Source organism: Gigantopelta aegis, chromosome 8, assembly GCF_016097555.1.
Source record: "Gigantopelta aegis isolate Gae_Host chromosome 8, Gae_host_genome, whole genome shotgun sequence".
Lineage (NCBI taxonomy): Eukaryota > Metazoa > Mollusca > Gastropoda > Neomphalida > Peltospiridae > Gigantopelta > Gigantopelta aegis.
In genome coordinates, this window is record NC_054706.1 from 29,723,272 (window position 1) to 29,795,360 (window position 72,089).

Genomic DNA, 72,089 nt, shown 5'->3' on the forward strand with positions numbered 1-72,089 from the left:
ATAAAAAAAAAAAAGGCATATTAACTTATTTTTAAGGTGGAAAATACATGTGACCTCACAATAGGACATGAAATTAAGAAGTGTGCAACTCCCAAATAGTGGGTGTGGTTATTATCATTACAGAACCAAAAACAAAACCCCAACAAATCGATCTCATAGCATATCCAGTTAGATAGCTGAATACAGGGTCGGTCTTCATACTTTAATTTTATGGATACTTAGCTTCAAACTTTTATTTTATGCACCATTAATTCACTATATTCTGTTCATAACAAATATTCAAAATAAAATTGCACACATAATAATTATGCAAATACAAATAAATTAAAACATTATTTCTCTTGGCTTTATCAAGGTATATCAAAGAACGTGGCATGTCTGTCCTGTCTGTGGGAAAGTGCATATAAAAGATTCCTTGCTGCCAATAGGCAAAAAATGTAGCTTGTTTCCTCTGAAGACTTATGTGTCAGAATTGCCAAATGCTTGCTGCCGATTAATTAATCATTATGTTTTAGTGATGCTGTGAAACAAAACAAAGTTTTACTTTAGTTGAAGAGGTCCGTTATTAACAAAACAAAGTTTTACTTTAGCTGAAGAGGTCCGTTGTTAACAAAACAAAGTTTTACTTTAGCTGAAGAGGTCCGTTATTAACAAAACAAAGTTTTACTTTAGCTGAAGAGGTCCGTTATTAACAAAACAAAGTTTTACTTTAGCTGAAGAGGTCCGTTATTAACAAAACAAAGTTTTACTTTAGCTGAAGAGGTCCTTTATTAACAAAACTAAGGCCATTTTCGCCTGTAACACATTTTATAAAAACATTTTGAATAAAATGACCTGAATAAAACATATTTATGCTGTAAAATTAAATTCTGTAGATTATAAGAGGCAAACTAGTATCAGAACACTGATGGCATTTGAATGCTCAGGGCTAAAATTGATTTACTGTTTGCATAAAATTCTGCTAAAAATTACATTCAGTACTTAAAGTGTTACCCTAGATAGTAGGCAGTGTAAAATACTTTTTTGGCTGTCTTGGAAACGGGGCGACTGTTACGTGGGGTTTCACTTTATCCATTCATTGTTATTTGGTTCCAACTGCTAATTCTAAACACACAGTACAGGTCACAGATATTGTATTCTTACTGTCACACAGTGACCATGAGTCTTACTGTGACACCGAATGTACAACATGAAACAATGTATGATGCTGTAAATGTAATATGCAAATGACGTGTCAGCTGTTTGTGTACATTTCACCAGTTTTTGACACTGACATTTCAGGTAGTTAATAATGATATTCCTCAGAGCCTCTCTTCACTGCATTGCAACAGGTTTCTTCCCTCCATGGCACTCTTCAATACCCAGATGCAGTCATGAATATTCAACAGATCGTCATCACTGCATACCTGCAGGTTTCTTCCCTCTATGGAACTTCCAATAATCAGGTGTAATTATGAATATTCAGCAGATGATTGTCTTCACTGCATACCTGCAGGTTTCTTCCCTCCATGGAACTCTTCAATACACAGGTGACAGCTCCAGTTCCCTAAAATACGAATAATTGAAAACATGGAATAAGACATCCCAAAAAAATAAATGTATCTGGTTAAATAAAATGATCTAGCTCTAGGGGGTGAGGGGTGGGGCATGCCCCCCGAACCTGAACCCCCCTAGCAACTCTGGCCCTTTGGGCCGTCGATTACGCACCCCCCCGATATAAATTTCTGCGTACGGGCCTGATTAACTAATCTAAAATATCATTACAATTTGAAAAACCTACGAAAATAATACTTGCCGATTTAAATATGAACTTTATTTTATGAATTTATAAAACATTTAAGTGAATATATGTGAGTAAAAATTATAAACTTGTACCCATTCAACGTGTTTTTTGTCAAAAAGTCAGTAAGTTAAACATACACGAAAACAACGAGCAAATAAAACAACTGGTCTGGCAATTTTCAAAGCCCTGCAGTGTTTTAACAAAACAAAACAAAAACCTCATTAAATTACACTGCACTTAAAAAAGACTTGCTTCAATTTTCTATTTGAGCAAAACCAAAGTGTTTCTGATCACCCTGGTTTTGGTTGTAGCTCGAAATTAATTTTATGTGAAACAGATAATGTACTCATCTCAAAAACCAGGGGCAGTGACTTCGTTTTAAGTTAATGCAATTTTACCGTTAGCTTAAACTTGTACACTATACACTGTCAAAAATGGGTAAATTACCCTGAAAGTCAAACTTGATTAATAACAGTACAGGATAAAGTTATACACAAATTTTAAGCTTAATATCTCAAGGTATTGTGAAAAAAACATCTGGAAAACAAATTTTTGAATCTAAGTTCAAGGGCCATAACTCTTGTTCAAAATGGGTAAACCTTGATCTGTAACAAACTATGATAAAGCTATATAAAAAAGGTCAGCTCAATATCTGAAGGCATTCTGAAAAACCCCATCTGGAAAACTATATGTGGGACAGATGGATGAACAGACAAACAGAAGGATGGAGATGAAGCTTATAGTTAGTTCCCTCTGGATGGACCGGTAGGGGACTAGTAAGATGACAAAAATACTTACCTTCGGGTGCCTCCTGAAGTTGAGGAGTCAGACAGTACATGTGGTAACCTCGGTCGCAGTCATCGCAGAACAACAACTGATCCTAAAAAATAAACAAAAACAGACATAAGAAACCAGGCATTTTTGTGTGGAATTTAACCAACATTTTAAATTCCTCAACTATTTCTAAAAATATTTACCAGCATCTCTCTGACTGCAATACTAATTTACTTTTTATTCCTAAGATGTATCTCTCAAAACCATTCCCTACACCTAGTAGGAATTTCAGGGAATTGGAATATATTTATAGAAATCCTATTTATGGCATGGTTTTAAAACTTGACAATTCTTCTGACCTCTATTAAATGAAGGAAATGAGTTTATTTAACAACGTACTCAACACATTTGATTAACGGTTATATGTATCTCTACAAAAGGCAGAAATATGCTTCGATTTGAAAAATTATTATTTCAATTTATCAACCAAAAATATATGTTGTGCCTTAAAAAAAAGGGATCACTAAAGATGCTGGGTTTTTTAATTTCTGTAAAAGAAAATATAATATAAAAAACTTGCATCATTTTCTGAGGTCCCACAAAGTCCACAAGACTTGCACTCTATGCACTGCCATGGATACTTCTTGACAGACACGATCATGTTCTGTGTGAACTGGAGACATGTCGGATGCCCTGAAAATAAAACAAATGGGTCGAATTTACAAAGCCTGTTAAATGTCTTACATCTGTGTAATTACAGACATTTACAGAGGACAATATATAGACAAAACTACATATATGTGGTTTTCTGATTTATATTTTCCACTAGTGCATTTCCAGCAGGAAACCTCGATGCTGCAGGCAGAGGGGTTTCTGCCAGGAAATACACTCGTGGAATACAGAAATCAGAAAACCACATATATGTAGTTTTTTATTTATTACATACCCCCCAATTGGTATTTTGTTTCCAAATAATAGTTAAAAAAATTGTAACACTGCTAGCTAATGATGGATATTTCTCAATTTACACAACTAGGTCAGCTGTGTTACTACGCGGACCCATGAACCACCAATTATTACACATAGGAATATAGTTCTATTTAAATAATAAACAGAAATAAGAAAGAATGAGTGAAAAGTTACCTATAATTTTAATGATATTGTTTGAAATGCCTTTTAAAGACAATGTAATAGCTAAAATTCACGAACAATGTAATATTTAATTTGCTCGTAATATGTCACAAAACCTTCAGTGCGCCAGTTTTATCAACGAAGAAAAATGTCAAGAACTGTTCACTCAATATCTGTCATCATCGGTGTATTTTCTTTTATTGATGTTCATGGAATTACTCGTTGCTGCAGCCAGTGCACCACAACTGGTATATCAAAGACTGTGGTGTGTACTACCCTGTCTGTGGGATGGTGCATATAAAAGATCCCTTGCTGCTAATCGAAAAGAGTAGCCCATGAAGTGGCGACAGAAGGTTTCCTCTCTCAATATCTGTGTGGTCCTTAACCATATGTCTGACAACATATAACTGTAAATAAAATGTGGTGAGTGCACCATTAAATAAAACATTTCTTTTACTTGTTGCTGAAAAGTTGAAGTTTATATTAAATGTGCCTCCATAAATCATCGCTCCACTGAATAATCTGGTTATCAGTTCATCCAAGTTTTCTACATGAGGAGACAGTGCATGCGACGTCATTGTTGCTAAAGTCGACAACAATCACTTTTCGCACCCTTTTTTTTGGCTTCGTACACAATAAATATAGCATATCTTACCGTAATTTCACTAGAAATCCATATTTCATAAAAAGTTGAATTTTTTAATCACAAGATTTTGTTCAAACACATTCAGATGCATTAGTAATGTTAAAGAAAAGAAAAAATTCAATAGCAATTTTGCATTGGAATTTTTCCAATATCCTTAAAAAGAAAACGTCATGTACCCAGTTTATGGTTATTGTTATTCAATATATTCAATTCTTTATTCCGTTTTTAGGCCACAGCCCATTTACAGACAACAAAAGGTGACATTTAATAAAGCAAACTAAATATTATTTAACTGCAATTAGTTTGTACATAGATTTTAGGAAGAATAACAATATTTGTATTTTCTAACAATTATTTTTGGTTCAGGTCTACAAATTAACTTATATCCCACTATTATAGTTTTGATTCATATAATTTATTCTCATATTTATTATTTTCCTTTATTACCATACCCCACCCTCACCCCACACTCTTTATCAACATGTAGTCAGCTTATGATTGTTGAACAACTGGACCTTTGTGCAGGTGACATTATTCCAAAGTACCACTATATGAACATCATAGTTATAATCTTCTATGCATTTACATTCCACACCAGATCTGTAACTTACACCACTTCTTTCCTTTCTTAACTGTAATGCTTTAGCTAAATAAATACACTGGTGACACCTAAGTCTGCACACCTAAGCATTTGTGTTGTATTTTAAAGTTAAAATCTTTCTTTAAAAATATTTGTTTCACCTCCACAGTACAATGGAACAATAAACGTGATACAACTAAAGTTATTTCAATTTTAATGTTTTTTAACAAACAACCACTTCTGTCGCTAATGTTTACATAAAACAGCAACAAACAATGGATCCGACTTTTATAAGTTCTAAATAACAAACACTTCCTGTTATAGTCTGTTTCAGAAACATTTAGATTGTGCAAATGAGATAAATGTAAATGGTGTTCCATGCTCCTTAGTTTGGACAACACAAAATGACAATATAAAAAAAAGCCAATGTAAAAATATTTGATCATTAGTTACAAAAATTGTTTGTTATTAACTGTGTAAATGAGCACAAATAGTGTTCGTTAGGCATATAGGACAATCAATGATAATTTTGAAACAGCCTATAACTAAAATAGGCCATGCTGTAAGTGCAATCTTCAAAGTCTGTGTACAGCCATTTTGCATTGTGTCAATCAGAGGGAAATTCAAAGTATGCTTGGATATTTACGTCAACAGATAAAATAAGACATTTATGGATTTATAATTTACAATAAGGTATGTATTGAAGCTTCTATGTAAATTTATGTAAGTTGATATGCAAAATTGATCATTACAACATTGACAGACACGTGTTGACAGGTGATAGAAAAACATGTTGATCGAGGCTGGTAAAAGTATACTTTTAGTGCATTAATTCAGACTTTTTTTTCAATAAAAGTGTTATTGACCAGTTTTATACATATATTCACAATCAAGATGTGTTGTTTTAACAACAGTTTTGTGAATTATATTAATGTTGTTTGATTGTTTACAAACATACCCCGACACCTGTTTCAAGACGTAATGTAACGTCATTAATGTTCGCAGACTTTTGTGCCACGCAGACTAAGGTGACATGAGTGTACCTCAATATTTTAGTGTATTTTCATTTCTTGTAGACACCAATTCATTAAAAGTATACAAAGATCTATTTGTCAAAAACTTTCTAGGTATATACATTTCTCTTATAGTTTCATATAGTAGATAATTTATAATAAAATGGAATTTGTTTTCTACTTCTCTTTTATTACATAATTTACAAATCCTATCCCTTTTATTTAAACCCATATTTCTACATTCGTCCACCGCTAGACCCACTCCTCCCATTCTAATCAGTGCTATATCCTTTTTACAGATGTCAGTCATTGTTAGGAGATGCAAAGTGTCGTCATTGGAATACTGATGTCATTTAAATTCAAAATTAGCTATATTATTACAATGCTTCGCCACGTTAAAATAAAAACTAGTCTACTAAACGTGACCCCTGTCAAATTCCTATAACAAGTAGACAACGCTGTTTACAGGTCGGTACTTTTTTAGTTTCCATAATTCTGGACAAAATATTAATTTTAAGTTTTAAAAGATGAAAGAAATAAAAAGTATGTTTTGTCAAATATATCATATCACAAAATTACCATTGGATGTTTTATTTATTGTGTATGGAGCCAAAACAAGGGTCCAAAAAGTGACTGTCGTCGACCTTAATCGGGGATTAAAAGCTTGTTGGTGAGTAGTGTTCCCGTCTCTAGTTCTGGTATCATGCTCATTAAACTGTAAATATTCATCCCTGTTTTTGTCTGTTTTCAGTTCAAATGTTCCACAAAAGAGCATTTTAAACATGCATAACAGTTAACTGCTTTACTAGGTAATTCAGACCAAGCACCAACTTTGTATATATATAGCTACGGGCATTCCCGGTAACCATTTGCTATAAATAGTAGCACTGAATACGGCATAGTTCCGGCAGTCCAGTTGAATATGGAAAAGTGTATTTAATTTTTGTATTCAAGACTGTATTTATATAGTAAGATTTAATGGGTATGTAATAATTCAAAATCTTAGATAACCAGAAGTCGGTTCACGTGAGTTTTACTTAGCTAACCGATGAGTTAGGCCTACCTAATTGTAAAACACGTAACTATGGTTTCATGCTACATTAGCGGTTCAAATGTATTAAAAAAATAAACTGATTTTCAATTTGACTTCTGATAGGGTATTTTTAATTTTAGAAATTAATTGTTAATTGCATAACCGAAATGTGAAATATTATGCCCTGCATTTACAATGGATAAACACATGCCTTTGAAAAAAACAGGCTCTGTAAATTCGCCTTAGAATTTTTAGGGAAATGCTTTAAAAGCTTTTAAGCCAAAACAAAAATCTGTAATAAAGTCAACTGAAACTAAAATATAGCCATATAAATACTAAGATGAAGAAGGAAAAAAATTGTCTTCGCCATGAGCAAACATAACGTGAGGTGAAGATTACTCACCCGAAATGATGTGAAGTTTTAAATAAAATTCCTTAAATTTTTTGTTGCAAAAGTGATCAATTTGTTATTCTCCTAAAACATTTGAGATGAGTGTGGAGGAGAGCAAGAGAGATTGCTTGCCTTTCCTGGCAAAGACCGAAAATATGTCTTGCAGTCATAAAAAGTTGTCAGTTTAGATCATGAACTGACTTTTCAGTTTGGTGCCTGAACTATTTTGAAATTTTGTGTTCCGGACAACATGCAACAAAAAGCCATAAGATTTATAAAATGTCTGGGGTTGGAGGGCATGTTCCTCTTCAATTGTTTTTAACTGCAGATGTTCTTAGCTGTAGTCTGGATTATTTTTAATAAACTTTCCTATTATTTCAGATGATTTGTATAAATATCTGGCAAACTATTTTTTTTTCACTGTTCATAGGAAGGAAGGAAATGTTTTATTTAACGACGCACTCAACACATTATATTTACGGTTATATGGCGTCAGACATATGGTTAACGACCACACAGATATTGAGAGGGGAAACCTGCTGTCGCCACTACATGGGCTACTCTTTCCGATTAGCAGCAAGGGATCTTTTATATGCACCATCCCACAGACAGGATAGTACATACCACGGCCTTTGTTACACCGGTTGTGGAGCACTGGCCGGAATGAGAAATAGCCCAAAAGGTCCACCGATGGGGATCGATCTTAGCCCGACCACGCATCAAGCGAACGCTTTACCACTGGGCTACGTCCTGCTCGTTCACTGTTTATAGAATCTGCACTGCCTGCATGTACAGTGAGTGGACAGTGAGTTATGTTGTCGGCAGTATTCTGAAGGTTAAATAAGCAGGCACAAATCGCTGGCTTCCACCTAGTAATGACATTCCTGCTCATTTATTGTTCTGATGAAAGTTAGAGTTAAAGTTTATTGCGTTTAACGACACCACTACAGCACATTGATTTATTAATCATCGGCTATTGAAAACCAAATATTTTGTAATTTTTGACATATAATCTTAGAGAGGAAAGCTTCTACATTTTCCCATTATTAGCATAGGATCTTTTAAATGCATCATCCCACAGACAAGACAGCATGTACCACTGCCTTTGATATATCAGTGGTGGTGTGGTGCACTGGCTGGACTGACAAATAGTCCAATGGGTCCACCGACGGGGATTGATTCTAGACAGACACCGCAACAGGCGAGTGCTTTACCACTGAGCCATGTCCTGCCCTCTCTTTGTGATGATTTGTGCACCGTACCTGATCGCCCGCAGTCACTACAGGACACGAGTTCCTCGGGCTGCTGCGTTTTCTTGTTGTCCGTGGCATCGCCCAAACAGAAGTCACAGTAATTATTCAATTCGGGCTTTCCTTCGGTACTCTTCCCTGCTAGAAAACAAAACCTGGTACATTAGCAACATACTGTAATGTTGACCGGAACTCAAATTCACACTAGACAGCAACACACGCACATACACACACACACAGCATGGATTAAAACCACTTGTACACAACACACTTACTACTCACCTGCAATGAGGAGGATCATAATCCGAGAGATAGTTTAGTAGAGAGGAAGTAACAGTAACACACAGCTGTATCCACTTAAATACATATCGGATTAAATGAATTATTCTTAATTGCATATTATGAAGTGACTGCCACTTAATTGCATATAATGAAATGCATTTTCAAGCAAATGCTTATCAGTTAAGTCAGTGGTTTGAAAAAAAATTTCTTCTTCAATTTAATTTTATAGAAGGCAAATCAATAACAAAAAAAAAATATTAATAACAATGACAATTTTTTTTTTTTTAATATGGAAAATTAGTGCTGTTAAGACTTCAAAAGTTACTGTTACTTTAGTAGAACACAGTTAACATTGCTATCAAAATATAACACGAAACACATCTTCATACAACACTACACAAAATGGTGTCTTGGCTCCAAAAAAAAAAAAAAAAAAAAAAAATTCAAGAAAAGGAAAAAGGAAACAAATACAGAGAATAAATAGTAATTGAAACACACCACACACAGAATTCAAACAACTACTGAGAACAGTTAATTAAAAAAAGTATCAATTCTGAAATCCAATGGCAATATTTAGTGACTCACTTTTTTGTTACAGCAAAATAATTGATTAATACCAGGTTATTCCTAACTCTATAAAAAAATTAAAAACACGATTACTAAGAGGGAAATCAATCAATAATTTTTATCTTCTGATCATCTACACACAGATATTTATGAATCCTTCAGATTTGTGGTTTTATTTTTCATATTAGTCCAAAGTGAGGTACTAGGTTTTGCCATCTGATGGCAGAATTTCTGGGTTTATACAGGTTCCTAGTATATATATATATATATATATATATATATATATATATGTATTTACATTAAAAAAGAATTCTGTTTATGGCTATAATGTTAATTCTGGAAATAGTAGAATAAAATGGTAAATGGCTTTTAAAATGTAGTGCAAATTTGTAACTAGATATTTTAAATCTTAATTAAATATTAGATTTATAAAAAAAAAGAGGTCAAGATAAAAAAAGAAGTTGATATAAGAATTTTCATCTGCTAGATGTATTTTGTTAACCTGTATAAACCCCGAAAGAATGAAATCCAACATACATAGTAAGCATCCAAGTTTAAATTCAAGGATCAGAATTCAAGAGGCGCTGAATATGTCCCTTACCACAAAATGTATTTAACAGACTGGTCTTGTTAATATATATTGATATTTTTATAAATTTCAGTTTTTAATTCAAAGAAAGTTATCCATAAATTAGTTATATACTTTGTACTATTCAGACACAGCCAACTGGATTTAAAACAAGTTTAGTTGTAAACTTTAACCACGAAATTTGTAAATTACATTTGACCTCTGCAATGTTAAAAAAAAAAAACCCCAAAAAACAAATTAAACTAGTACAATCAAATATAAACAATGATCTTGATACTCGGCATCTGTAATATATTTTATAGCATTATGAAACTCTCTTCTGCACTACCTTATATATTCCAGCATTCTAGCAGATTATTTAAAAATATTTTAACCAGAAAAAAGAAAGAAAAAAACCCCTAAAACAAAATGTCAGTATTTTAAAAAGTAAAAAAACCCCAAGCATTACAGCTGAAACTATAATAACTATTCATATTTAAGAATTGACCACAATTATCTTTTGGTTCATGCAAGTATGAACCAAAAAAGAGCAATGAGCATGAACAAAAAATTTATTGCTGTCAAATCTTATAATTAAATTGATATGCATAATTTAACAATACATGACTGAATTTGTTTTGTTTAGCTTTAAATGAGTCTGTAGTATTGTTTGTGTAAACTTCACTGATACTCATGTCGCGTAAGAATGCGAACAATCATTCACTATTATTTGAATCAGATGATTTCCAAATGATGCCATTTTACCTCGTCTTTTCTGTGTGCATTTTTATGACTCGTTTAGTTATGTTGGAAAGAATTGTCCAATTTGTGTTTACTTCATATTTCATGAATGTGAATGATGGGAATGTGTCAAACATTTACACTGTCGTGGGAACCATTTAAAGTTAGTTAAAAGTTTGTTTTGTTTAATGACAGATAATTCATTTATTAATTAAAAAAATTTTTTTGCGTCTATACACTTTATGGCAATCTGATTGGTCCAGAAGTGCATACTTTTTTTTGTTCATATCTCGATGAACTGAAAAAATTTAAGCCTACTACCCCCCCCCCCCCACACCTCGCACTACTTTTGTGCAACAAGCCGGATTATTCAGGCAACCATATTTAGATATTTTGAAGAAAACATACGTGAAAACTATAAAAGCAATTAAAAAAAATTATACGATAAATTAATGGAAAATGCTATAGCAGAGTAGACATGTAGATCTATACGCATTGATTTAAAACAAAACAAAAAACCCTTTGCTAATCATAAAATGAGACTCCGTCGGTGGCCAAAGAAATCACGTAGGAAACTTATCACCTGTAACTTACTTGTAAGCGATGTTCTACAGATGTTGGCGAACATTAAACGGTTCCACTGACAGCATAAATGTTAGACACGTTTCCTTCATTCACTTTCATAAACTATAAACTAAACACGAATAGGACAATTTCTTCCAATTTAACTAAATGATTCATAAAAATGCACAGCAGCTAGAGGAAATGGTGTCGCTTATCAAAATGATGTCATTTACCAAATGACGTCATTTACAAAACATCACCTGATTCAAATAATAGTGAATGAATGTTTGCATTCTTACGCGACATAAGTATCAATGAAGTTTACACAAACAATACTACAGGCATATTTAAAGCTAAACAAAATAAATTCAGTTATGTAGTGTTAAAGTATGCATATAAATTTAATTATAAGACTTGACCGCAATTATTTTTTGGTACATGTAAGTATGAACCGAAAAAACAATGTGCACACTTTTGTATGACCCGCTACGTGGGATCATACAGTGTGCACATTGTTTTTTCGGTTCATACTTGCATGAACCAAAAAATAATTGCGGTCAATTCTTAAATCGATGGCTAATGGAAGTGAAACATTTGGTCATTTCAATGTATAATCTTAGAGAAAACCTGCTACATCTGTCCATTGGCAGCAAAAGGTTCTTTTACATGCACTATCACAGACAGGATAGCACATGCCACAGCCTTTGATATACCAGTCGTAGAATGAGAAATAGCTCAATGGGCCAACCGACGGAGGTCGATCATAGATATGCTGTGCATCAGGTGAGTGCTTTACCACTGGGTACGTTCCGCCCCTTGGGTCTAGCGAGACAAGAGAAACCTACAACCAGCATACCGACCATTCTTACCGATTAGTGACAAAGGGACTCATATGCATTTTCTACAGAGGTTTGCACATACCATCTAATGGAAAAGGGATCAAATCCATGACCCATTGCTTATCAAATTTTAAAGAATGTTTTGTTAAACAATACCACTAAAGCACATTGATTAATTAATTTTTATATACTGACTCTCCAATTTGTACAATTCTGTTATAAAATCATGTTTCAAAAACACAACTTATGACAGTATTCCTAAATAGAAAAAAAAACATAATTAACGTTTGTTGTAAGTAAACCAAATTTAAAACCCCCCCAGCAATTCTAATGTTATATTTATAAAAATGTTTTTAATTACACATTTAGCATGTGTCTGTGGCTCCTATTTCAAAAATAAGTAAAACATCTAACTAAGAAAGATATAAAAACACCAAAATGACACCAAAAACAGATGAGGAATTTATAGTATGTGGTAAGGAACAGAAACAGCAGAGCATGTTAAATAAACCTCTCACCCCTAAAAATCACAATTGACTGTCCAATTATGCTAATATGAGCCAAGGCACTGTGATTAATTAGGGGTGAAAGGAATATGATCTACATTCTATTGACTATATAAACTATAAAAAGCTTTGTAAAAGTAAATAAAAAGGATTTAAAGCAAAAGATTTCTATACCCACCCACAAGAAAAAAGAATAAATATAAACACTACATTGTTTTCTTTTCAATAAATAATACACTATATACACATTTACCCAAATTAACTTAGTGCTTATTTATTTGAGGAAGTATTTTTGTAACTTTATATACTTCAAATACAATCACCAATTATGAATGGCACCATACACCAATAAGACCAAACAATACACTTTCAATAATGAGACATCGAAAGAATGAAACTTTTTGGGGGGTGGGGTGTGTGTGTGGGGGGGGGGGGGGGGAAATCTTTCATACCACCAAAAACATAACAAATATTTTTTTTTTTTAATCATAAAATTTAGTATTTTAGTAGAGATAAATATTTGAGCAAAAAATATCAGAAGGAAAAAACCACAAGATTTAAAAAATAGAGTTTCTGTAATCATTAAATATGTGTTATTGCACGAGTAATGTAACGGTAACACTATTTGACCAAAATAATTAAATGTCTTGCCTACCATAATTTTGTTCGGTACACTGTGATGAAAAATCTACTGCTGCAACTATAAACGAAGTTTTACCGACCTGGGACTTAAAGTTTGTGAGAAACTGATATAAATGCAAAAGTTTAATACTGTCACTGCTGAAAAACATAACACTGATATCTTGCCTTTTTACTTGGTAAAGGCAACACAAAATCTATAGATGCACATATTTTGTTTTAATCAAAGATAGCTTGGGATGATAACCAAATTACTATTACAGCCTTGCTTCTGTATTTTACATCTTAAAAATAATATAAAATTGACGGGGTAGCAGTGCAAGAAATATTGCAATACCTGCGTATGTACAAAGCAACCAAAACATCTGCCATTCACATAGCACAAATAGCATAACAAATATCCTGGCCAAATTTTTATTTTTATTTTTTTTAAATTATAATAATAAAAAATATAAATATATATATATATTTTTTAAAAGGCAGAAAAGGTGCAAGATGCCATTGATGATTAGTGAGAGTTTGAACAATAGATGACCAAAGTGGATTTCCAAAGCAACAAACATACTGTACATCCTGTTATGAACGTCGTGGAAGAGAGAGAGAAGACTAGAAGAACTAACGACGGTGGACACGCCTCACTCCTGAAATGAACCGAGAAAGGCACTATACGACTTGTTAACCACTGAGCACCTTCACAGAAAACCGTTTCCACACATCCGACACTTTTAGCCATTTAAGTTCACGTAATTATGCAGGGCATTTTATTACGGCTGTTTATTCAATGAACGAATGAATGAATGTTTAACGACACCCCAGCACAAAAATGCACATTGGCTATTGGGTGTTAAAGAGTTTATTCAAAAGTCGTGTGGCTATGTCGAGCACCTTCCTAATCAATGTAATTAATCTGCAGTTTTAATCAGTAAAATGTAGCTGGCCCAAAAGTTAAAATTATTGAACAAATCTGCCAGTTTATTTTGACAAGCCTGATGCTAATCCTAGCAGATATTTTGAAATGGCTAGCTGGAAGTCTCACATAATATGTTGCCATTAGCAACAACCGTGAAATGGCTGGCTGGATGTCTCATTCAATATGTAGCCAATAGCAAAATGGCTAGAGCAGAGTCCAAGTTATTACACATCCATTATTCAGCCTTTTGCAGGTAATGTCTAGTGAAAATTATGTAATGGTTAGCAAAAAGTCGGGTTTTGACACATGCAATATTTAGCCAATTAATTAATGGCAGTGAAAAAAAACTACGAAATGACCAGTAGATCCAGGTTTGAATACATCCCAAATTTAGCCTTTTAGTCAAAAGCAAGTAAAGAAAAAAAGAAATGAAATTACTAGCAGAAAGTTGACCTAATGTAAGTTTATCGATTTGTAAGTTTTGTCTTCTCAAAATCAGTTTTAAAAATCTAAATCAAGTAATTAATTGTGGAATCAGCTTTAATACAAAATTAAAATGATATAAAAAAGCTTACCTTTTCTTAAAAAGTAAAAATATAAATCATTACCACACCTTTCTAGCATAAATTTAAAAATAAATCATATTTAATTTCCAAGCAACCTACCAGGTGCATAAAACCTGTTATATTCTACTAGATCTGTAGTGCACATATACGTACTCTTTATTTAGGTGGGGTTTTTTTAACCAAGGGGACAGCACTCTTGAATGCTGTGTAACACTAGCTCTCTTTATCTGTGCCCATCCCACTATGTCAGTTGTTAGATGCTTGAATGCAGATAGAGGCATGCAGCTAGATGGTCTCGCCTGAAAAGTGCACACTTAACATCTGCCATTTGTAGAACTATCCAAGTACTGTGATAACAGACTTTTCACAAACGTATACCACTCTGTCAAGTGTTAACGCCTTCAAAAATAAACCAGGGGTATTCAATTGTTGATAGCAATTTTAATCTTGTGTATTGAACTAGAATGATCTTGTATATTAAACCAGGGGTGATCAATTGTTGATAGCAATTTTAATCTTGCATACTGATCTTGTATATTAAACCAGTGGTGTTCAATTGTTTATAATGATTTTAATCTTGTATACTGAACTAGAATGATCTTGTATATTAAACCAGGGGTGTTCAATTGTTGATAGCAATTTTAATCTTGTATACTGAACTAGAATGATCTTGTATATTAAACCAGTGGTGTTCAATTGTTTATAATGATTTTAAATCTTGTATATTGAATTAGGATAACCTTGTATATTAAACCTGGGGTGTTCAATTGTTGATAGCAATTTTAATATTGTATACTGAACTAGAATGATCTTGTATATTAAACCTGGGGTGTTCAATTGTTGATAGCAATTTTAATATTGTATACTGAACTAGAATGATCTTGTATATTAAACCAGGGGTGTTCAATTGTTGATAGCAATTTTAATATTGTATACTGAACTAAAATGATCTTATATATTAAACCAGTGGTGTTCAATTGTTTATAATGATTTTAAATCTTGTATATTGAATTAGGATAACCTTGTATATTAAACCTGGGGTGTTCAATTGTTAATAATGATTTCAACCTTGTATATTGAATTAGGATAATCTTGTATATTAAACCAGAGGTGTTCAATTGTTAATAATGACTTTAATCTTGTATATTGAATTAGGATAACCTTGTATATTAAACCAGGGTTGTTCAATTGTTAATAATGATTTTAATCTTGTATACTCAATTAGGATAATCTTTGTGGTATTATTTACATTGCATGACTATGCAGAATATTACTGCATATGTACAGTATTTTATATGGTCAAGCATGTCTCATACCCATTTAAAAATAAAATCCAAAGCTTAAATCTATACTAGGCATCAGCAAACATCGCCAAAAAGCTTAGAATGATAATTATTACCTGTCTTTGCATAACCAAAACACAACCATATCTATGAAAGATCTTTACACTATAGTTAAATCTGGGTTTGAAATATGAATTAAATATGGCCTGCTTTTTTTTTTTTTAAAGAATAGCAATCCAAAACATATATGGCCTTCTGGAAACAAGATGGTACAGGATGATGGGAGGGTTTTCGACAGTGTGTGAAAAATTAGGACATCTGAAAAATCCCCGAGTTACGTCATCAGTGGTGCTACTTAAGTGTTTAGAACCAATTATTACCAATAACGGAGTTTAAAGGTTTTAGAATAGGTGTCAGACAGGTTTGTGTTTTGGTTCAAGCATTAGGAAAAAACCCAACAAAATTAATGAATTTTATGACAATGGAAGAGTGTATGTGAATGTGTGTACGGGTCTGCATATGTAACCACAAATGAACAGAATAACTCTCAAGCTGTACGTATTTACTCAGTCCCACAATTAAATCCCAAACCACGACACTTTTCAAGCGACACAACAAGAACGTAAGAGATTAATAGACTTCATCAGCCATGTTAAAAAGAGCAAACAAAATCTGAACCTTAATCAAAAGAATCTCGAAGAGCCACAGACACCATAACTAAATGCCTAAAGAATTGAACCACACTTAAAATCTGAACCTTTAAAAACTAGTGGTTTACAAGAAGTACTAGACCAAACAACATGAAACAATGAACATGCAATTATCTATCGGGTTTGTGCTTCATGCATGGTCTGTGGAAATATACAAGGGAAATAAAATAGCTGTCTTTGAATTCATATTGGTGATTTTTAAAATAAATTGATAATATTTGTAATAACAGTAAATAGTTTTGTCAGTCATTGTAAGGAAGACAGACATGAAGCGTGAACGTTTTTGACATGCATGCGAAAAAGTTGAGCACAGAAAAATGCTGTATATCACTGCTGAAAATAATAGGATAACAGTTAGTTCTGACAAAAAAGTAACAAATATTACAATGCAGTTGATGAATTACAATGAATAGGAAATTCAACATGATTAGAATAAATATCTGTTATATCCCTGAAACCACAATATTTGATCATGAAAATTAATTTGTTTTAAAAGTTAACTGCTTTATGCCAGTTTGGCAAAGAAAAATGCAAAACACACCCAACCTACCCAACTCCGAAAACGACCAAGTTATATCTAGCAAATTAAACCCCCATCTTAATGTGGTTTGTGAGGCGCTTCTTGTCATTAAACATTTCATGCAAATGAAGTCTAGTATTTTATTGATTAATACATTTTTTAAATTTTTTAATTATATTGTTAATAATAATTATCATGAAACATCAGATAAATGAGTACAGTGATAAACAATTAGCCATGTTTAACAAAACACACAAAAACAAAATGCATGCAACAAAATTTGACAAACACATGCAGTAAATATATTTAACGACTGTAGTATTAACTATTAAATATTCTTTCATACAGCAGTAGCAGTCACAGGCATTCATTTGCAAACTAGAAACACAAAACACACTTTAAAGTATGCAAAATAAATCTTAATTTATGAGATTCAATCCTATAACAAGTTAAAATTTAATAATTAAAAATATATAATAATTAATATATAGTACTTGATAATATAAACATTATGGCAATCGTAAATGATTGTGACATCATTTTGCAACAAACATTTAGTCAAAATAACCTTATTTACAACTAAAACTATTATAAAAAATAAATTAAAAAAAAAAAAAAAAAAAATAACAGGCATAATACTAAAAAAATATTATAAAATTTAGTTACTTTAATTACTCTTAATTTTTATTTAATTTCATGAATATTTGATTACGTGAAGTAACCATGAAATGCATACAATGGACCTTTGTCTAAACAAGACAACCATCTTGACATAATGTCACATGCGACATGTCATTTACCATCTTTCCAATAACCAAATTGAAACCACCTATTATGTACAGCAGAATCAAGAAATATTAATTAGGTGGCTAAATTGCAGCCTACTAACCACTCTGCCAACTATTATTTCAATAGTTTTGTCTGAGTTTATTTTACACCAAATCTTGTAATTGCAGTTTTAGGGTTTAAAACACACTAAAATAATGTGCTTGGTGATGAGGGTATTACTTACTCACTTATTACTTTGCCTTTCACTTTATGTAAAACAAAAAACAGGCTGAGCTTAGATTGAATCCATTATATATAAAATTTACAATATTCATTATAGACGATATATCTTAACCAAATTTCAGTTAACACAAATAATACAAATTAATTAAAAGCAACAAAAGTCAACCGTGCATTCAGTAATCATGTTGGCATATATATATCACACATGTATGTATAACTTTATTATGATTCATGCATATTTTACAAATAATTTGTTTCGTAAACTTAATGGAATTGTTTTTTTCAGACATGGTAATATATACTTTCCTATAGATAGACTTCCCAATATGCATCATGCAGTGAATCATTTTTATAGAATGTCCGAATGTTATCATATAGTGGGTGTCCCAAAAGTTAGAACTCGCGGGAAAATAAGACACAGTATTGTTAAAAAGTAATGACGCAGTTCCACTGATGAAATAAATGAGATGTGTACAGATGTTAGTCATACAAATATTTTGATTAGCAAATAAGTTAAAATGAAATTACTGTAACTCGTACAAGCCACTGGAGGTTAAAAATATATTTTTTAAATATAAGAGTAAAAGATGGATAAGACAAAACACTGCCAAAATGTGACAAATTTGCATTTAATTAATTTTTCTTATGAGTAATGATTTCAATACCCCCAACCCTGACATTAACAAATGGTTTCTGAGGCAATAAAAGTTATTTTAAAATTTAAAAAAAAATTATGAGAGTAAAAACCCCAAAAGATTTTGCTGCTGCTGAACAGATGACAACACTGAACCACATCAAATGGTCTAGGCATGCAGTTTTGGTACAAAACACAGTGAGACAACAGAGTACTATGAAAGATTCCTGATTTTCCTCCACAACGGGTGAGGTGTCACACTCCAGTACTTGCCTCCATTCGAGCGTGTCTGTGGTTTGGGGGAGAGCGATCCGGTATCTTCGTCCATCATGCCGTTGTGGAAGTGTGTGTAGTGATACTGCAGGCCAGGCCGTGACTTGTATCTAGCACCGCAAGCTGTCAACACAAATTCAGAAAGCAGGCAGAGTGTAAAAAGTTAAAAACTCTGTCTTAACGACACCAGTGTTTCCCCTAGGGGCCGGAAGGACCCCGCGAATTTCTTTACCAGAACCGTAAAAATTGTAACCATTAAAAAAAGGGATGAGTTCACTTCTGTAATTAATTCGCCGATATTATACATATATATAAAAAATGCAGAGTTCGACAAATCCGCTAGCCCGACACCCGTGGCTAGTGGTTTTTAAGTTCGGGCTAGTGAGAAACGCAAAACCACTAGCCCTGCGGGCTAGTGGTTTTCCCACCCCCTCTCCTTATCGCTCGATCGTGTTTTTGTTTTTGTTTTTTCTTCTTTTTCTCTCGGCTGAAATTTCGTTTAATAAATTTGATTGTGACGTTTGTCATAGAATAATATCAACAACATCATTTGTATATAATAATAATCCACTTGAACTAGGTCTGCAAACTGCAGTAACATGCTATCTCTACATCGTCACGGTTACAGCATGCATTGTTTACTTTTCCCTTTCAAGTTTCTGGCACAGGAAATAAGTCTAATGACATGCGTGTTTTGATTGGTTGGACACGTCACGTGGTAGTTAATCTCGCACATAATTATGTTTTAGGCTAACTTGGAAATCACCAATCGCGACGACAGGTTAATCTCAATCAAGTAAACCCTAATCATGCTTTGAATTTCAGTGTTTGTTTTATTTACCTATTGTTTTCTAATTTAACACTTCGCTTACATATGGATATCGGCAACCAGGAAAACAATTTACTTCAATGGTAACCGCACATGCAATGACTCGGCTTGGGCTATTACGTTTGGATAATGTCTCACAGCTGCTGATACAAGATAATACCTTTTTTGTTCATCAATTAACAACGGATTAGATGTCGCCGTTACAGTCTTTTGATATCGGTCTGACATGGGATAATGCCCTGTATTTGAGCAATTGGCAGTACCGTTCCTGGCGACATGAATAGTAGGCCCTAAAAAAATAACCCACTACCAAATACACTGAACCATCTATTATCGTGTGTCACACTGTCGTACCCTCATTTAAATTTAATTGTTTTGATAGTGGTTTTAGATACCAACCATGAGTTTAATCAATTATTTTTCCCCGGGAGAGGGCAAAAGTGAAAATGGGACAATAACGATGGATCACACTTGAAAAGACCAAACGTACATGTACAACACGACAAAACTGAAAGTTACAACATAATTTAAGTGTTTGTTTCATTTTACTGTTATAATCGTAAATGTGTAATCTTACAAACATTAGATAAAAATCCAGTTATAATTGATCAGGAATTTGGGCTGGTGCTTTATCTTGGTGGGCTAGTGGTTTTCACAAACCCACTAGCCCTGTGGCTAGTGACTTTTCAAAATATTTGTCATACTCTAAAAATGCAAATGCCAGTAGTCATAAATATACTAGTATTTCACAAATATGTACATTGTTAGAGCCCGGTGGCCAGTGAGGGGAAAACAAATGAACCATCATGATGATGATTAAATGAAAAAAAATAAAAATAATAATCAACCAACATCGATCATATGTAAAATTTAGGAAAACAGATCTACAAGTCAATACTTTCGATTTCCTTTCACATGCAACAGTTCACTAATGAATATATGGTCACCAGTAATCTATGCCCCCATCCCTGAAATGAATATACCTACAGATGTAATTTTATTAAAGTCCAAGTTAACAAAATGTTTCAGTCATTTTGGCGCAATTGACTGGTACTGAAAAAGTTGTTATTCTAACACAGTGCAGGAGTATCAAAATAAACGGTGACCAGTCTCGTCAGATCAGGTTCTTTTTTTCAAAGGTTTGCACATAACCATATTGTTTTATGAACTTCCAAATATTTTTTTTTGTTTGGTCTGTTTTTGTTTTTGTGTTGTTTTTTAAATTATATTTAAACATTACATAATTAAATTTGCAAGACTTGAAAGAAATTATTTTTAAGTGCATTATATGATGAATTAACACAAATTTAAAAATGTACCTACATATATAAAAAAATATTTACTTTCTTTTATTTGTTTTATCAATCACTGAGTGATTACAATTTAGCAGGTGAATTTTTTATCATGACCAGTAAAAATTTTATCCACTGGTCAGTATGGGAAGTCATTTGTATTTAAATTCTAGAACCCCTGATATACATAGAGAAGTAGGGCTAATGAATATTCAATCATGGATAATTAATTTTTTAAATCACCAATCCCATGGTTAGTAGATTTTTTTAAAATTCTAGAAGACCTGGGGTTTACTTTTAGATAAATAGATAGATAACAGATAATACATATTACAATCAGTAATTCAGTAATATGTATTATCTGTTTGTGCTTAGTCTAATACTTTTATACTTCTTTTTCAAATTATTGTTTTGACATTATGCAAATATTTAATAATAATAATAAACATTATTTTAAAATCTATCTTAAAATATCTCCTTCTATAAGTGTACATGACACCCACATGTATTCCATAATGCATCTAAAAACAACTGGAAATTTAAAAAAACATTACTGGGGAGCATGCCCCCAAACTCCCCTAGCATTTTCGCACTCTTTGGGGGCTCAGTTAACGTCAAACTATTTTGCCAACCCTCTGAACAAAAATCCTGGGGGAAACACTGCTACACCACTAAACAGGCCTCTGAAAACTGATGATAGGACGGACTATAGGCTAAAATTAATTCAGCTGGTTTAGGAAAGTTTATAAAAACACATCTTTCATCATCGGCCTGTCTGGGTATATGGTGTTCCATTAACAACAGCGTTTTTCGTAAACCATCTTTTTAACGGTGTGAAAAACAAAAACCACATGATTTCTCGTATACCTCCTATGATTAAAAACCCAGTTCTCTGCCCGACTTCCGTGTTACTAGTATGACGCCATAGACTCAATAAGCTAAAAATAGACAACTGGTGGATCCCTATTGTACAATAGTTCAAAACATGTTTTCTCTTTTCATGAATACACAACCTAACTTCTTATTTATGACACTTTCCCCCTAGTCAGGTGTCAGGTTGTGTTTGAACAGAACTATTAATACATCCTTTTCCCTAAAGATTTGGCAAGGCAGGGTAGAATAAATACTTTTGGGGCATTTTTACCATTTTGAGGACACTTTTTTCATTAAAGACAAAAGATCAATAAAAATAAAAATAAATGTAATTAATATGCCTGCTTTAATAAATAAATGAATGGCAAAATATATATCAGGGCTATCTTATTAATTAATAATCCATTTTCTGAGTGTTTTTGTAAAGGCAATTTTATAATTAATTATTGAAAAAGGCTTGTTTAATCTCTGGGCTGCATGGTGCCGATTAAGGCAAGATGGCACTAGACTATTGAGGTATGGTGCCCCACCATGCTAAAAGAAGCTAGAGAAAACACTATAATAACTGTGAATGATCCCTTAGCAGTATTAACAGTTAGTGAATTACACATAATACCAAAATGATTTTCATCTACTTACATTCGCACACGTATGGTTTCTCCTTTTCGTCAATAATACTGTCTTTGTCAACATCCTGTTTCTTCTTCCTGCCTCGACCAGGACCAGGCTGTGGGTGATATTGTTTACTTCATTAAATACACATAAACACAAAATCTGCATACAGTTCAGCAAACAAACAAGTTTACTAACAGTGTCTCATCTGCAAAGGAATCAAACAGTATTGCCAAAGAGTTAAATATCAATGCACAATATGGTAATATCTTAACCTTCGGACTACTGCAGGCAAGATATTCCACCTGACGTCATGCCAGTCAACATACTGTACACTGTATATAGTGCATTCCCCAATTCATATTTCCCACCGTTTTGCAAACAATACTCACTGGAAACGTTTTTTCTTAACAGGAAACAGTTTAGTTTACAACATGCTAGCTTTTGTTTGTTGTTTTTCAGTAAAGTGGTTTTCGGCAAGTATTTTCGCTTGACAACAATGGTGGCATGTCGCGGTAATTTTCAGGGATCGATAGCTAATTGTGACAGCTAATTTGATAATAAATTTGATAATTTTACCAACAATGAAAATTAACAAAAATTGCAATATGAATTGTAGTTTTTTTTTTTCTTCTTCAAAACTCTGGTCAGAAAACCACTGTTATCAGGAATAATGGACATAAATACTGGACAGCTGGCCACAAATGCCCAAGTAAATGCAACTTTTCCATATTTTTTTTGCCTAATGTTAATCACCATTAACTGATATAAAATATCATAAAAATTACAAAAACCTACGAAAATAATACTTACCGATTCATATATGAACTTTATTTTATGTATTTATAAAACATTTAAGTGAATATATATCAGTAAAAATTATAAACTTGTACCCACTCAACGTGGTTTTTGTCAAAATTTAATCCAGTAGTCTGAAGGTTAAATGGCTATCCATAACCTAAGATAGGGGAGCAATTAATCAGTCCCCTCTATTTTTTTATATATTATTTTCCACAGGGATGTCTGGGAAAGGAATGAATGAACGAATGAATCATGAATGTGACCTAATGCATGAGTAGCAGCTGTGCTCGCTTGAGATGCAATGGGTCATAGAAATGGCTATCCTCAATACTTGGGTGTTTCACTATTCGAACTGGTGTAAAAAAAACCCAAAAACATTTGTTCTGTTTAACGACACCACTAGAGCACATTGATTAATTAATCATCGGCTATTGGATTCAAACATTTAGTAATTATGACTCGTAGTCATCAGAGGAAACCTGCTACATTTTTTCTAATGCAGCAAGGGATTTCTTATATGCACTTTCCCACAGACAGGAAAGCACATACCACGTCGAACTGGTGAACATCAGTCTATATATTCCTTTCCTTTCTTTACACCGTGTATTACTACTAACAGCCACTGATTAACAAATGTGTTGGAATACGGTTTAAAAGTTTTAAATATGTTATAATATGACAAAACCTTTCATTCCTAATCCACTCACGATAAACATCCAACTTCAAAACAGTGCATGGTGATGGGTTTTTTTCTGTGAAAATGATAAATAAAAATTATTTTCCAAGGCTATTTTCTGGGGGGTTTTCCTGTGAAAATGATAAATAAAAATTATTTTCCAAGGCTATTTTCCAAGGTAACACTCCGACCCACCTTCCTCTTCTTCTTCTTAATGGTGTCTTCGAAGTCACTGATGTCCGACTGGTCGTCCGCCATCTCCCCCGCGTCTGGCTGGTCATCGAACATCCCGAAACTATCGTACCACGTGTCCTGAGACTCCCCTTGCGCATCGTCGTCATCATCTCCAGGACGATGAGCGGGATTCTCCACTGCACTTATCTGATGCATATCTGAGAGAAATGAGAAAAAACAATGACAACAAATGAGTGTTGTGTTAAAATAGTTGTAACATCTGCAAAGAATCTGATGGATACATCAAATTATATTATAATCTAGCTCGATATTTCATGTTAAAAACAATATATATATATATATTTATTTGATCTTCGGAAATGCAACTTGTTCATTGTAAAAACAGATAACGTAACAGCATATATACAATATCAAAAGGAACATGTATGAATTGTAACTTCAAATAAAGAATCTGAAGATAAATCTAAAGTTACCAATATGTATGCTCATAAAAAGTGTACACACACACAAAAACAAAAAGAGTGCACAGAAAGGAAACAGAAAAATAAAATAATATCTGTTAAAAACTTAGATGTATAAGATTCTCCATTTTACCAACTCAATAAAAACCATTAGAAACCGAACAAATGTTCTCAACCAATATTGGTATGTTAATGTATAGATCATACTAACGGATTGTATGTAAATCATAATTTGTGATCAGTAAATTTCACTGTATTTGGATGTTTAGTCAAACCAATTTAATTCTCAAGACATGAAATCCTAATGAGATGTTAATGTAATTAAAATGGTGACAGTAAGAATTTAAGCACAATAAGAAACATGATGAACATAATTAGAAACATTTCATTTCGGTATCACTTATTACAGTAAGTGAAGTTGCTTGAGAAAATCGTGATAACCATACATGTATTGCAAACACTTGATTTTGAACGGTGTATAGGTTAAAGGAAAACACCAAGACATAACCAATATGAAACCTGACCTATCAATCACGACTTGAGTAATAAACATGAATAATACAATTGCTATCATTGATTTCAAATGACATTTGCTTGTAAAACACTCTCAATTAGCACTGTCAATTAAGTCAACTGTTCATATTTATAATAATTTACATTTTTCTAAGGAACAAAATGCTTTTTCAGCATAGCAAATAGAAATTAAAAAGTGGATAAGAACAACCATGACACAACCCAAATCCATCAATAAATGGGAACAGTGGGCAGTAAACTGATCTTGAAATTCCCTAACTATTCACAAACATCCCTAAAATCCAGTTGGAATTTATTTTCAGATTTCGAAAGCCAACAGGAGTCCTGTTTGTCAACAAAACAACTGAGAGATTAATTAATTGTACATGCATCCAGGAAAGGAAATGTTTTATTTAACGACACGTTCAACACATTTTATTTACAGTTATATGGCATCAGACATATGGTTAAGAATCGCACAGATATTGAGAGAGAAAACCTGCTGTCGCCACTTCATGGGCTACTCTTTTCGATTAGCAGAAAGGGATCTTTTATATGCACTATCCCACAGACAGGATAGTACATACCACGGCCTTTGATACACCAGTTGTGGAGCACTGGCTGGAATGAGAAATAGCCCAATGGGTCCACTGACAAGGATGGATCCTAGACCGACCGCGTACCAAGTGAATGCTTTACCACTGGGCTATGTTCTGCCACCACATGCATCCAGGATGTTTCCTGACTGTAATTTACTTTGAATACTGTCTAAAGCCAGTGTGAGTTCTCCGTGACAATGAAACAACAAGACATTATTACAGGCACATTCGTCCACCACCAGACAAAGTTGTGAAGCAACGACACAAGCAAAACAAAAGAGAACGGGTCAACTTTACCAGGTGGACGCCTCCGACGTAGAGAAACCGTAAATTCCGGGATTTGATCTGAAAGGACAAATGAGTATTCGAACCACCCCAAGTACAACGTATATATTTTCACGTTCAACACTGCATGTACAAAATTAAAAGACACATGTATGTAGGGCTAGTAATGTAACTAGTATGAAATCAGAACAAGAAAGGTAACACTTTTAACAATAAATACTGAGTATTGAAAAGAAAAATAATGGATAATTTGTACATCCAGGGGAGGTGGGTTCAAAGGCAGACCCAGGAAATATTTTAGGGAGGGGACCAAGGGCCACATGGACCAACTCCATAAAAAGGGCAATTCAATGAAAATTGTAAACAAATGTTCACATAAGGAGCACTATGTTTTAGGGGGAGAAGACAGCCCCGCCCAGTCCCCTCCCTAGGATTCACCACTGGGGTTGTTATTCTGTCCATAGACATAAAGGTGAAAATTAATATACAACAAATTGAAAATTAATAATAAAAAAATGAAAAAATTATACTAAATAAACTGAAAAATAATGTTTAATATACTAAAAAATAATATGCAACAACTACCAGTAAAGAACCAAGTCTCTAATAAATACTAAATGTATTACTAATAAATTACTTGTAAAATATTCCTGTGGATAGTCAGGGCGTACCATACAGGGTCACTTTTGTTTTGAACTCTAGTTTTCTAAATAGCCCACAACCAGCTTCAAATTCAAGTACCATGTTGTGCTATAAGAAAAACTAAAACTAAACTAAGACTGAGGTTTGAAACCTGTGACAGAAACAAAGGTACATATATATATATACCTGCTTCTGTTTCTACGGCTGCGGCCTGAGCCAATTTGAGATCAGAGGTAAAAAAGGACCGCTTCTTCTTCTTCCAGCGCTTTGCTGGATACGAGTAGATCTGGCCACACATATGGCCATCTCCTGGAAATAAAGAAATATAATAAACATACAGAAAGAAGAAAATAAACATTTTGCAAAAACAGTATACTGATTTAATATAGAGTGAAAGCCATCAAAACAAGACCTTCAGTAAATCGCAATTCCCTCAAAAACCTGATGTTTTTCAAGGTTCCTTTTTAATTGTTTTTTTAATTTTTATTATTAGTACAGAAGAGAACCTCTCTAAACCGGATACCCCTAAAATCAGACTTTTTACTTGGTCTTGTGGAAGGAAAGAAATGTTTTTATTTAACGATGCACTCAACACATTTTATTTACGGTTATATGGCGTCGGACATATGGTTAAGGACAACACAGATATTAAGAGAGGAAACCCGCTGTCGCCACTTCACAGGCTAATCTTTTCGATTAGCAGAAAGGGATCTTTTATATGCACTATCCCACAGACAGAATAGTAGATATGACGGCCTTTGATACACCAGTTGTAGAGCACTGGCTGGAATGAGAAATAACCCAATGGGCCCACCGACAGGGATCGATTCTAGACCTACCATGCAATACAACTGACTCTTGAAGTCACAAATATAAGCTAACAATATTTTAAACATTTAAAATGCTGATCAGAAAATCAGGACAGCTTTATAGGGTCTTGAAAAGTGGGGAGAGGCTGTTGTGAGCCTTTCATCAAAGCACAAGAATAATATCAATTTTAGGGTGGAAATTAAGATGTTCACAAAATGATTAAACTAGAAATATACTGTTTGACCTCCAAGTAGTTGATTTGTTTATATAACACAGGGGCATATACAAGACTTTGTAATGGGGGTGGGTGGGGTAGGTGCGTACACAGAATTCTAAAAAAAGATAGCAAATTTGAGTTTTTCAAAGGCAAATGAGCCGAGATCAATGCAACCAATCACCAGTAATAGCTTCTATAAACTGAACTTGTAATCCGTTATATCTGCAGGGTGGTTATGGGAATATTGAAAACTTGTGTTAATATTGTGGATGATAATTTAAAAAAAAAAAAAAAAAAAAAAAAAAAAGAGAACATTTCAACGCAGACCAGTGGTAAAGCGTTTTCTTGATGTGTGGTCGGCTTGGGATCGATACCCATCGGGCTATTTCTCGTTCCAGCCAGTGCATCAAAGCCGTGGTATGTGCTATCCTGTCTGTGGGATGGTGCATATAAAAGATCCCTTGCTACTAATGGAAAAATGTAGTGGGTTTCCTCTCTATGACCGGCCTCGGTGGCGTCGTGGCAGGCCATTGGTCTACAGGCTGGTAGGTACTGAGTTCGGATCCCAGTCGAGGCATGGGGTTTTTAATCCAGATACCGACTCCAAACCCTGAGTGAGTGCTCCGCAAGGCTCAATGGGTAGGTGTAAACCACTTGCACCGACCAGTGATCCATAACTGGTTCAACAAAGGCCATGGTTTGTGCTATCCTGCCTATGGGAAGTGCAAATAAAAGATCCCTTGCTGCTAATCGGAAGAGTAGCCCATGAAGTGGCGACAGCAGGTTTCCTCTCAAAATCTGTGTGGTCCTTAACCATATATCTGACGCCATATAACCATAAATAAAATGTGTTGAGTGCGTCGTTAAATAAAACATTTCTTTCTTTCCTCTCTATGACTGTGTCATAATGACCATATGTTTGACATCCAATAGCCAATGATTAAATTTAAAAAATCAATGTGCTCTAGTGGTGTCGTTAAACAAAACAAACTTCTTTCTTCTTCTTTAAAACGCGAGCGGGGGTCAATGGACCCCTGTGACTCCCTTCTTGATCTGCCAATATAGCATAGCAGAATAGCAAGTTAACCCAAGTCGTAGTCAGCAAACCCCACCTGGCTGCCTGTGTGTATACGGCTGGTACAGAGTGCTGTGGATCTGGGCAATGCCAGTCTGCGAATCCAGGAACGGCAACCGCAGCTTGCGCTCTATAGACAGACGTGTGTTGAAACTTGCAGTTTGTTCAATCGCTTCTTTGTACAACTGGGCACTTCCCATACTGGAAAAGAGAACAGTTCAGTGAACAACACTAGACATGTACAATCTGAATTACAGATGGGCAGTATAATCCGGTATACCAAAATATAAATTTTGAACAATACGGATCGCAATATTATTTTAGTTTACTGGTATATTGCGCTTATATATTGTGTACGTGTTTTAGTGTTCATGTATTATATTTTCAAACAAAAACTACCAGTTTTAAGAAATGAAACAATTGTTCAGAATGAATCTTGATTGACTGGTGTATCATTTTATTAAGTTATACAAAATGAACATGAAATTAATGAACTTTATAAATTAAAAATAATTGGGAATTGGTTTTCGCAATATATCTATATGGCAATACCAATCTCTAATTTGAATTTTCTTTTAAAAAGTGACATTAAACAATATGGCAGTCAGTGATCACAAACGTACATGTATTTAACCAGATAATTGTAGTTTGTTTCATAATTTTAGTTTATTATTATTGTTCTTCTAGAAAAACACACCAAACTTACCCCCAAGTGGGGGTTAACAAGATTTTTTGAGGGGAAAACTGGTAATGTGTTGGGGGCAAATTGACATATGGGGGGTGGGGGGTAGCAAACAATCTTCAGAGTGAAACAGGCATTCAATGCAATCACCAGTAATAATTCCTTTGAACTGAACTTGTAATCTGCAGAGCTGCCAACCCCTAGCCACAAGTGAGAGTAACATCCATGACAAGCTGAGGGTAGCAAATGATATTTGAGCATAGCATGGCCAAATATCATAAACAATAGCAAACGAAAACACCAAATAACTACTAGTCTTAGAAACTGCAAAAGACAGGGTCATGCTATTTTTAGCATAGATAATGCTTGTCATCGGTTAAGGAATACAGACATACCCGAAATATAACGAATGTTGTCAAATAAGTTGGGCGATTTGAACAGGATTATCAATGACCAGATTAAAAAAAAAAACCCCTCAAAATTAACTGTTGTGCGATGATGTGATCAATACTAAATTTGAATGCTTATATTCTTATTTCAAGTTAAAACTAAAATTACTCTATTCCTAACTGGCATATGTTCACATGCAATTTTCTATATTCATGGCATGCAAGCGTAACCTAACTAAACAACAGTTCTTTGAAGGTTTTATAGTACGCGACACTGGTGTCGGCCTACAGTAAAACTACATGTCTGTTATTGAATACATCTTGCTATAACTGTTTTACAATGGTTCTTAATCCGCAAATTATACTTTTATATTTATAGTTTATATAAAAGAAAAAGCCACAGAAATGAAGAATTCAGTTTTTAGTTACTGTATTCCAAGATTATGTCCAATTTTTAGTATAATTGCCAGAAATTGCTAGCTTTTCAACTGTACTCTGTAGACCCATAATTTGTGATAAAGATGAAACGCATACGTTTGGCAAATAAAACACAATTCATTAGTAGAAACTTTAGCCAAATACACTAATCATCCAGTTATATTTATCTGATGCAAAAGTTACTACTGGTTTTCATTAGCGTATCATACTGGATTTTTTTCAACTGAGCGTAGCAATTTGGGCATGAGCATAGCAAACGTTGACTAAGCATAACAAACTACGCCCAAAGCGTAGCAATTGGCAGCTCTGAATCTGTTATATATCTGCAGATCTACAGGGTGGTCATGGCAATACTGGAAAGTCATGAAAAATGGAATTTTATCAGATTCCAGACCAAGAAATTCATGGAATTTTGAGTTTTCATAGTCATCGATACACATTTCTTTGGGTAATAATTACATGTATTTGGGGGTTTTCTTGCCATTTAAAATGAATCAGGAAATGGGCCATTCACATCCAGCATTTATAGAATTTCCAAAAAATTCACTATCCATAGGATTTATAAGCAGTTTTTAAAATTGACTTCATGTGGTTAAAAATCCACTAGCCCTACTTGTGTGTGTACATTGGAATTAAGAGTAGTTAAATATTTACTAGCCTAGTGGTAAAAAGTCCTAGCTTACGGTGTTTGGCTACCATATTTTAGAAGCTGTACTCATTAAAAGATTGTACTACCGTATATCACTGTGTATTAGCAGACTTTTCAAGCCTCAAAATACCATCATAAGAAGAGAGATCGGCTAATACACGGAGTCAACAGGGCTTCTAGAATTTTATAAAATCCACTAGCCATGAGATCAGTGATTAAAAGAATTTACTAGCCATGATTAAAAATTCACTAGCCCTACTTTACTTTAATACAATTTTATTAAAGGGACACGCCCTAGTTGTTAACCATTACGCCGTTATTTTTCGCTATTAAACCCATTTTTTCACAAATAAAATTGCACTTTACTTACCGTTTATTATTTAGAATATACATTTCCATTCACCTGAAGTGTTTTTTGGTAATCCTGTTGTTTGTAATACCACAAAATGCATTTTTCTTATTTCATAAAATGCCACGGGCCTCTGAGAAAAAACTGTTGAGCAGACAAGGTCTAATCTATTTTTAGAGGGGATATTCCAATTTCAATGTCACAGACGTTGGTATACCACGTGACCGTTATCATTTTGGTTCGGTTTGTTTTCTCGTGCACGGTTCGCGCAATCAACATCCGATTTGTTGTTGTTCATTTGTAAGATTTTTCTTCACAGTTCGTGAACATTTTCAGAAACAATAAAGTTCAGACAAGTAAGTATCTCAATACAAAACGTTACAAACCCTTAAAACCAATAATTTTGCTAAGTCTTACGATATCTGGAGAGGGGATACAACCAGGACAGAACAGTTGGAACATGTCCAGGAGAGGTGAAAGGAATGCACCCCCAAGTCTGTGCGCACTCTGTGAAATTTGTCGTGACGTAGACATTGTTGTGCTTCGAGCGACATCTACCGGTGACATCAGAATACTAACTTTCAAAATTATTTCAAGCAATTGGGACATGGGGATTCCCATGGTATTTATCGATATAAAACCTGCTTTTTCACTCCATTTGATAAAAACGTGATCTAAGTGTGTTACAGGTTTGTAGATTAACCAAATTATAATTTATTTTCGCTGGATGGAACTAGGGTGTGCGGCTTTAAATAATAGTCATAATCACAAATGTCACCTAAAATTGGGAGATATAGCTTAAAAACACTAACATTGGTGGGTTGGGGCAGGATATTCATATTTACAAAATAGACTTAACTGCAACATTAATGATTTGAAAAAAATAATAATTCAGTAGCTGATGGGCATGGCAATAGTAGTTATTTACTAGCCCAACAATGAATATAACTAGCCATGGGAGTGGGGCTACCATAATTTAGAAGCCCCGGTCAACAAAAAATGTCCACGAAAATATCAGCATGTACGGAAATACATGTACGATACTAACGAAAACGTGTTGATCAATATAGGCTTCAAAAACCTAACTGTTGTGTTATTTAGCCAGTAGTTTTAACAGCCTCTATTTAGTGTCCATTTGATTGTTTCATACACACAATAAAAGTTATATTTCATTTGACAAATGAAATCAAATTTTATTGTGTCAACAATTTCTGGCACAAGCCACTGACTAGTACCAGTATTTGGCGCCAAATGTGTCACATGATCGGAACGGTCATCAAGTCTTTTCATGACTGCTGATATTTTGTTCTCAATTGCAGATTTAATTGGTCACAACTGATGATTTTTACTTGCTGCCATTGATTATTCTGCAATTCCTAATAAATTATTAGAGATATTACCACTTATAAAAAGAACGGAAGAGGTAGATTCATCATCGCAATTATCCATTGTGTGTGTTAAATAATATTTACACAGCCGTATAAAAGTGAAACTACATTTATCAGCTAGTGATGTCCATGTGATCAATTCAATCGAGAAATAAAAGAACATAACAATGTTATCCCACATTAGGGGATTTTTTATTAATAAACCTTTATTCTTTTTCAGCCATCTTGAAATCTTTATTTAAATAGTATTTGTAATTATACTTTGTTCGGTTCACCAAAACAAATTCCTGTGATTGACTGTTGCAAGAGACCCGACATATCTCGACTGGAAAACTAAGATCTATATTTTGCTTGTTTCAGCTATATAAATGTTGAGTCGGCTACCATAATCTAGAAGCCCTGAAATTATACTAAAATTGCTATCAATTTAGTATTAAAAGGCTACTCATGAATGTTTTTAAACAGAGGTCCATTTACAATTTAAACAAGGAAGATTCAGAATTACTTTTTTGCATGTTTTGTTCCCCAACATATTGTCAGCAATTTTGCTCAGATCGGCCATATAACAGCTAATGACTGTGCATTCTAAAGATAAACGTCAGGATACGCTTGCACTTGATGTTTATCTTGATAAACTAAGGGCAAACTGACAATATGTTGCGGGCAAAACATGCCAAAAATTAATTCAGAACTGTCCCCATTTAAATTGTAAATATAAAAGTAGCATTTGGGTAGGACTTCCTTTGGCACTGTCACTAACCCTAACTATTATTATTATAAGTATTTATTATGTTCTTTATATGTGACAGTACCAAAGGAGTCCTTCTAGCTCTGTTAAAGGTCTACATTTATCAAAAACGTAATTCACTATTGTTTGGCATCTACGTATACTTTTTACAATATATATGAAGTATCAATAAAATAAATGTAAAAAAATGTACCCATTTTTAATATATTTGCAATAAAGTCACGCTTTTCCCCATTGCTTGCCAAAAAGTGATGACCGGCATATCATGAACGTGTGATTCGCAGCCTTCCGGTCATTTTACATGGAAGTAGAACACGTGAAAATGTTATTCTATTGCATTGAATTGTATGTTTGGAATATTATTTTCAAGATATCTTTCAAATGTGAAACATGGTAAACCATTGTTCGGTGTATGGATGTACAAAAGCTGCAGTTAAAGGCAAAAGAAATTTGTACATTTTTTCCGAAAGACAAACCGACATTGTTTGCACTGAAGCAGTTCTTAAACCGAACACATGAGTATTGGAAAGGACCGTCAAGATGGAATTCGATTTTGCAGTGACCACTTCACACCTAGGGATAAGACAATTATCTAAGATGGTCGATGGGAATGGCACCAAAACTTTTGTTAAAGAACTTGTCTGTTCCAAGCCTGCATCCCCCCTGTTCAGCCTATTTGCAGCCCGGAGACAAAAACAAAGCCCAAATCTTAGTGCCGAGGTGTACATTATTCATATATGGCACAAAGATACATCTCAACACGATGCATTTATATATGTTAAAAAAATAAATGTAGGAAAAAAAAAATTGGAAATTGTTTTTGCATTTTTCATGTTCGGGCTGTACATAATGATATCCCGAACATCGCCCGAAGACAAAAACAGATAGGCCTACTGAATGTTAATGCGATTTTTTTCTAAAAAATATTTTTCCTATATTTATTGTTTTAACATATATACAGCCAGACTTCGTTACGACCGTCGTTACTGCGACATTTACACCATCCGACCACAAATTGTCGGGAACAAACGTACATCATTGTTATTCTGTTCATTACAACGGAATTCACACATTCCGACACCGTTAGGAACAGACGTGTATCCGACGTCTGAAAACACCTCTTTACAACGACATTACATAATCACAGATACCACATAATCACAGATACCGTAGCAGTACACACACAACCACTTAAGATTCTTTGATCTCGTAGTGAGCCGACTGTGTCACATGCTGTCCGAGCTACCGATGTCTGCGAAATCTGTAGACATGTATTGCTTTTGCAAATAAGCATTTAGTTAACCAATTAAAGGATTAACTTCGAACAATAAAATCTTCTATTTTCATATTTTGTAAATGAAGCAGATACCAATCGTAGATGTCTGTAACCAAGTAATGATTAGACTGACGATGAATGCGCCTTGTTTAATATATTTAATGGTGTTTTTTAAAACATATTTAATGTATGTACGTGTATTTATTGTTTTGAATAATAATTGCAATACATTAATTATTTAAATGCTATCATCGTCGGTGTACTACGGTTCAAACTGATAGGGAAGTACCCCATACGGATTTTCTCCTTCTTCCTCTCCAATTGAGGTAGCATTAGAATAAATAGACAAAGAAAGAAAGAAGTGTTTTATTTAACGACGCACTCAACACATTTTATTTACGGTTATATGGCGTCAGACATATGGTTCAGGACCACACAGATTTTGAGAGGAAACCCGCTGTCGCCACCACATGGGCTACTCTTCCGATTAGCAGCAAACTCTTTCACATGTCTGCGCGAAACCTGGCCTCAGACCACAATTAATTTCGCTATATGTTTCTATATAGCCTTAGTGGCTATAACATTTTTATTAATATCAGCAGGCCCGTGAAGTTTTGTATGTACCTTTGCCTGCATGGGGGACACATACCCTGAAAAGGACAACCCCTGTTGTCCAGCTCTTTCTCCCAGCATATTGGTTTAAACAGACACACCCTCTAAACCAGGCCGGAGTACACCCATTTTACACAAAAAGCACTACTTTTGCATGGGCCGGAATTACCACAAACAAGTCTTCAATGTCAACAAGTTACACATGTTTACAAACTACATGCTATCCCCTATCACTTCAGTCAAACAGTTGCCACTTCATAGCTGTCTGCCATGAAATAATCACAGTCAAACAGCAGACTACTTGCGCGGTGAAACTTCCGGATTTTGGACAACCAAATGGGAAGATAACTGTAATCTGAGGCCACCTGCAAACGCGAACCTTGCAGCCATTTAAATTTTACATCTTCCATCTTGAAAAGTAAACAAAAGATGGGACCGCGTTACACAAAAATCTACGGGCAAAACACCGTTTTATATACGCCATTTCACCAGAGTTTAAACGTTCAATACATCTAGATTATTGAAATACGTATAAGCAAACATTAACAGGACTTAAGTCGGTCAAAAATGAATACCATTTCTTGAAAGTGTTTGTGTCGAGTACAGCCTCCATTGTATTATTCTTCGTTATCTGTTTTCCGTCCTTTGGTGCTGCGCACTCAAGTTAACAACCTTTTTCAAGCGACTGCCAGTCAAAAGGAAGAAGGAAATGTTTTATTTAACGACGCACTCAACACATTTTATTTACAGTTATATGGCGTCGGACATATGGTTAAGGACCAACACATATTGAGAGAGGAAACCCGCTGTCGGCACTTCATGGGCTACTCTTTTCGATTAGCAGCAAGGGATCTTTTATATGCACCATCCCACAGACAGGATAACACATACCACGGCCTTTGGTATACCAGGGCCTTTGGTATACCAGTCGTGGTGCACTGGCTGGAGCGAGAAATGCCAATCAAAAGGAGTTGACTATGTGCAGCTGCATCCATTTCTTTTCTCAAATTCTATTCCATGTGCCACATTTAGCCAACCGAATCTATTTAATTAAGGGCGGGACATAGCCCAGTGGTAAAGCGCTCGCTTGATGCGCGGTCGGTTTAGGATCGATCCCCGTCGGTGGCCCCATTGGGCTATTTTTCGTAAGATAAAATGACATTTTCAAGATTCTTCAGTTGTCTCTAAGAATTCAGTTTAACTACTGAAATATACCACTCTTCTATATATCAGAACCTCTTAATCTTCTTAGTAGTACTCCGTGCACATTCAGGTCCGTAGCCAACATTTCGAGTGGGAGGGCTCGACTAGGTATTTGCTGGGACCTTTTGTATATGAAGTTACCCGAGGGCGTAAAGCCCCGGAATTTTGTAGGGGGGGGGGGGGGGTCCATGCAGATGCATGCTCCCCCGGAAATTCTGAAATCTCTAAAAGCCTAAAACGCGTTTTCCTGGCATCTGAAACTTTTTTTTTTTTTTTTTTTTAAACAAAGATTTTCGACTATTTTGTTGATTAGGCCTATATTATTATTTTACTTTTTAAGATAATGTAATTTGGCACACAACAGGAGTTAAGGGTACTGGCCCGAGGTACATCTATATGTTAAAGATTTTCGCCAATTGTTTATTATAACCTTAGTAACAGGAAACTGAAAAGGTACGTGTACATCAGAACTATGATCAGTTTCTTTAATAATGAACATATTTATAAAACAAGAAACGCGTTACTTTCTTAAAATTTGTACCATCACGAATCACCGGCAACACAGGCAGCCCCTGTTAAGAGTAAAGGTGTAGTCCTCAAACGTTTTCAGCAAAATGTATTGCTTAAGGTATTGCATCCCATTTAATTTTTGTCACCGATGCGTCATATATCACCTACATAAAGCAACTACATATTGGCCGTAAAACGTTTCGAAATACTTGGAAATAACCGGCATGATCCAATGAGGAGTACAGAGAGGACATTACTCTGATAGATTTTGAGTTTTCTTCTTCGGGAGTACACTGTCGATCTCCATTACTATTGTAGCTTTGGAAAGGCTGACCTGGCCTTTCCTAATCGTGTTTTGATATCTTGTCCTGTACCTCCTTCTAGACTGATGATACTGCCAAGATAAATGAACTTGTTCACATATTCGAGTCGGTGGTTGTTGATCTCGATTTGTTGTTGTGTCAGGTCGCTGTTTGTTGTTTGTTTTCCTCTATACCGGTTCTCGTGTGTGAGATGTTATGGCAAGATCATCTGCATAAATGAGGTCTTCGATCGAAGAGCAAAGAGTCCACCTGATCCCATTGTTTTGTTGGTTGATCATGGTTTTTGTAGTCCAGTCGATGGCTAGTGTGAAGAGAAATGATGACATGACACATCCTTGTCTGACGCCGGATTTCACGTTGAACGTGGTTGTTGAATTTCCAACACTGCAGGAAACGTTTTTCATATTTTATAAACGCACGCGCGTCTGAGAAGTAGCTGTTATTGATTAAGTTCTAGTCTATTTTTTTAAAGGATATTTTCCAGATTTAACATTCACAGACTCTTGTTTCACTCTGTGGTAACCAGGGCCGTAGCTAGGATTTTTTATTTGGGGGGGGGGGGGGGCAACTGAGTAGTTAATAGTCTAAAACTCCTTAAAGAGTTCAGAAGAGAATTTTCTTTAAGTTTCTATAATGCTTTCCGGATTTTTCGAGGGGGGGGGATAGCCCCCCCCTTGCCCCCCCCCCCGCTAGCTACGGCCCTGGTAACTTTATCCAAGTGTGTTACAGGTTTGTAGATTAACTAAGCTTAGTGTCCATTTTTACGAGTTGAAACTAGGGTCTGCACCTTTAAATAAAAATACATTAAACAAATACATTATTGATAAACAATTTATGTCATTACAAAGGCAAGGAGGAGGCAGACATAACTCAAGTGAATGATAAACGGTAGGCCTATATATTATGTTGGTAACTAACTTGAACATGTTACAAAAGCGCCCAAATTCCTTCATTAAAAAAAAGAAAAAAAAGAAATGTTTTATTTAACGACGCACTCAAAACATTTTATTTACGGTTATATGGCGTCAAATATATGGTCAAGGACCACACAGATTTTGAGAGGAAACCCGCTGTCGCCACTTCATGGGCTACTCCTTCCGATTAGCAGCAAGGGATCTTTTATTTGCGCTTCCCACAGGCAGGATAGCACAAACCATGGCCTTTGTTGAACCAGTTATGGATCACTGGTCGGTGCAAGTGGTTTACACCTACCCATTGAGCCTTGCGGAGCACTCACTCAGGGTTTGGAGTCGGTATCTGGATTAAAAATCCCATGCCTCGACTGGGATCCGAACCCAGTACCCACCAGCCTGTTGACCGATGGCCTAACCACAACGCCACCGAGGCCGGTCCTTCATTAAAACTGCGCAACCTTTCTTTGTGGCTTAATCCTACGGGACTTTCAAAATTCCATAGCACCAAAACTACCCCCGCCCGCATACTGACATCTATCGGGCTGCTGGTGCTCTCTTGCACCTGCCAGTGCGGGCGGTCCCCTCTCCCACCCACCCCAACCCCTTTCCTGTCTTGGACAGACGAGCCGGCCAAGGCCGGCACCTGAGTCCACGACAGGCGTGCGCTACAAAAGCTTGCTCTGAATGTGCATGTAAAAGATTGATTTATTAATCATCGCTATTGGATGTCAAACATTTGGTAATTTTGATATATAATAAAAATTATAGTCTTAGAGAGAAAACCCACTACATTTTTCCATTAGTAGCAAGGGATATATGTGGGATGGTGCATATAAAATATCCCTTGCAACTATTTCGAAAAATGTAGCCGGTTTCAAGTCTAAGACTATACGTAAAAATAACCAAATAACTGACATCCAATGGCCGATGATTAATATAATCAATGTGCTCTAGTGGTGTCGTTAAACAAAACAAAGGTTAACTTTTTAATAATATATAATGTTGCAAACGGTAAGCAAAGACTGAGTCCCTATATTAAAAGTCGATTGCTACAGTACACCGCTGTAGTACACGGGCCTATTTCACGAAACATCGTAAGTTTACGTCTGCTACTAGCAGTTATACTGGTCGTGCGTTTAAACATGTTTGGCGTCTATTTCACGCAGAAATCTGCATCATTACGGAAGCTGGAGTATTTTAAAGACAAAAGAAAATTAAATATCTGTTCTTCTAACTATATTTGTTGAACTATAATAGTAATAAGAATTGTGGTTTAGTCATAGATTTACGTTTACGTACAAAACTAGGCTTACGATGTTTTGTGAAATTGGGCCACGTACTCTAAAGAATCGTGGAAAACATATATTACCTATTTTTCACCGATGTCCATTATTTTCAAATACACCATATAATAATATAAAGCTACAAAACAAAAATATGGCATCTGTCGTTCCATTCAATGAGTTAAGTTAGTAGACTATTTTGGTATAACTGTAGTTTCTAATGTACTAGTAAACTGGTAAAATTATAAATTTATACATGTATATGCGTGTCCCTCATGAAACAAAATTCATTACTATCATCATTATTAGTATATTGATCATCACCACTATCCACCACCACCACCACCACCACCATCATCATCATCATTACCACCAACATCATCGTCATCATCATCATCATCATCAGCACCACCACTACCACCACCACCACCACGTCCACCACCATCAGCATCACAATACCATCATCATCATCATCATCACCGCCATCATCATCATCATCATCATCACCGCCTTCATCATCATCATCATCATCATCATCACCACCACCACCACCACCACCTCCACCAACACCACTATCTTCATCACCATTATCATCATCATCATCACCGCCATCATCGTCACCACCACCACTACCACCATCATCACCGCCATAATCATCATCAACTCCATAATCATCATCATCACCACCGCCATCACCACCGCCATCATCATCATCATCACCACCACCACCATCACCACTATCATCATGATTATCACCACCACCACCACAACGACCACCACCATCGTCCAATACCATCATTACCACGACCATCATCAATTCGTCATCATCATCATCATCATCATCATCAGTATTATTACTAGTCCTTGCTCATTATGTCACATCAGTTTTGTTTTCAGTCTCAAGGTTTCAAAAAGTAGGCCTATCGCCCCCCTCCCTTCCAGTCACATCTTGTATGGTATGGTATGGTATGGTATGGTATGGTATGGTATGGTATGGGGATTAACGTGCACATTCAAAGCAAACTGTTTTAGCGCACGCGTGTCATGGGCACAGGTGCCGGCCTCGACCGGTTCCTCCGCCCAGGACAAGACAGGGTCAGGGTGAGTGGGAGAAGGGACCGCCTGCACTGGCAGGTACAAGAGAGCACCAGCAGCCTGACCGGGGCTGGTTTTGGTGCTTTGGAATTTGGAATGTCCTGTAGGATTAATGCCAAAGGGAAAAGCTGCGCAATTTGAATGAAGAAAATTTGGTGCATTTTTGATGGGTCCGCAGAATTGTAAAGGGGGATCTATATATGTTTTGGAACTTAGTTTGCCGAGAGTAACTCGTTACTAGGACCTAGCTGGTGTTGATATGTCTCCCTGGGTTGCCCATAGCGGGCCTTATACGGGCCTGATCTATTCAGATGATATCACATATTTGTTTCCCTCCGCCTTATATAATCATGACATACAGTGAGGGTTTGTTTAAGTTCCTTCCGCAATATTTAAACCCTGGCTACTCCAATTCATTACTAACGTCTTGAGAGTCTTGAGATGGCTCGTGTAAGCTAAGAAACAACGACTTATACTGAAATCTCATACTTTTGGTACCAAGAAACACATGTATGTGTTTATTTTTAAATTTACATTCAGTTATTATGTTATGCAATGGAACTTGATATTCTGTATGTATATCGGAAATTTGTAGACCTTTATTTTTTAATGTTTCTTTATATTTTATTTCTTTTTATTTTGTATTAAATTAGAAAACAAAATTTGAGACTTTTCTTTTTCTTTTTTAAAACACAAAAAAACAGAGAGGATTAACACAAATGTGTTCTAGACTTCTAGTCTCAAAAGGATTTCATCGATTATATCTTTAACATTTCTTATTTAATTGAATATCATCTAATCATATACATAAGGTCGCCAGACTAGCAATTGTCACTAATTGTGCTCTTGTTTCTTTTTCCTCTCTGTAATTATCCCGCATTAGATATAATTACCTTTTAAAGGTGGTGCAAGAAACGGAAGTAGTGTCAGGAAATATTAGTAAAACATGCTCAAACAGTATTCTTACTCTTTCATTGGCTACCAGCAGACGATACTAGTTTCCTGAAGCCGACCGTTGAGTCATCCAACGCTTTGTTCATGCTCACTGTAGTGTATCGTGCAGGAAACATTTTAACAACCCGCCCGAAACGTTCCATTAGGCCGATATCTTTGCCGTCTGTTAAAATCAATTTAAATTTTAGTCAGCAGAAATGTCCTTTCATGATTTGATCACAGAACATCCATCTCCGTTCTTAGTGCCGGTTGTTTTCGGCCGCCGATACTCATTGCGAACTCACAAATTACGATTCAATTACGAGATAAGGCCAGTAGAAACATAATTCATTTTAAGTGGACACGCTTATTGGGTGACAAGACAGGCATTCAAGTGATTTTGTTTTACAAGTAAAACTAATTTGTGTTCCGTTAGAACAATACCCCCCCCCCCCCCCCCCCCAAAAAAAAAAAAAAAAAAAAAATAATAATAGAAAAAAAAAATCATATACGGTGTAAATAAAATCAAAATTGTGTGAGTCAAAATGTAATGCATTTTCCCATCATAGTCATCAAAACGTCAAAGTAGAGTATGACCGATTCATCATTTTTGGAATGTTTACGAAAATCCTAAAAAAAGAAAAGGTTTGGCAATAACAAGTGATTTTCTTTTACAAGTAAACCTAATTTGTATTCTGTTAGAACAACAACAACAAAAAACCATATCCGGTGTATATAGCATCGAAATTGTACGAGTCGAAATGTAGTGCTTTTTTTTTTTAGCGAAGTGATAAAAATGTCAAAATTGAGTAAAACTGATAAATCATTTTCGGAATGTTTACAACGAAACACACGAGAACAAGTTTGGCGACATAAAGTATTTTTGTTCTAAATTCGTCTGCCAAACATGAATTTGTGTTTTATTTTTAAGCTCGTCCCAAGGATTGATTTTCTTGAGACTCGTGTCAGAATAATAGACTCCATCATATGCGGTCATGTGAAATAGAAAAAGTACACACGAAGTGGTGGAAATTTCGACCTGGAACGAGGCTTGCCGAGCCCCAGGGTCGAAATTTCCACCACCGAAGTGTACTTTTTCTATCCCACATGATCGCATATGATGGAGTCTTTTTCTGTCAACCATTCGTTAAATAAACAATTATTGATGGCTGAAAAAGTAACTTCTTTATTTAACCATTTTATCATAAATAAACTTAGCTCGAGCCACCTCCAGCCCAACCCCTTATTGATATTGATATGTGGGGTAAGGCTAGAGGAACGTCTATGTAATGTTTGGCAATTTTACCAGCCTCGGTGGCATCGTGGTTAGGCCATCTGTTTACAGGCTGGTAGGTACTGGGTTCGGATCCCAGTTGAGGCATGGGCTTTTTAATCCAGATACCGACTCCAAACCCTGAGTGAGTGCTCCGCAAGGCTCAATGGGTAGGTGTAAACCACTTGCACCGACCAGTGATCCATAACTGGTTCAATAAAGGCCATGGTTTGTGCTATCCTGCCTGTGGGACGCGCAAATAAAAGATCCCTTGCTGCCTGTCGTAAAGGAGTAGCCTATGTGGCGACAGCGGGTTTCCACTAAAAAACCCAGTGTTAGAATGACCATATGTTTGACGTCCAATAGCCGATGATACGATAAAAAATTAATGTGCTCTAGTGGCATCGTTAAATAAAACAAACTTTACTTTTTGTTTGGCAATTTTCGACAACCAAATGATTGCAAACTACGGTCTAAAATACACCTTTTTTCCACTATATTTGATGCCACGGAGCTTTAGTTTGATTATGTCATAACATTAAACTTACATGATGTTAACCAGTACCAACGCTACACGAAGAAACCCGACGCTCCTATGCGAAACGAACCTGGGCAGTTGTTTTGAATGAGTTAGACGTTGTCAGCTGACTATTTTTTCGTTTTTGTCAGCCAACATGGACGCCATTTTGGATTTATCAGGATGGTTTTAGGATATCGGTTTCAAACACATACAACAGTATAGTTAGTACTAAACCAAATAACTTCCGGCTGGGTCAAAGTTCGAGGTGCACCGAACTTTTGATAGAGAAGTGAACACCACAAGTCCTGTGATTGGTTATAAATGTGAGTGTGTTGGTTGTAAAACATAATAGTTTCATCCGGGTAAAAAAAATATGCAATTTTATTTCATCTAGTACCAATGTGTCATGTAGCCGTGTGCTTGAAACATGTATGGGGTACCTGTAAAAAAAAGTAGTCGAATTTTGTGCGGAACTAGGGTAGTCATAGACGTTACCCGTTATCTCAGAAAGGAGCAGCTTGACCCCCAATTTTTTCTGATTCACTTTAAATGTGAGGGGTGGTAGTATTTATATCCGTGGCATTTATGTCGATTGATACGCTGCAGGTAGGGTATTCACTTGTTGCCAAATTTCAGTCACAGAAAGACCAGAAGTGACTAAAATTTAGCACTTTATGATGCATGAAAAGGTTGAAGACAATTTTACAGTCAAATAGTATCATCATCAGGATTCGAAACCTAAACATTTATATCAAATTGTTAGGATCTGTAATAGAGATAAATAACTTTTTTTTTACAAGCATACCAGAATGGATGTCATCTCGTAATTCATCCGAACATCATATCACATGAAACTGCCTGATGTACTTTAATAAAGGGTAATCAGTTTTGTAATTGTTTGCCAATGTTCATCACCATAGGAAGACCAGAATTGACGAAAAAATTAAATGTGTTATAATTGGTGCATAACAATGTGAGAGCTTATCGTCATCATAAGGATTTCAACCCATGTCACTACAGATTTAATTACACTGAAAATTAAGACAAAATTGTTTTAATCTGTAATAGAGATAAATAACATTGTATTATGAGCAGTTTAATAAAAATGATGATTTAGAATGACTTGAGCTAACCAGTAAACAATATTTTCGTTTTTCTGCCAAAAATGGATGCCATCTTGGATTTGATCATCATTGCATCATCACATGAATTTTGTCTATAGATAACAGTAAAGGGTATATACGTTTTGTCACGGGGATTCTATAATACCCGTAACTGAATAAAACACGATTGTCCAAATATCTCTCCTAACTGTATATCTCTATTAGATCTCTCTGTAACAGGCAGTATATACCCGCTTTGGCTCGTCTCTAGGTATGATCAGATATACGATCTTATATAAAGTATATATTATTATAGCACGTTTAGTTCACTAGAAAACACAACAAAACACAATACACTTTGGAATCTGTATTAACCTACGCTGACAAATGTACTGCCGCAGTAGTTAATTAATAACAACAATAATAACAACCCAGAACTGATCACTTAATTAGTTAATCTCTAGGTGTCTAGTTTACACAATATGCTAATCACTTCACCGTAACACAACACCCACACGTGTGATAATTGAGAAACGCTTCCAGGGGAACTTAATTAATAAAGGAATTACAGCTCTATTCCTAACTGGTTAATTTTTAATTAACCCTAACTACTTATTCAATAACCTTGTAATACAGAATTAATACTGGTACTTATCACAATAAAGACAATAACCTACAGTTTACCTAGGTCCTCTAGGATGACTGTCTAAGCTTTATATTACCAAATACTCGTATACATATAGAACAGTAAGACTACGATTTACTTCGTCAGATGACCGAAGACACTGTCTAAAGAATATTGGTATAATACAGTATTAAAATATTTAAAGTCACATCAATCACATCAAGGTTATACAACAGAGCAGAAATAAAATATTTACCAAAGTCCAAACGGACAACGTTCCCGGGAAACCTTCCTTTTTGGTTCTCACAGATATCTCTAAACCCTAGCTATTTATTATAAAATCAGAAAATCGCCTGGGGGTACAAGGCGGTACCTCACGTATCATCTGATATTCCACCTCTCCCAGAGTCGGTATATTTTCTCTGATCGTCAGACTGGCTGTCGCCATTCCGCGAGCAATCCCCTGGCCATAAACAGCACTACCGGAGATATTACGTAACCACTAGCCACATGGCCTCCACACATGCTCTGGGTGTGTATTAGACGAACCGATCGAGGACCGTCGCGCAGAAGTATTACGTAACAAGTTGCCCACCTGACTAAGTGCAATTTGGAACTGCACACGGCCTTCTAAAACAATTAATATCGCCACAGGCGAAAACAAAAATTAAGAGCATGTACCGTCACACTTTTATAACTTCTTGCAAATTGTCTTTATCATAGAAAGAATACAAGTGACCAAAAACTTAAATTCGTTATCCCTACACCTTATATCAGTGAGTTTTGATTAAGTCTGGCAGCTCTGATTTCAAAGGAAATAACCATTACGTTTGATGCAACAGTTATTCTTCGAGCAAATGTTCGTTCAATGCTACCATGTGACTACGAGGAATCAGACACCACACTTAAATCACGTGCAGCGCGTTATTATGAACGGCTGTACCAACTCTCTTGTGCAAACTGTTGACAAAAATGTATATATCGTCCCAAATTGGTAAGTTCCATCATTTGTTTACCTTGGGTAAAACAAATGTGAGAATATGGGTTGCCTGTGGTACAGGTAAATACTTTAGATACCATCACATGAATGGTATATATGACGTCATGATTAAAGAAAAATACCTGTCCTTGATTCTTTTCCACAGCTTAGCAGGATGTAATATATGTACTACCTCTGCTTATTGTTTTAAAACTGGCAAGGGGACCACACGGGGTGCATGGAACTGTTACCCCGATAAGACCAGTGGCTTTACCTAACACCCGCGTCTTTATCAAATCTAGGATTCCCTATTACAGCACCTAGCACCTATCAAGCTGGAATAGGGTTCACCAGTGAACTGAATGAATAAATTGCATCTACTCCAGAGGTGTGGGATGGTGTCTTGATAAAGCCAGTCTTGAGTTCCTATATGCAGTACCAAACCTATTACCCTCAAAGACTGCGGTGTTGTTGCAATCTTGAGTCTTAAGTGGATGTGGCACTAGATGTGTATGCCTAAAATAAGCCCGACAGGAGGTGCACTAAACTACATGTATGTATTTGTTATTGTGAGAAGTAAAACGTTCATTAGAAACGTCGTGCATCTTCACTAGTCTATGGAATCAGTAAAGCATTTTGCGTGATATAAGCACCTACATATTGCAATTGTTAATAGGGTTGATCTATGCAGTGACTATATTCTATTCTTTATTTCCAAAGAATTTTTTTATAAATAAATTGATTGTCTTGCACTCTGTACTTAAAGAACAGAATGATACCAAATAAAAAAACTGGCATGACTCGCAATAAACATTGCAGCTTTACAGATATCAGTGCTATTTGTGTAATACTCAGTGCATATTTTCTATGTGCATCACACAAATGATTTATCATAGTTGTCAGCTCATCCTGAAGATGATGTTGATCTTCCAACCACTTCAAAATGTGTGTACGGTAATATAGATTTGTACAAGGGATCGTGCGTAATCGTAGTATGTTCGTAGACGCATTCGGGATATTCGTGGTTAAACGTGGGGTATTCGTACGACTCTATGGCTCTCGCTCTGCCTCTGGTTCTCCACGGGTACGCTGGCTCTTCCCTCGTCCCTTGCGATCGGTTGCTGACTTCTTGAAGAGCGGCATGGTGATGTTCACTGCTTGCAGGCAGAACGTCTCGAATGAAATCTGGCCTGTTCGGCAGCTTTCATATAGGCGTCTTGCGACAGTCGTACTGGTTCTTGAGGCAGTCGTACTGATTCGTGTAACAGTCGTGCGGATTCGTAGGCGTTTCGTAGTAATTCTTGACGCGTTTCGCATTAATCGTCATGATTCGTAGCGTATTCGGGAAGGCATCCTAGGGGACACGTAGTAGGTCGTCCCGATTCGTAATGAATCGGGTTCAAGGTGGTAGTGGTATCGTATTAGTTTTTGCAGCAATCGTACGCAGCTCGGGAAAGAAGCCGAATCATATACAAAAAAAAATCGAAAATTCTTGAGCAATCGGAGCTTCATTGGATCGTGTATATTCCTGGACATTCAGGCTTTAACTGTTAAAATGTAAAAGTGCTTTGTAATCTTGGAAAATATTTGGTCAAAGCCTTTAAGTACAGAAATTTTGTAACTGGATAATTTATTAATATATCACGCTTCAATTGTCTATTTATATTCTTCACTAGCCATACTTCTGTCACGATTGATTGCTCATGTAGTATACATGTATATTGTTTGTACCCGTGTATAGGATCGAACCTCCTTGTCGGACTTATTGCTCCTTCCCCCGCCGTCTTAACCAATACCCCCGACTGGTATATGAAAGTCGTGACATATTGTGCTGGCCTGCCTTTGGGACTACATAGTATATAGAGATCCCTTGCTGCTGATGAGAAAATATAGTGGATTCAACCTGCAATAATGAAGAAAGGAAATGTTTAATTTAACGACGCACTCAACACATTTTATTTACGGTTATATGGCGTCAGACATGTGGTTAAGGACCACTTAGATATTGAGAGAGAAAACCCGCTGTCGCCACTTCATGGGCTACTCTTTTTGATTAGCAGCAAGGGATCTTTTATATGCACCATCCAACACACAGGATAACACATACCACGGCCTTTGATATACCAGTCGTGGTGCACTGGCTGGAACGATAAATGGCCCAATGGGTCCACCGACGGGGATCGATCCCAGACCGACCGCGAATGAAGCGAGCGCTGTACCACTGGGCTACGTCCCGCCTCCCCTCCCCTCCCCTCCTAGATATGTTTTCCTTCCAACACTGCGGAAACACGGCTTTGGTCTATTGATTTTGTAATCAAATTAATTATACATAATATAATGATTATTACGCGTGTATGATGCTTTGGAAATTTCCTGTTATTACGGAGAAGAAAAAAAACTTGCCCTGTAGACCAGAACCCGTCACTGCTAGTTATCTCGCTTTGACATCATCTGATGGAAAAGCCTTCTGTTTTTTTTTTGGTTAGATAATTGTGCCAAGATTGACAGTAAATATCAGTGGTGATACGCGCTAAATAACCCCTTGTCTGCGTCTACGGGAAAATGGAATAGACTCATTTAGCTTTCTAATTGTCTCAGTAATGACCAGGAGATGTCCGTTTGCTTACCTAATTGAATGAATGAATGAATGAATGAATGAACGAATGGATGGATGGATGGATGGATGGGTAGATGGATGAATGGATAGATGAATGGATGGATGGGTGGCTGACTGGCTGGATGGATGGACGAACGAACGAACGAACAAATGAATGAATGAATGGATGGATGGATGGATGGATGGATGGATGGATGGATGGATGGATGGATGGATGGATGGATGGATGGATGGATGAATGGATGGATGGATGGCTGGAACAAACGAACGAACGAAAAAATGAATGAATGAATGGATGGATGGATGGACGAACAAACGAACGAACGAATGAATGAACGAATGAATGAAAACATGAATGAATGAATGGATGGATGGACGAACGAACGAACGAATGACCGAATGAATGAATAAATGGATGGATGAATGAACAAATAAATGAAAGAATGAATGAATGGATGGATGAATGCATGAGTGAATGAATGGATGGATGGATGAATGAATGAATAAACGAATGATTGAAATAATGAACGCATGGATGGAAAGTTTAATACCACCCCAGAACATTTTTTAATCATTACAAATATTGTAATAATGACAGTGGATTAGTTTCTGAAGAAAGATGCCTATTTATTAACCTAGCCCGAGTACTAAGTTGGCAAAGATTTTCGCTCTAATACCATAACAATCCTATATTTGACGTCAAATACCTTTACATCGATCATTTTCGAGTTGATTGATTAAAAGAAATTCAGATATTAATCACTAATACACACACTACAGAAAGAAACCCGACAGCACCCACATTCAGCTACGCTTCGGCAAACTCCGGACAGCAGAATTCTAAGTTCGCCGACCTATATCGTGACGATGCGTCACATGATCGCCCACTCAGCCATTCCGTCTTCCAGGGGCCGTCTCAAAACGACAAGTGCCTGACAATCACCAAAAAAAGTTTGTTTTGTGTAACGACACCACTACAGCACAATAATTCATTAATCATCGGCTATTGGATGTCAAATATTTAGTAATTTTATCACTGTGTTAGAGAGGAAACCATTAGCCAACTCTTCCATTTGTAACGTCGCTTGGTAAGAGACGGCCCCTGTAACTGCTGCACAAGGCGGAATCGCCCAGTGGGCGATCACGTGATCTACGTCACGAAATAGGTCACCGAGCTTTGTAATTCTTGCGACGGAATGTCACGAAGCGTAGCTGAATGTGGGTGCTGTCGGATTTCTTTCTGTAGTATGTGTATTAGTGATTAATATGTGGATTTTTTTTAAATCAGTTAACTCGAAAATGATCGATGTAAAGGTATCTCACGTCAAACATAGGATTGTTGTGGTATTAGAGCGGAAATCTTTGCCAACTTTTTGGTTGTCAGGAATTGCCAAACAAATACATAGCTTGGTCTCTGACTGTAATGAGAGCGTATTTATGTCCAAATGTCCATCTAGCTCTCTTACAGTCAGAGTACTCGGGCTATTATTAACCTAACTGAATGAGTGAGTGAGTGAATGAAAGAATAAATAAAAGGACGAATAACTGAATCAATGTAAGACGAGTATATGGAAGTTAATGTTGTCCCAGAACAGTTTAATAATTACAAATATTGTAATAAATACTCATGGGCGTACATAGGATTTTGAAAAGGGGGTTCCAATACATAGGATTTTGAAAAGGGGGGTTCCAAAATAGATTGCAGAGATATTGGGCATATATTTCTATGTTGAGTAAATATAATAATGTCAGATATCAATGACAGATATATTAAATTATAAAAAAGCGATTTCGGGGGGGGGGGGGGGGGGGGGTCGGTCGAACCCATCGAACCCCCCCCCCTATGTACGCCCATGATACTTTAGAAAAGAAACTTGCTACAGCAATTACAGAACATACCACAACTAATGAATGAACCAGAGAACGAACAAACGAACGAACTAACGAATGGATGAATAAATGAATGAATGAAAATTTAGCAAAACAATAATATGAGCTTTTCTGACGGTGTGCCATTCTATCCACTAAACTGAATATATCTTCAGAGCAAAGTGAAATTTTTACTTCTGTTAATTACTAAAACTCTACCTGCAAGTTGGATACGTACGGAAGAACAGCTAATTGTCTCGGACACACAGCCTACATAATTAGTTATGGTTCGGTGCACACCTGCACGCCAGACACCAGTACGATTCGCTTTTCCAAATGATATTTGGTGAGTGGATGTAATGCAATATCTGGCATATTCCTTTTATCATAATATATTTTTGTAGTTCTCAGAAACAACTGCAAACTACAGTATTAACATATCTATTCATATCATCTGTGTACCTTTTAAATTAAAGGTATTCATGCTGGTGTTGACATGACACGTAACTAACAAAGTTTGTTTTGTTTCACGACACCACTAGAGCACACTGATTAATTAATCATCGGCTATTGGATATCAAACATTTGGTAATTCTGACTCTTAGTCAACAGAAGAAACTCGCTACATTTTTTTTTAAATGCAGCAAGGGGTCTTTTATATGCACCATCCCACAGACAGGATAGCACATACCACGGCCTTTAATATTCCAGTCGTGGTGCACTGGCTGGAACGAGAAATAGCCCAATGGGCCCGCTGACGGGGATCGATCCCAAACGTACCGCGCATCAAGCGAGCGCTTTACCACTGGGCTACGTCCCGCCTCGGTAACTAACAAAGACGCAGATTCGGTGGGTGGGTTTTGGGAGTGTGCACCCCTCCCAGAACTTCGAAATACTCTGAAAATCATGTGCACTTTGGACTTCTATAGGTACTCGTTTTTAAAGCTGCACCCCTCCCTAGAGAAAACCTGCATCCATCTCTGCATTATCAGACTTTGTATCTATGCATTGCAAGAAAAATTAAAACGTTAAAGTTTGATTTGTTTTGCGCACTAGAGCACATTTATTTATTTAGCATCGGCAATTTGATGTCAAACATTTGGTAATTATACCATAGGTAGGAAACCTGTAGTCCGAGTGCTCTGACCGTATGAGAGCAAGATGGACTAGATTTGACAGATTATAATGATAAGGCCAAACAAAATAAAATTCTGGTCTCTGGTTAGCGCGCGCGTCGATTTGCCTCACGCGCCAATATTTTATTTTTATTTCCCGCAGTATTATGTCAATTTTTGCCGGGCTTTTATTTCTTGCTCAGACGTAAAACCGCTTTTGGAGCCAAAATGCCATCGCGCATGAACTAGGATGTGCATTCTGAATTCAATTTAAATATGCCCCTTTTTTTTAGTATAGGCCTACCCACCTTTTCTGTGCAATTTATGCTTTTAAAAAAAGAAGAAAGAAAAAACAGAACCACACCTCTGCATCAATTCTGGAACATTGATCTGACCAGAGACACTCTTTTTTTGGCCTAACTGTCGAAATGTCCGTCTTGCACTCTTAGTAAGCTTACGATCAGAGTACTCTGGTTAGGAAACATGGTAGATTTTTCCATTAATAGCAGAGGATCTTTTATATTCACCTTCCCACAGACAGGATAGCACATACAACTGTGCAAAAATACAAATATCACAGACAGACACTGACTTTTACTCAAAATTTCAATTTGTGCTATAATGGCCATTCTCAAAGAGAATGTTACGCCCCCTGCACCACATTGAGGTTACAGCACGCGCAGGGGCATTGTAAGTAAGACAGAACTTATGAAAGTTATTTATCTCTTAGCCGATTGATGTCTAAATTGCACACAAAAGTAGTATATGTTTGTTATTTCCAAAAACACTTTTACTTTTTTTTTTTTACGTCAAACCAAACTGAAATTATTTACAAAAAACATTTTTATAGAATGATGAGACAGGGACGGACTATAGTTTAACTTCTAGACTGAGCCTATAATTATTATTTTTAAATACGTAATGGAGAGAAATAATTAAAAAAAACCCCACCTATTTTCAAAATTATATATAATGAAATCTCTGATTACCGGTGTTCATGTTCCATCTGTAATGATGGATGCAATAAGATAGAGTAAATAAAAAATGGTCATCATTATGTTGTCAGTCATTACTTGGCAGACGGCTGGACGAGATCACGCGAAATCTCGTGTGATCCAATCAACAATCCAATCAGCCGGCTGTTGGGTGTCATCAGAATGGCAGTTGATTTCAAAATGGTCCATAATTTGCCTACACTTAAGAGAACCCTTCAAATATTTAAGCCGTTGCTTGAAGCCAATGTAAAATGAAAGTTAGTATTGCTTTTTTCATCTCTTGACGATAAAATCGCAAAGCAGGCGCTACAGACAAATAAAAACGGGGTAACAGGATAACAAGTATCTTCTGTACGACAACACAGACGCCGAAATGTCTAGTATCAAGTACTTTCGGCTGTCTTGGTAACAAACATGCAATCAGTTTTTCAGTAGGTAGCATCGTCGTGTTGTATATATTTATTGAAAATAGTTTTCAAGTTGTGAAAATGTTTGGAAAATTAAGGAAACTTCAGTTCGTATGAAGTGGTAAAATGGAACAGAATTAAATATCGTTAAAGAAAAACAAAAATGTAACTGCTCTTCTAGGTTTTGCTTCATGATCGTTATATACAATTGAGTAATGTAGGTTCCTTGACACTAAATCATTTCCATTGGTGATAATGATAATTGGCGCCTAACATTTTGTAACAAAACTGATAATAGCAGAGTATTAATCCAACAAACATATGAAAATAGCTTCACGTTTTAATGCAGGCCCGTACGCATGTCTAGGTCCGTCCGTGGATGTGTAAAAAAAATAAAAATAGTCCAATTTACTTCCCAGAATCCAGGAAAATGCATCTCCTGCATTCTATATTTTTTAAAATTTCTGGGGGGCATGCCCCCCGGACCACTCTAGCAACTCCGGCCCTTTAGGCCGTCGATCACGCACGCACCCGCCCCCCCCCCCCCCCCTATAAATTTCTGCGTACGGGCCAGTAATGTACACGTATATGTATGAACACGAGGGGGCGGGACCGAGCCCAGCGGTAAAGTGCTAAAGACCGCGGTATGCGCTAATAATCGACTTTTGGATGTCAGATATTTGATAATTGTGACATATAGATAAATAGTCTTATTAGAGGGGAAATCCGTTACATGTTTCCATTAGTAGCAAGGGATATTTTATATGCACTATCCCACAGACAGGATAGCACATACCACCATCTTTGATATTCAAGTCGTTTGTGCACTGACACACAACGAGAAATAGCCCAATGGGCTCACCGTCGGGGATCGATCCTAGACCGACCACGCACCATACGAGCGTTTTACCAATGTGTTACGTCCCACCCTAAATATAATGTAGATGCCAAGAAGACGAGGTAGGCGAGAGAACCGGAATCGGTTGCCTGTCACTATCACTATGTGTTTGTTTTGTTTAACGACAACACTAGAGCACATTGATTAATTAATCATCAGCTATTGGATGTCAAACATTTGGTAATTCTAACTCGTCATCAGTGGAAATCCGTTACATTTTTTTTTTTCTAATGCAGCAAGGGATCTTTTATATGCACCTTTCCACAGACAGGATAGCACATACCACGGCCTTTGACCGATTGTGCCGAGAAAAATTCCAATCAGTTGAATGGATCCACCGAAGTGGTTCGATCCTGCGACGCAAGCACCTCATGCGAGCACTCAACCAACTGAGCTAAATCCCGCCCCCAGATAAACCAAAATAGTAGTTTAAAATGTGCTGAATGAAAATGGGACCCGACTTGAGGTTTCGAAAGAGCTGCAAATCTTTCATCTTGATCTGTGGCAGTAATGTATTGTTTTTATTATTAAAAAAAACAAAAAAAACATTTTTATTATTTAGGAAGAAGGTACTGTTCGTCTGGTTAGATACGTCTTTCTGGTTATAAAATAAAGAGTTAGACTGTCCTGGAATCTTCTAGAATCATACAAACATCAGAAGTAATCTTCATGATGTATGACCGTGCAAGGAATCAATCACGTCTGCTTTGCTGCCATATTCGAGCCAAACAGATATCAAAGCTGTGTGGAGTTTGTGTAACATTTACAAGACAACTCTCAATCCTTATCTGATCCAAGAAGCTGGGCTTTAGACATATCAAGCCAAATTAGCCTTTGTAATCATAATTTGCGGCCAGCGAAGTACATTGATAATCGAAGATTCTTTGACGTAGACAAATGTAATACTCGTTTATGGGGCCATTTGGACGAAGCTAATGCCATGTCTTAATAAGAAAAGACCATAGGTCAAATCTTTGTTGTAGACAAGATTTGGAACGTCAGTAGGTCATTTTCTTTGGTAATAGGTTTCCTAGAGACAAACAAAGAGAGGGAGAGCGAAGGTCAGAGGTGGGACAGAGAGAGAGAGAGAGAGAGAGAGAGAGAGAGAGAGAGAGAGAGAGAGAGAGAGAGAGAGAGAGAGAGAGAGAGAGAGAGAGAGAGAGAGAGAGAGAGAGAGGGAGAGAGAGAGGGAGGGAGGGAGGGAGGGAGGGAGGTGCAAAAACCACGCACAGTGAATGGCAGATAGGAATGGAGAAATATAGGCAGAGTGGAGAACGGGGGAGAAAGAAATGAGTGACAGGGAGAGAAATGAGAGAGAGAGAGAGAGAGAGAGAGAGAGAGAGAGAGAGAGAGAGAGAGAGAGAGAGAGAGAGAGAGAGAGAGAGAGAGAGAGAGAGAGAGAGAGAGAGAGAGAGAGAGAGAGAGAGAGAGAGAGACAGAGCTGCATTATACGAGTCTAACTGAAATCGGATCTTACTGTCAGCCCGCTTTGTATTCCATTATTCCATCTGACATGAGCCAACACATCTTCGTGTGACCCTAAATTGCTGACCGAGTTATGTCAGCGGTATTTTGAATAACCGAATGAAAGATCATGGAATAACGTTGGCGGTGCTCAACATAGTAACACGGACAATCAACGGAATCAAATCACGTATCCACAAATCGACACAACGCCCGTAGGCACATACATTTGTCCAAGTTCCAAGTTCTTCATTGTGTTAAGTTTTAAAACTTATCAGCATTATAACAGAGTGCGATCAATGGTGGAGTGTGATTTACAGAATTATATGCAGCCAGTCAGATAAACAGCTATATATAAATATACTGATGGAAAGAAATGATGGAAAGAAATAAGGGAACATATAAACAAAACCTCATCAGGAAGATAACTGGATTCCTTACATTCAATTCACATTACAGTCAGTCAATCCCATATGACATCTTTGTATTGTTATACAGACATTACTATGCAAGTACCATCAATCTGATTAAAATTAGCTCTACTGGTCTCACCAGTAGATCTAACAGCATTGTGTGGACTCCCATGTCCAGATGACATTTCATCTATAAATAACAATTTAAATATCGGCCAATTATACTTCGCCTTTTATAACGTTATTTGGGAGCATACAAATTCTAAAAATATCGGTCGAGACTATTTACGCAATAGTCGAACTTGTTGGTCTATTTCAACATTGAAAAAATAGGGGGAAAAGTGCAGTAATAAACTCTGGATTGTATACTAGTATAAACAGATTTTATGGCTATACCATCATGGGTTTTTTTTCGTCTTGAAACGAATATTATATAAAATTTTATATTGAAATTAGTTTCGTAATTCACCCGAATCATTTCGTATACCCTCGGCATTTTTTTTTTTTTTTTCTCTTTCACAATTCCTTGTGATTTTTGCGTGGTACTGTGGTTTTTTGAAGAGCGCCAGTGGCCCAATACCTCCGTCTTCAGCTCTTTAGGTTTTCTGTCTGGGTTACCTCAACCATAGCTTCTGGATCAAGATCCTACCTGGGAAGCACCGGGTTGGTTTTGATTTTGGAGATTTCCTTCTCCTAGATAGACTGTCTTTCATGACTTACGCCCTCTATCTGGTCGTCTATTTACCCATAGTTGGGGCTGGATTGGTGAGTGCCAGAGCGTGTCCATACGCCGATGGGTCATGCACACTGCACCTCTGGGGCTCCAGCTGCTCCGAGATCCCCTCCAGTTTAGCCTGGGTCCGTGAGGGCCCAGTTACCATGGTGTGCCAAGCTGTGAGAGCAGGGGGCACTGAAGGAGTCTTGTTTGTGTAGAGGCTATGTACCGGAAGGGTGGGACTTACGTGCTTCTGCCCCCTTTTCACCTTGTCAGGCTATCCGGCGGCGGCAGCTGAAAGCGAGAAGGTTATAAGCCCACTACGCTACACTACAGCACTAGACACATCACACAAACCTGTGGTCAGGAAGCCACCACACCACTACCCTCGGCATAAATCCGAATGTTTTCAAATTCTTTTCAAATCACTGGCATGATTTTGCAAATAAGGTTTTGATTGGTCGAACGAAAGGTCAACTGGATATGAGCTCTAACGGGCTGCTGTTAGATCCACATGTAATAGTGAAGCTAATTTTAATTAGACTGCAATACAACGTTTCCAAATTTGTTTCCATCAGTACTTAAGTTATTTAACGAGTTATTTTCATGTAAAATATTTATTAATGTTTACAGACAAAAAAGTATATCAGCAATATAAATAATACAAAAGTAAATTAAATCGTGTAGATACAATTACTTTGTTTGTAATAATAATAATAATAGATCTCTAATTCTGTTCACTTGCAATAAGTATTTGCGAAGGTTATTTTCTTCTTATTGTTTCCAGTCGACAAAAGCTGTATTAGTTTGAAAGTATTGGAGTGTAAAGTATTGGAACTCATCCTCAATATCATTAATATTCAATAGTGTACATATTATTTGCATCCTCTCAGTAGTTTTATACTTACAAGCTTCACACACACACACACGCGCGCGCGCGCACACACACACACACACACACACATACACACACACACACTCTCTCTCTCTCTCTCTCTCTCTCCCCCTGGCTCTGTCTGTCTGTCTGTCTGTCTGTCTGTCTGTCTATCTCTATCTATCTATCTATCTATCTATCTATTTGTCTGGCTGTCTTTCTATTTCTGTCTGTCTGTCGGTTTATCTATATACAGATATACACACACAGGCAAACAGAAAGACACACACACACACACACACACACACACACACACACACACACACACACGAAACGTTTTCACTTTTTCATTTTCATAGCTTCCACGCTGTATTATCAGTCGAATCTATTACATGTGTAATCTTCGATATAGCCGATCCCGTGACGTTTCAATATGTCTGTGAAAATAAAAATAAATATTCATACGACGATAAAATAAACATGCGAACAAAAACACACATTTAAAAATACAATATGGATGGTGTTGTCGTTTTTAATTCCGTTAATGGATTTAGATAGCTTCTAATTTTGCCGATAAGATACTCGTTTCTGAAACTGTTCCGCCACTGCGATGATAAAAAAAAGTCTTAACCGATTGGCTGAATGCAACCGTGTTTCGGTCGATTACTAAGTAAATACTTCGGTTTATTTGCAATTTGGCAGCCTATGATTCCGATGAAGAAAGTGCATTCAATTTAGTCTAACACAAAAACTACAAGTAATAATGTGTAATCAATACCATTCGCTCGGCGGTGCAGAAAATCACATTTGCTTTTTCTGAAAGGATGAGAGAGTTTGTATGTAAACACAATCACGGGCGTCCCGCGTTGGCGGAAACGAACGATAGGTTTTAGTCGTCGTTCGGGGTCGCTTAATGGTTGTCGTAATATTTTGACTCCTGTTTGTCGTAACCGACCGTGGAACCGGTGATTGAATTTATTTCAATGGAACTATATCTCTGTCTGTTTCTTTTTATTAATATTCGCTATATCAGGCAAACGCAAAGCTTATTCATCTTTCATATTTGTTAAGGTGCGTGTTTAGGATGTGATTTGCAATAACGATCTGTATGATACGGAAGAGTAGCCTAATCATGAAAGCAAAAAATTCAGATAGTCAGGACGTTACAAACATTGAGGTGTGTGTTCTACTGCCTGCGACTAATCATAAGCCACTTGTTAACTACAAAATGTAAGAGGAAGTAATGTTGTTAGAACGAGCCTGTATCATTCAAAGTCTGACGCCATATAACCGTAAATAAAATGTGTTGAGTGCGTCGTTAAATAAAACATTTCCTTCCTTCCTTCAAGGTGAAATACACCAATAAATTCGGAGTCTGCCGTTTTTCTATTTAAAATATCACATTTCATTTTAAATGGAATAAAATGAAAACATATACATTAAAGGCGCTCTGTCACGGATGGTTGACCTAATTAATGACCTAACAAAGTATTATCTTATAATATATACATTTGATTTGTCGCTAAAAGTACTTTATTTAACCATCTACATAACTACAATAACCCACTAATTACTGATATTTTGTAAAAATAATTGAATTATGTCAACGGTCTATAATTCAGGAAAAAACAACGACTATTTGGAGCGAAGAGGTGTGACGTTTTATTTTTGTAGTCACGTGACGGGCACCCCCCCCCCCCTCCACCCCCCGAATAACTGCAGTGTCAAAACGATTTGCCAAGCACGTGTAACGAGAACGCTTGACGGTCCTTTGCGACGTAGGGTAAATCGAAAGAAAAACAATGAAAATAAGTTATAAAAAGATATATAAATATGTACTGAATGATAATAAGCTTATACATTCATTTATTTTAGCAACAGAAGCATTTTAAACGGCGACGAAATTTATCGTTTGTTGTTCGCAGAAAAAATCTAAACACCTAAACACCACATTCATTTTTTAGTTCGTCAAATTTATTATTATATAAAATATGCCATAACCCCATGGGTAATTACAAATGGCTTGGAATAGGAATTACTACATTTTTTTTAAAGAATACTGTGAACCTGACAGTGTTTATGTACGAAGTGGCTATATATACGACGGCCGTGTATATGGCCTCCGCTAACGAGGGCTGCCTATAAACACAACAAAAATGTATACAGGCAGTAAATAAGTATTTGATTGATCTATATTGCCGAACCACTTGTAACAAGCGGAATACATACTAAGTACAAACGGGAATGGGAGTTGAATATGAATATAGCGTACCCTTTTGTGTACGTTTTCCATAGACACCTACCCAGTGTTTCTGCCGGAAAGAATGTTTTGGGTATGGCGCTATGAAATTAACTATTTACAATGTCTTTGCTGAATGCAACAGCAGTCGATAGGGGATATGGGGGGCCTCCCCCAGAAATAATATGGGTTAGGTGTAGGGTTAGGGTTATGGAAATCACACAGTAATAATAAAGAGTCATTAATTTTGTCAAGGCTAACTTAAATTTTTTTAAATCTGCAATAAAATTTGGGTATGGCGCCATACCCATTTTACCCTACTATAATAATAATAATAATAATAATAATAATAATAATCATAATCATAATCATTATTATTATTATTATTATTATTATTATTATTATTATTATTATTATTATATATGAATGAATGAATACATATAAATAAATAAAATTATCAGCTTCTGAGATTATCTGAAAAAGAAAATAAATACACACCAACTACAGACAGTACACAAAATAACAGCGGGGGCTTGTATCTGAAAACAGTCGGAAGGAAACGTGTTATCTGTTTTCGAACCGTCAATGTACCATTGTTGTTACAGATAAGCATAATTAATAACTATGATTCGGTAACAGTAGGCCCTACTAACAGTTTAGCTAGTTTCGCAGATCGGTACGGTTAGAAGACAGTATGTTGTGTATTAAGCAAAAATTATTGTGCCACAATGTTTTTTGTCTGTGCAGGCACATACCCATCTCCTTGTACAAGCAATTTTTTGTTTGTGATACATTTTTCGGGGAACATGTCTCGACCCCTCACCGTAAACTTCGCTCGCCTCCATGTAGACCTCCTCCCCATGCTAAACTCCCTGCACACGCGTCTGCAGTGGTATTGTATTTAACTCCGTTAAAAAACAAAACAAAAAGAAACAAAAAAACAAACCACAAACAAATCACAAAAATAACCCTCGCCCCCCCCCCCTCACCCCCCTAAAAATAAATAAAATAAAAAATAAATAATAATAATAATCGCTTGCTCAATCCCCTGCTTAAGCAAATTTAGTTTTCTGTGTTTTTTCCCCCCGATAATTGTCCGGTGGAGCGTGTTACCCCCTATAAACGTTGCTCACCTCAGTCTAGACTCCCCCTCCCCTGCTAAAATTACTGAACACGCGCCCGCAGTAGTCCTGTGTACGATAGCTCCGTAAAAAACCCACAAAAAACAAACAATAATAAAAACAATAAAAAATAAAAATAAACCAAATAAATAAAACAAATAATAATAACAAAAATCGTCAATTTATGTTCCAACTATTTATTATTTTATTTCAGCGTATTCGCCGTTTTGTTTGTTTGTTTGTTTGTTTGTTGTTGTTGTGTGTTTTTTTGTGTGTTTTTTTTTTTTTGGGGGGGGGGGGGGGGGTGTCAAGAAATAATATATTTAAAATTATTTTCGAGTCTCTACGGCGGCCGTGCACTGTATATGAAAATAATCACACAGTTATAATAAAGAGTCATTAATTTTGTATTTTACACGGCTGTCATATATATAGCCTCATCAATACTCGGTTTTGTCGTACGTTTCAGACTCCTAATAAAAGATCCCAGTCGAGGCATGGGATTTTTAATCCAGATACCGACTCCAAACCCTGATTGAGTGCTCCGCAAGGCTCAATGGGTAGGTGTAAACCACTTGCACACTTTTATTTCATGTACATGTATATTTATTTTAAGCTTACACCCATTTAAGGTTCAAGCACACTGTCCTAAGCACCCCCCCCCCCCCCCCCCCCCGATCTTACACCAACCTATTGAGTCCTTAAACTCGCTCTGGGTGGTAGCCAGTACCGCGATGCGGGTTGCGAACCCATTACTTACCAGCCTTAAGTCCGTCTTACACATTTGAATAGAGCGTTTAAGAAGATAGCTTGCGTTCCTAAGACCTTATATGGATAGGGTAAAGCGCTCGATTGATGCGCGGTCGATCTGTGATCGATCCCCGTCAATGGGCCCATTGGGCTATTTCTCGTTCCAGCCAGTGCACCACACCTGGTATATCAATGTGCTATTCTGTCTATGGAATAGTGCATATAAAATATCCCTTGCTACTAATGGAAACATATAGCAGCTTTTAATTACCAAGTGTTTGACATCTAACAGCCTATGATTAATAAAGCAATGTGCTCTAGTGGTGTCGTTAATCAAAGGAAACGTTTATATAGATACAAACTGAAACACAAAAATAATTCACATTATCAGCATGCATTATCATCGTCGTTGTCTTCATCATCATCATCACCATCATCATCATTGTCTTCATCGTCATCATCGTCGTCTTCATCATCATTATTTGATCAAATTGTACTTCCTCTTTCACTGAACAAGGAAATTACTTTCAGGCTTTTCAAGGGTTTTTTTAACGTTAATTTACTTTTATGTTACATTAAATCACTGCGCAGTTTTTATTGTTATTTTGTTTACTGTCGATGTGTCGTTTTGATCGTGATTTCACTATTAGGTGGAAGTAAAAAAAAAACCCACACAAAATGATGATTACTTTTTAATTACATGTACTATTGTTTTTGTGAAGAGCGTCCTATTATTTATATTCTTCTCTTTTTTTTGCCAATTCTTTGCGTGTATGTTTTAAAGTTGCTGTCACACTGGGCGATTCAGTTAATACATCACACTAGATAGCTCGACTCATAGCCACGCTCCCTCTGGTCGTTATTTTTTTTAGATGCACCAACATGGTAATTACACTTGACAACTAAAGCTCAGCACTTCCTATATTTTTGTCAGACGTTCCATTGTGCCTCACACAGCATCGTGGGAATGCTATTATTGTTTCACTTTAAAATAGAATTTTGACCAACATCTTCAAATAGATGTTTCATTAAAAAAAAATTAAATATACAATTGACTAAGATCTCCAAAGAGATGTTTGATTAAGATCTTTAAAGGAATGTTTGAAAGTTTCTTTGAAATGATGTTCGACTAATATCTTAAAATAAACGTTTGACCAAACTCTTAAAAGACATGTTTGACTAAGATTTTAAAATTGACATTTGACTGAAGTCTTAACATGCATGTTTGACTAAAATATTAAAATGGACGTTTCATTAAGATCTTAACATGCATGTTGGACTGATATCTTAAAATGAATGTTTGACTACGATATTTTCTGCGCAACCAGTAATCAAGGTCAAGGTAACTTCATTAAGACAATCTCCCATCCAATCTCATATTTTAAACTGATCACTTATAAACCAAGGCCAAGGTCTTGTTTGTAGTTACTGCATATAGAGTTGTTACTGCAGATAGAGTTGTTACTGCAGATCGCTGTCGCTCATATTGAGGGCACAGAATTTAATGTTTATATTGCCAGAGATTCAGTCCCAAACAGCCTAACTATAGGTAGCCGAACACCAAATTATATTTGAGTGGGGTTCGAGGTGCATCCCAACGTTTCATCCCACAATTTGAGGCTACCAGTCTTGCGATTTGTGATAATCATGAGAGTGTTTGTTGTGATAAAATGTTGTTTCATCTAGGCAGTAAATTCCTGTAACTAAAATTGTACTTAAAACATGTGCGAGGTCCTTGTGAAAATAGCATGACATTCGTTTGTTTGGGCAAAACTAAGTTAGTCATAGACGCTTCCCATTATGACTGAAGCGAGCAGATTAAGCCCCATTTTTTCTCATTTACTTTACGGGTGAGGTATGATAATATAAATTTTTCTTACACACCCGTTGGTGAGAACATATTTTGGATAACACGTGGGTTGTTTACACACGTATCTGTATTGACAATTTCAAGACATACGACTGGCTGCTCCTAGGTGATGACCAGGTCACCATTGTCATGCATCCAATGAAAAACAACACGGTGGAAATAGATTATACTGTGACGTATAGTTAACCTGACAACCGTGTCTGTGATGCATAAGTTAGCTACAAGTACAACGAATGTTAATACCTTTTAGTCGAAAAGATTTTACAATTTGCTTGAAATATGGTTTTTGAGGATATGTAAGAAATAGAATAATACATTCGTGTCCGTTAGATACCATTTATCTCACAACTCGTTGTTCAAAAACGTATCAAACTCGCTCTCGCTCATTAGATACAATTAAAAACAACTCTTTGTGAGATAAATGGTATCTAACGGCCACATGTATTATTCTCTATATATCCGTGGTATTTATGTCGATTGAAACGCTGCGTGTAGCAGATTTAGCTACATATGTTATAATGTTAATATTGTCGTCTGTGGGATTTGATTTGGTGGTATACACCCTCTAGTTTTACTAATCTTCTTTTAGGAGTGTTTGTTGTTGTTGTCGTCGTTGTGGACGTCGTCGTCGTAGTCCTTGTTACTACCACTAGTACCAGCCACGATTATCTTTTTCTAGAAAAAAAAAAAATTAAAAGTGACTTGTCTAACTTCAGTATTTTTGAATTGTATAAAGATTCATTTCAGCCCAGTTCCCATATCCATATATTTTACATCACAGATCAATTTATAGCGAAACATATCCAGTCATTCCTCAAAACCATACAACCACAGACAGATAATACATCGATGATAGATGACTTGAAATGATCACATGAGATTGTATTAAAGTTTCCCACGACAACCCGTTTGCAATAAATGAAATCGGTCTGATTAGTTTCCAGTTTGAAAGGAAATATCTCTTGTACGTCCTGCAGTAAACAGGCATGTCTTCTGAAGTTAGAGCGAACACGCTGCCAGTGTGTTGTCTTTTAATACCCCAGGTAGCAATTGTCCGCCCCTCTTAACGCCAAACCGGAAGATGTTGTATGTCTGGGGAAATAGTTCTGAAGACACACACATACAGCTTCTAGTGTGGTCTGCAATAAATATAAAACATATGATACAAGGTATTCACATACAGGATTTCAAAGTCTGTGAAATATAAAAACCTACATGTCTAGTGCATTATTTGAATTGTTCATAAAGTGTATGTTTACAGGTAATGGAATATGTAAATGTGACTTATAACGTAATATTATGTGTTGTTAAAGAACACTAATATTCCCTCCTTTCCAGTTTAAATATCTTTTTTCCCCCACAGCGCGCGAATATAATAAAATTATATTATTTTAATTTTTATGCGTGTGTGTGTGTGTGTGTGTGTGTGTGTGTGTGTGTGTGTGTGTGTGTGTTTTTGTTGTATTAAGTTGTATTATTTATTTGATTTGCATCAAAGTGTTTGTGGTAAAGAACACTAGTGATTTCGTCATGTAAACTGCGATTCCGTCACAGACATTTTTACTTAAAGGTGAGCAATAATATACTTTTTAAAGAAGTATCCTGCAAGCACTATCTGGATTGTCAAGATATGATTACTAGATAAAGTTTTATAATTTTTGGTCACTGACCAAAATTATCGCTTTTTGTGACGGAACTAACCTTCGCAGGATAAAGCCGATATCTTGAGACAGTAACCGATTATTCTCCATCTATGTCAAATTGTTACCCCTCTATCATTAATGATTGAGGTTTCTGATTATGTATCGTCTAGGACCATGAACGGAGGGTTTTTTTTATAACAAATGGACGCTATTGCTAAAGCACCGCCCAAGTCATAATAGTTCCGTTACTCTTAGTATATGACAATTACAAACAAATGATAATCGATTAAAACAAATGTACATGGTATTTAGTAATTACTTCGTAATAGTCGTATTTCTCGTTCCAGCCAGTGCACCGCGACTGGTATATCAAAGGCCGTGATATGTGCTATCCTGTCTGTGGGATGGTGCATATAAAAGATCCCTTACTACTAATGGAAAATGTAGCGGGTTTCCTCTCTAAGACTGCCTAAATTACCAAGTATTTGACATCCAATAGCCGATGATTGATAAATCAATGTGCTCTAGTGGTGTCGTTAAATAAAACAAACTTCAGTTTTTTCGTAGTAGTCGTAGTCACAATACTTTACAATGAAAAACCACCGCCATAAACATTTCTTGTAGTACGATACACATGTAAATGGGGCTTCCGTCACGCTGGAATTTAGGATATGGTAGTTCCAGTGTGTGTTTTGTTCTTTATTCGACCGATCGTTAAGTCACCCGCCCATTCTATATAAATTGCCATGCAAATATGATTAATCTCAATCAGAGACGGTCTTTTTTGTTCAGCAGAAATCCTGTACTTAGTTTGGCAGGTCAAAGTTGTTGAATTCAATATTCGGTGCTAATAGTAGGATGTTTGTTACTACTGGATATAAATTGATTGCATAAAGAACGATTCGTGTTTTCACAATGCAATCGATAATTATCGTGGCTGGTTAGCAATATTTGAAGCAAAAAAGATGGAACGGTTTCACATAATCAGCTTAATTCGAGTGAACTGGCCTCGGTGGTGTAGTAGTTAATCCATAGGATATAAGGCTGGTAGGTGTCAGTGGCGTAGCGAGATAGGGGGTGGGGTGGCGCACGGGGCCATCCCCCCCAATCGAACCTGTTTTCTTTTTCTTACTGTATTAAATTTTATAAAGTAATACGAGTATATACATACTTACAAAAATACACAAAATGTACAAAACCTGCGCAAGAGTTAAGCACCCATTTTTTTTTTTACAGACACGGACACGCCATGTCGTACTACGATAATACCAATAATATTTAACATTTTTAAAAATGTATATCAGATTGCAATAGATAATATTGAAAGAAAAGAAACGCCTGAGATGATGCCATGAAGATGCTGAAGGATTTTTATTAACACTTGAACAAGTGACACGAAGATTAGCATTTGCCATACAATTTATAACTATTGCTCCGCAGCTGATACAAACGACCTGATGGTCGGTAACATCATCAGTAAATGTCAGCCAACATCTCAACACGGTTTTGAGTCTGTCACTGATCAATATTGGGTATATCCACCCTGTGCCTCGATGACGGACTCCACACGCCTCCTGATGCTGGACAAAAATGGACGAATCATCAAAGGCGGTATTCTCTGCCATTCCTCATGAAGTGCTCGAGTCAATCCCTGTAAATTCAGCACAGGAGGATCCATCTCCCTTACCAAGTGTCCCAGAACATCCCAGGGCCCGTGCTTATAAAATTTTTTAGAGTCCAGACTCAATCTCTCATGACGTCACACACATACATTACTGCCTCAGACTCTATTAGAAGGTTTATAAGCATCAGACCAGATATGTTCTATAGGGTTTAGGTCAGGGTTCCTTGCAGGCCATGGTAGAGTTTCAACTGCATGCTGCTGCAGATAGTCGAGTACTGCTATATATGGCACGATGAGATCGGGCATTGTCATCCATAAAGACCGGGCGGTTGCATGCTTGTCAACACATGGAAAGATAACTCTATCCAAGATGACATTCTGGTATATCTGCCCACTGAGTGTTCCAGGTACAGTCACCAAATCCAATTTTCAGTCAGAGGAAATACGCCGCAGACCATAACTGAACCTGCACCAAAAGGAACTTCCAGAATGTTCCGCTGGTCATAGGCCTTGATTCTAGATCTCCCTCCGCGAGTCCGACGGTCCGTTGTGTGGAGCAGGAACCGACTTTCATCTGACCAGAGTACCCTTCTCCCGGTCCTTAGGTTACAGTAGGCTCTTGCGCCGCACAATCTCAGATGCTTTTATCTGTGATATCTGTAGAGTGAGTAGTGGACGTCTGATTGATTTCCGAGCTCTCACCCCAGCAGCATGCATCCTCCTCCTGACAGCGGACATGGACAACCTGGTGTGTGTTCCCCATCGGGTTCTTAGCACTCTGCTGTTGGTCAGTGGGGATCAGCTTGCAAGGTCAATCTGCTTAAAATTAGCTCTACTGGTCTACCGTGGACTCCCATGTCCAGGTGACATTTCATCTATAAATAACAATTTAAATATCGACCAATTACACTTCGTCTTTTATAGCGTTATTCGGGAGCATACAAATTCTTAAAATATCGGGCGAGACTATTTATGCAATAGGCGAACTTGTTGGTCTATTTCAACATTAAACATCACGGGGAAAAGTGAAGAAATAAACTCTGGATTGTATGCTAGTATAAACAGATTTTGTGGCTATACCATCACGGTTTATATAAAATTTTATATTCAAATTAATTTCCGGCATACTTCGTAATTCATTTCGTATACCCTCGGCATAATCCCGAATGTTTTCAAATTATTTTCAAATTACTGCACTTCCAAGCTAACTTACGGTGAGGACAGACGTCTCGCCATGTACTCTCGAGTTACCCCCCCCCCCCCCCCCACACACACACCTGGGGGGACTATTACTGAGTTACGGGAAGCTATTTGAGTATCGCGTCACGTACACCGGGTCACGGGCTTCCGTGACTTTGGTGTACGGCGACGAATAGGAGGAGATGGAGGAAGAGGAAAAGCGCGCCAGGAACGGCACGGGGGGAGGGGGGGGGGGAGACGACCTTCTGCGACGCCGCCCCCAGCCCAGCCTGAGTCGAGGAAACCAGCTACGCCGGAATCGTCGACCATCGGTGTGTGAGACGCCTCGTAAAGGCCCTCCATCGCCGATCACTACGTGGCCCAGACAGAACTGGCCGGTATCCCCGGTACTGCCAGTCGTCAAGCCACCGGCCCGATCAGCCACCGTTGGAAAGAGGAAGGCCGTCGCTCAGCCGAGCAACCAACCTGACACGGCCCGGCCTCCTCCAACACCCGCACCGTCCCCCTCCGACTCGGAAGCCGTCTGGAAAGTTCAGATCGGGAAAATCAGGTCCGGCTTCCTGAAGTTCGTGCAGGGGGACACCTTGGATCCGGCATCACTGATGGGCGGACTAGTGAAACCAGAGCTAAAGCAACTGCCTGATGGAAGCGGTTACGACTTACACACCATCAAATCTACAGCCGACAAAACGAGGTTGGTACTAACTCAGCGCCGAGAAGGAGTCTACCGACAAGTGGTCCTGGTTAGAGAGATGGATAGCCACACCATCCACAGGATCGTCAAGGCCCTTTTCGGCAACGACTACCGGAGTGTCATAACCATCCTCGCCGACCAGAGATGGAAGCACTTCATCCCCGCCTTTGCCGGTTCTCCGGTCATCGGTTCGCCGTAGGCCAACCTCCAACGGCCTTAACGAGGCCACTCACGTGGACATATAGATCGGACTTTAAACATGTAGACCTTCGTTCAAAATTTTATGTCGAAATTACTTCTTTTTAAAAATATTATTAAATAGTCCGATCCTCTCTTCTTTCTCTTATTTATTTTTGTCCTTCTAAAATGCTCCAAATTATATAAATATTCGGCCGAGCAGTCAATTCTTTTTTTTTTTGGCTTGCAATTTTTATTTATTTATTTATTTATTCTATTAACTTTTTACTAATTGCTATTTTCAAAATTCTGCCCATTTTCAACACTATCCCCTCCCCCCCCCCCCCCCCCCCGACACACACATTCCGAGTCAGGCCACCGATCTTATCGGAGGTCGGACCCGGGATGGGCGTGTTCGAAACCCTAGTGGTATATGGGCACGTTAAACTAGTTATCATCATCATCATCATCATCATCATCATCATCATCATCATCAAATTACTGGCATGATTTTGCAAGTAAGCTTTTGATTGGTCGAATGAAAGGTCAACTAGACATTACTCCAACGGACTGCTGTTAGATCCACAGGTAATAGTAATTAATCAGTGGAGCTAATTTTAATTAGATTGCTTGCAAGGCGTACTAGGATCCAATCTTCACTGGGGTATTAGTCTTCCTCGGTCGTCCAGATCTTGGCCTATCCTTGACATCATCAGTATGGTCAGTGTTCAGTTGTCTACCAATCTCTCTGCGTGAAATACCAGTGTTATGCATGCCAATAATCTGCCATTTCGTGGCATGGTGTTAACACACACAAAAAGAACAGTCCAGATCGCCTAAATTGCTATGTAAGGGTATAAACCTCAAAATACACTTTTGCATATGTCACCCCCTGCGTCTGTCTGTTTGTGGCACATATCTTATCTGAAATGTGTGCACACCACGTCAAGAACCAATCAAATGGTTGGCGAACGTTAGAGTTGCATTCTGTTGCAGAACGCAGTGATGTTTATATGACAAGCAAGAAACCCGAGAGCTTTATGCTTTGTAACAAGGCATATAGATTTACATTGTGGTGTTAATTAAAGCGGCAATGTCGATTTGAGCAACACAAACATTTAAACCGTGAAGCGTTCTATATATGTACATATACTATATACATGTAGATTTGGATCCACGGTCGTAAAATGTTAAAGAATTTGATTACTTCAACCCTTTCCGGAATATAAATATTGTGACCCATTTAGTTATTTCAACCTTTACCCAAATATAATTACTACAACCTATTCCGGAGAATTTAGTTATATTTCAACAACTTTTCCGCAATTTAGTTATTTCTTCCCCCTTTTTTATATCTCCGATTTTCATAATTCCAAAATGTACCCTTTAACGAAATGCTGTCCGTCCGTCCGTCCGTTTGACCAACATTGCTTCCCCGCCGTTTATCGCCATAAACAGTTTACCATATCTTGTGCAGACCCCCTGTACTTCATAAATGTTCTCGCCAGTCAATACATCGTGTCTTGTCATTTAATCGATACAACTTTGTCCTTCACGTATTATCGTGTAGCCCCAACTAATGAAATGGTGTCCATTTTTCTCGATCTAGGTAAAACGCCAAGCCGTGATTTATCACACCGGGTCAACATAACGCCCCTCGATGCAATCTGTTATCAGTCTGGGAGCTTATATCGGCAGCTTGTTGTTACAGACCCACCGAGACTGCCGGCAATCATCGATCTATTTGACGATATATCAAAAAGTAGAACTCGCATATTAGACGGAAGCACAATAATGCGTAGGTTTCCTTTCTCAAATTGACCTTGCGAAAGTGATTCGATCTGTTTATGTATGGTCGGACGAGCGGCCGTTGTTAAAACGTGAATGCATCATCCAAAGCTATCTTACATCTTGTTATTACGAAACTGACAAAATCTGGGAAATGAGTAATTTTGATATATGTGCCAGTTACTCGTGTATCAGTCGATAACAAGAAATTTATTATCCGAATATGGAATCGAGAGTTTTTTGTTGTTGTCTCTGGTTTGGTGAGCAGAATAAGTGGTTTTAATATCACTGAAATATAAAATTGCTTTAAAAAATAACCCAAATCACCACTTTATCATCCAGAACTTATTCGAATGCGGTTTTGTATTCATTTGTGTGTGTGTTGTGTTGTGTTGTGTTGTGTTGTGTTGTGTGTGTGATATGTATGTGCTTGTGTTGTGTGTGTGTATTGTGTGTGTGTATTTGTTTGTCTGTGTGTGTGTTTCTCTCTCTCTCTCTCTCTCTCTCTCTCTCTCTCTCTCTCTCTCTCTCTCTCTCTCTCTCTCTCTCTCTCTCTCTGTGAATGTGTGTTGTGTTTGTGTGTGTAGTGTGTGTGTGTGTGTGTGTGTGTGATGTGTGTGTGTGTGTGTGTGTATGTGATATGTGTGTGCTTGTGTGTGTGTGTGTGTTTGTTTATGTGTGTTATTTGTGTTAATTTATTCAGCGAAGAGACAAATACAGCTGTAGATGCAATAATGGCGTATGCATAATTATAATTAATAATATACTGAAGGCGAAAAGAAACTTTACCATTTTCAATTTGGAATTTAAGAAAAAATGAATTGTTTTTAAAAAGTAACTCAATCCAAAACACATAGCCCAAACACAACAATAATGTATGCAGAAAATTATACCCGCCCACTGCACGTTTTGGGTGGAACACACAGAAAAGTGAAAAACTCGTGCACTATGAACAACAGCAATTGCATGTGCAATAAGGGTATAAAAACGGTTTAGACGGAATGTCAGACATCCACACAGATAAAAAAAACCCACCATAGGAATGCCACCACGACTGACACCAGAACAACGCGAAAGAGCCCTGGGTATGATACAGATGGGAGCCACTCATGCCCACATCGCCAGAACCTTCGGTTGTTCCCGTGTTACTGTTACAAACTTGATGCAACGCCACAGGCAAACAGGGCAGACATCAGACAGGCCAAGAACAGGCAGATCCAGGGTGACTTC

The 72,089-nt window shown here is 36.7% G+C and overlaps 1 protein-coding gene across 1 annotated transcript; it reads right to left on the reverse strand.

The window, feature by feature from the left end:
- Positions 1 to 623: 623 nt before the first annotated feature.
- Positions 624 to 36,237, reverse strand: LOC121378417 (zinc finger protein ubi-d4-like). Its single transcript, XM_041506581.1, has 11 exons — positions 36,201 to 36,237; positions 29,132 to 29,295; positions 27,179 to 27,301; positions 26,363 to 26,410; positions 24,493 to 24,689; positions 22,848 to 22,935; positions 19,215 to 19,337; positions 8,614 to 8,742; positions 3,138 to 3,250; positions 2,582 to 2,663; positions 624 to 1,546 (listed from the first exon to the last, which is right to left on the reverse strand). The coding sequence occupies exons 2-11, from the start codon at positions 29,292 to 29,294 to the stop codon at positions 1,479 to 1,481; spliced, it is 1,134 nt and encodes a 377-aa protein (XP_041362515.1). The 5' UTR covers position 29,295; positions 36,201 to 36,237; the 3' UTR covers positions 624 to 1,478.
- Between the last annotated feature and the right edge of the window lie 35,852 nt (positions 36,238 to 72,089).

Bases quoted from the DNA above. Each gene is read 5' to 3' on its own strand.
- LOC121378417 (XM_041506581.1), bottom strand. From the start codon at position 29,294: ATGGGAAGTGCCCAGTTGTACAAAGAAGCGATTGAACAAACTGCAAGT. The intron at 24,690-26,362 runs GTAAAGTTGACC...CATTTCTCTCAG, and splicing joins ACGTCGGAGGCGTCCACCTG to ATATGCATCAGATAAGTGCA. The intron at 2,664-3,137 runs GCAAGTTTTTTA...TTTATTTTTTAG, and splicing joins GTGGGACCTCAGAAAATGAT to GATCAGTTGTTGTTCTGCGA.